Source organism: Cyclopterus lumpus, chromosome 13 (genome assembly GCF_009769545.1).
Source record: "Cyclopterus lumpus isolate fCycLum1 chromosome 13, fCycLum1.pri, whole genome shotgun sequence".
Classification (NCBI taxonomy): Eukaryota; Metazoa; Chordata; class Actinopteri; order Perciformes; family Cyclopteridae; genus Cyclopterus; species Cyclopterus lumpus.
The window spans coordinates 3334272-3389411 of NC_046978.1; the positions used below are offsets into that span (position 1 = coordinate 3334272).

General features: G+C 43.2%; 2 protein-coding genes across 9 annotated transcripts; both read left to right on the forward strand.

The window, feature by feature from the left end:
* The first annotated feature begins 2215 nt into the window (after window positions 1–2215).
* Window positions 2216–13458, forward strand: ube4a (ubiquitination factor E4A (UFD2 homolog, yeast)). 3 transcript variants are annotated; one of them, XM_034548368.1, is made up of 20 exons: window positions 2216–2334; window positions 3516–3682; window positions 3919–4095; window positions 5021–5133; window positions 5411–5587; window positions 5717–5876; window positions 5981–6183; window positions 6383–6574; window positions 6695–7028; window positions 7186–7312; window positions 7495–7802; window positions 8297–8429; window positions 8570–8760; window positions 9023–9123; window positions 9411–9524; window positions 9840–10014; window positions 10103–10283; window positions 10426–10573; window positions 10685–10842; window positions 11041–13458. In XM_034548368.1, exons 2-20 carry the CDS (start codon window positions 3556–3558, stop codon window positions 11174–11176), a joined length of 3255 nt encoding a protein of 1084 aa, XP_034404259.1. In that variant the 5' UTR covers window positions 2216–2334; window positions 3516–3555; the 3' UTR covers window positions 11177–13458. The 3 variants fall into 3 exon arrangements, with proteins under 3 accessions (XP_034404259.1, XP_034404260.1, XP_034404261.1); XM_034548369.1 differs by having other exon boundaries at window positions 2224–2334; window positions 3490–3682; XM_034548370.1 differs by having other exon boundaries at window positions 2224–2334; window positions 5411–5563.
* Window positions 13459–15114: 1656 nt separating this feature from the next.
* Window positions 15115–54098, forward strand: kmt2a (lysine (K)-specific methyltransferase 2A). 6 transcript variants are annotated; one of them, XM_034548115.1, is made up of 34 exons: window positions 15115–15414; window positions 24397–24469; window positions 24615–27997; window positions 28593–28770; window positions 30346–30574; window positions 30708–31399; window positions 31499–31572; window positions 31698–31937; window positions 32018–32164; window positions 33291–33389; window positions 33657–33777; window positions 33981–34094; window positions 34338–34522; window positions 34754–34930; window positions 35428–35538; window positions 35729–35802; window positions 37756–37970; window positions 38068–38162; window positions 38245–38382; window positions 38475–38633; window positions 38849–38960; window positions 39048–39126; window positions 39211–39371; window positions 39686–39832; window positions 39971–42635; window positions 42738–45308; window positions 46176–46244; window positions 46328–46542; window positions 46914–46988; window positions 47089–47263; window positions 47612–47719; window positions 48171–48251; window positions 49281–49410; window positions 49533–54098. In XM_034548115.1, the coding sequence occupies exons 1-34, from the start codon at window positions 15169–15171 to the stop codon at window positions 49806–49808; spliced, it is 13614 nt and encodes a 4537-aa protein (XP_034404006.1). In that variant the 5' UTR covers window positions 15115–15168; the 3' UTR covers window positions 49809–54098. The 6 variants fall into 6 exon arrangements, with proteins under 6 accessions (XP_034404006.1, XP_034404010.1, XP_034404011.1 ...); XM_034548119.1 differs by having other exon boundaries at window positions 37759–37970; XM_034548120.1 differs by having other exon boundaries at window positions 33294–33389.
* Window positions 54099–55140: the final 1042 nt, after the last annotated feature.

Here is a 55140-nt window from a genome sequence, read left to right on the forward strand (position 1 = left end):
CCCATGCGACACTGAAAAGGCGTGTCAACCAAGACAGGCCAACAATGTCCAGCGCTTTCAGCATCTCAGGGCGGATCTCATCCACCCCTGGCGCCTTGCCACCAAGGAGCTTTTTGACTACCTTAGCGACCTCTGCCAGGGATATGGGTGAATCCACCCCAAAGTCTTCCGGCGCTGCCCCCTCTCCGGGGACATGTTGGCCGGGTTTAGGAGTTCCTCAAAGTGCTCTTTCCACCGCCCGACGATGTCCCCAGTCCGGGTCAGCAGTTCCCCCCCCTGCTGAGAACAGCCTGGGGTAGACCCTGCTTTCCCTTCCTGAGCCGTCGGATGGTTTGCCAGAACTTCCTTGAGGCCAACCGAAAGTCCTTCTCCATGGCCTCCCCGAACTCCTCCCATGCCCGAGTTTTAGCCTCCGCGACCATCGTCGCTGCAGCCCTTTTGGCCCGCCGGTACCCGTCAGCTGCTTCAGGAGACCCCTGGGCCAGCCAGGCCCGAAAGGCCTCCTTCTTCAGTTTGACGGCTACCCTCACCCCCGGTGTCCACCACCGGGTTCTAGGGTTGCCGCCACAACAGGCACCGATGACCTTCCGGCCACAGCCCCGAGCAGCCGCGTCCACAATAGAGGCTTTGAACAAGGTCCACTCGGATTCCATGTCCCCAGCCTCCCTCGGGATTTGTGAGAAGTTCTTCCGGAGGTGGGAGTTGAAGACCTCCCGGACAGGATCCTCTGCCAGACGTTCCCAGTTCACCCTCACTACACGTTTGGGCTTGCCAGGTCTCTCTAGCCGAGTCCCCCGCCATCTGATCCAACTCACCACCAGGTGGTGATCAGTTGACAGCTCTGCTCCTCTCTTCACCCGAGTGTCCAAGACATACGGCCGCAGATCAGATGATACGATTACAAAGTCGATCATTGATCTCCGGCCTAAGGTGTTCTGGTACCAGGTACACTTATGAGCCACCTTATGTTCGAACATGGTGTTCGTTATGGACAAACTGTGGCTAGCACAGAAGTCCAACAACAAAACACCATTCGGGTTCAGATCGGGCAAGCCGTTCCTCCCAATCACGCCCCGCCAGGTTTCTCTGTCATTGCCCACGTGAGCGTTGAAGTCTCCCAGGAGAACTATGGAGTCGGCAGGCGGCGCCCTTTCCAGGACCCCTCCCACCGACTCCAAGAAGGCCGGATACTCCGAAATGCTGTTCGGTGCATAAGCACAAACAACAGTCAGAGCCTTACTCCCCGCAACCCGTAGGCGCAGGTATGTTATTCATATTTTGTTCAAATCTTTTTCTCTAAATGTTGTTGATTTTCTAAAAAGGCCAAGAAATAAATCTCAGATATTTAGCAAATGACATAATAAGGTACGATTATTGATTTACGGTGGGGAATGTGTTCGTTGCAGCAACATAATTACAGCAGTAGTACAAATAAATAGAGAAAGTAAAATAATTAAATAATAAGAATTTAAAAAGCTAAAATAGCATTACGATACAAAATAGAAAGAGCATATGTAGACAGAAGTTGCAAGGTAGTGACAGGATATATTGTAATATCATAGCAGCAATATAACAGCAAATCTATGTTAACTGTGTACATCTACATTCACTCCTCATGTACATATTATTATGCAGTTGTATCAGACTTTAGTCCCCATGCATTTTTATTAAGTTTATTGTATTTCATATAAAACATTTAACATTATTATTTTATGTATATATTTGTATTAGTGTGTAATTATTTACTTTTACTTTTTAAAATGTTATGTTTACTTTTATCATTTATTAAAATGTCAATATCACTAATTTTAATAAATATATATTTGAGTTTATAAATCATTATTATGATAATGATCAATATAATTTTTTTGAAGCCCAAATGGAAATGTTTATGCACCTAAACAAAAAACTAATCTTTACAATAAACAGTGTACACCAGATTGATGATATGATTTAGTACTGGCAGACAACTTGGTATTAACATAAAGTGGAAGTAGTGTCTGGTCGAATAGCTTATATTTCTCTTACATAACTTTAAAAGGATTATATCCACCGATATTTAATGAGAATATAGTTAAAACGTGGGGAATATTATATTAATCTTTCTAACTATTATTTACAGCGTACATTCACTTTCTACAACACAGTCGCACAGAGAGCTTGGTTTATTAAACCGTTTTGAATAACGGTTTCATATTTTGTGAACTTACTCAGCAAAGACACCTCGTCTCCTTTTGATGACGTTTACGATTTCAATTTACAGAGGAACTGCCACTGGTTTCGTGGAAGCATTTAAAGAAAAATCAAAAACACACACTTCTTCCATTCAAGCAGGTAGGACAGCCCTCTTTATCGCTTGTATACATTATTTAGACTTGTTACTATCGACAATACGCGAAATGCAAACAACAGTTTATGACATCAACGCTGAAATAGAGTCGTGGTGACCCCATGACAGCTTAGCTTGCTAACTAGCTAACTAGCACTCATGCAGGACGGCCAATGCTGCTAGCTTACGTTAACCCGGCTGGCTAGTTAGCCAACCAGCTAAAGGGGCTTCTGCGTTGCTTCACGGGGGACATGACACGCTTCAAACACCGTAATAGTGGATAGCTGGAGAGCTAGCGCCACTAGTTAAGTAACACGACAACATAGCTGTTAGGCGATGAGTAACCGTGACAACACATCAAGACGTTCATTCTCTGTAATTAACTGATCAGTCCATTGATCGATACTGTCTTCACTGAGTAACTGTACGGAGTATTTGTGCTATTGGTCAATATATCTCTTATTGTGTCTGTCAGGTCAAAAAGTGTTCTCATGTAGTCACAGGGAGGAAACATCGTCACGCGCTATTGTGGAAGAATATCATATAATTAAATCCAATGTAGAGTGGGTGGGATGGAGAGGACGACATTGTAATGAGTATATTCAGAATATGGAAACTTGAACAGGGATATGAACAGCTCACTTTACATCACTGGAACATACCGAGCAGTTTATTATGATCAGTATAAAGAGATAAAAGCAGTAGAGCGTTATGTTTTAACACACACCAACACTAATATAGAGAGATGGGGACTGTTTGCAGAATTGCAAATATGAGACTACTGTAGGTAGTAGATTAGAGTTTTGGAGGCAGTAATGCTACATTAAGGATGCAGAATACCTTACATCCTGAAAGAAGTCAGTGGCTCTGAGACATAACGTCCTGGACTAACTTGGAGATGTTATGGGGACCCTTTTTGACCCTTTTAAAACACACAAACTGCGTACTATGACATGCATCTAACTCTACCCGTGACATGAAACAAGTTGATGGGGTGATTGGGGGGGCTAACGTACTGAATAATTGTTAATAGTGTCATTGTTGTTATTTTTTTTGATATGATACCACATTGGTGTATATTTAATAGCAATGTTGAATAGATTTACCGAGCCCTGAGATTTTCAGTAAAAAGATTTTGAAAAGAAAGCATTGCCACTTAGTTGTCGTGTCCGAATGGCACTTTAAGGCTGGGATCTTGGATGGAGTGAGTGTTGAGCCCCAATGAGATGACTGACCAGGGCAACAACAACCAGAACATCTCCTGCAACCCCTTTGCTGCCCTCTTCAGCTCACTTGCTGATGCCAAGCAGTTTGCGTCAGGCCAGAAACCAGAACAATCTGCTGAACCATCATGTGAGTAGAGTTACCAGAGCTACTGCAATCCTCTAATAAGTATTGTCAATACCTATTAGGGATCTCGGACTCAAAATGTTATCCTTAACAAAATGCAATAAAATGAATACATATATAATTTGTTGTGTAAGAGAAGCATCAGCATTGTTTTGTTCTTGTAAGTTTAGGTCCTAATGACATCTTCTTTAAATGAATCCACATGGTTTCATATTTACCATCTGTTTTTTGTGTCACAGTGGAGGACTCAGAAGATAGCCGGTCAGAGTCAGAAAACTCTGTGTCAGACAGCGTTGATGACAATGACGACTCTGTGGCAGAGATCAGCCGCTCCTTCCGGTCCAGGCAGGAGCTCTGTGAACAGCTCAATGTCAATCACATGATCCAGCGAGTATTTCTCATCACCCTGGACAACAGTAAGTGAAAGGACGAAAAAACAAAACACCTTTTATTGCCTGGTTCATACTGCCACCGGCCCTCATCACAGCTGCTTGCTATCTTCAGCTGCAACACAGTTGTTGGCATTTGTGTGGTCTATTTTGTATCGCCAGCCTAGAATCACTGCTGTTTTTGATTGTGTTATTTAAGTTACGTACTTGTAGCACATATTTGTCAGTTGTGTCCAATCGGAGAGCAAGAGATGAGCTGACATCCACACATGAAAAGAGCAGAATCGCTTGTTGACTGGCATGGAGAAATGGATAATAAAAAAAGACCCCAGATCGGTGATCATGACAGGACCAGCCGATACTGCTCAGTGATCGGCCTCAAAAATCCTGATTTGATTACACTTAGTCGTAAAGCTATAATACCAAAGCTGAGCAGTGTGAGGCAAATGTAAATCCCTGGGTGTGGTATTGTTTTCACCTTGTGAGTCTGTATGCGTGTCATCAGGGCAAAATGTGGTCCTGGGGACCCCAACTATCAAAGAAGTGGTTTTGAATACTTAGCAAGGTGTTTCAATTTCTAAATTGTCTGTGGACAGATTTAGTCAAGATGCAGTCAAGAAACATTACAATTGTGTAGTTGAGATCAAAAGGAAGGGTGAAAGTGGGTGCAGTTGGAGCAAAGGCAGCTAAAGTAGGGGGTAAGTAGGGAAGGGGCCATTGGCCCCAATACTTTACGCTCTTGGCCCGATTTTGCAGCGGCTGGTGGGATTCCAACGCTACTTGGTTGGTAGTTTATTTTGATGTTGACGTTAATGCTGTTGATTTGTTGTTCAACGACAATTAATCAAGTATTTCTACTTGGTCTGGTTTGTGTGACTGTTGAGGAGGGTTGTTATGTGTAATATGATTTGAGCTGACTGTATTTTAGGGACCATGGTTTTATTCACCCTAGGTGACCCCAGTCTGAGAGGAGGTAATGGGATCCCCCTTCGCTGTGTTTACCTGGAGGAGATGGCTGCAGATCTGGATGGACAGGACTGGCTCGACATGGACAACATCGGACAGGTCAGATGTCAATGTGTTTTTATGTCATCACTGAATTATTTCCATGTATTCCTTATCTACTCTCAATATATCACTACATATTTGGTATGATTGGTGAAGAAATGGCAACCTCAAAGCAACACCAACATCTTTATTTATTATGTAAGAAATAGGGACAGGAATTTAAGGAACCACGTGACATATAAAGATTTTTATTATTTTCGGTGCTTAAAGAATATATATGGGTGAGTAAGCAGATGTTCCAAAGGTTTTACACGGTCTAATTTGTGTCTTCCAGGCTCTGTTTAACCGTCTGCTCGTACTAGAGCCAGGAAACCACCTCATCTACATGACGTCATGCAGCGCTGTTAACCTGTCTGCTGATCGTGATTCTGGAGAGAAATGTGTCATCCCTTACCTTTTCGCTTGTTACCAGAGGGCCAAAGAAGAGGTGTTTGGCTTTTCCTCCAAGACTGTAATTGTAGCACTCAAATGCAATCATTTTCAGAGAATACCGTCTGTTAATAGACTAATCATGTTAATTAAAGCATAAAAATAACCCATGCCCTTCCATAATTCAGTGACTTTATTATCTGTGCATTAGGTGACAAAGGTACCAGAGAAGTTACTGTCGTTTGCTGTTTGCTGTAAGAAGCTGACAGTTTCCAACACACGGACGGTTCTGCTAACCCCAGAGATCTACATCAGCCAGAATATCTACGAACAGCTTCTGGACTTGTTGCTGCAAAGTTTCAATGGAGCACGTAAGTTCAGGATTCATGTATTCATCTCATTTCTTTTGTTGTCTTTGCTAAATCGTTCCTCGAGTTCCCTCTCCTCAGTTTCTTACAAAGTTGCTGTGTTTCAGAGCCAGAGGAGGTGGTTGAGTTTGTGGAGGAGGTCATTGCTGGCCTGCTTTCTGACCAGGAGGTGCGTACCTTCGAGGAGGTGATAGCACCAGTGTTGGATATCTTCCAGGGACGCATCAAAGACATGGACCTGTGCCAGCCTCTCCTCTACTCTTACCTAGATGTCCTGCTCTATTTCAGCCACCATAAAGATATTGCCAAGGTCAGGAGACACAGGGATGTTTGCAAAAGTGATTGTATATTTGCCAACTCACAACAACTTCTTCAGTGCCCAGTACTATTCAACTAATATACAGTAATAACCAGTAATCACATAATCGTAATCGGATATACCGTAATGGCATAATATTTTACAGGGCTCCTCCAGCAACTTTTCAAACAGTTTTTCTTTTTTTTCCTAGGTATTGGTGGAACACATTCAACCCAAAGACCCATCTAATGGTTTGCAGTACCAGAAAACCCTACTGGGAGCAGTGTTGAGTATATCCTGCTTGTTGAAAACCCCAGGTGTAGTGGAGGGACATGGCTACTTCCTGAACCCCTCCCGCTCCAGCGCCCAGGAGACAAAGGTTCAGGAGGCCAACATCCACCAGGTAAATAGATTATCTTTAGTTTGATGTGGCTGTTTTGTTGTTATAGAAATTAAATCATTAATGGATTGTCAAACTACAAATGTCTCGGGGCTTATGATGTTTACTCCCCTTGCGTTGCAGTTTATGGGTCAGTTTCATGACAAGCTGCACCAGATCTTGAAAAATTTGCTCCAGGGATCTGGTGAGACACGCCATTTGCTGCTCCTATGGCTGGGCAGCTGTCTGCAGGCAAATGCTGGCCGGGTCAAGATATGGGCCAATCAGATGCCGGAAATCTTCTTCCAGATGTACGCTTCAGATGCATTCTTCTTAAACTTGGGTGCAGCACTGCTGAAGCTGTGCCAGCCCTTCTGCAAGCCACGGTCACACAAACTGCTCACCTTCAACCCTTCCTACTGCGCCCTCAAAGAGCTGAGCGAAGAAGAGAGGCGCCATCGCAATGTGCACGTAACAGGTTAATATGTGTGAAAATGAGCATAATGTTACCATTTTAAATAATGTTTTATGGAGCAGTGTTACTACAGCTGGTGTTTGTTTGCTTTTATAAGTGTTTTTTTCTGTTTTATAGCATTAACGTTCATGACTAAATGATTCCCAATGTCTTATACCAGGTCTCGACAAGGAAACCTGTCTGATCCCTGTGCCCCCTCAGCAGCCAGTGGAGTCAGCGCAGTCCTACAGCCTGCTGACTGAAAACCTCATCCTCACACAACTCACCCTGCACCTTGGCTTCCACAGGTATCTTCGAACAAGCGGCAGCACAACTTCCATAAAGATGTTCAAGAGTTTCTGTCTCGCATATCCCTAAGAAAAGTAGTGTACAGTATCTTCCTGATTGTCGCATTTGTCAACAATAACCTGCATTGTCTTGTTCTGTTTGTGTCTGTGCACCTGTCCACATGCTTAATGTGCATGTGCAGACTCCATGAGCAGATGGTGAAGATGAACCAGTCTCTCCACCGGCTCCAGGTGACATGGCAGGAGTCCCAGCGAACAGGCAACCCAATGTCAGAGCAGCTCCTAGAGCAGTTTGAGCGTCTGATGATTGTTTACCTGTCAACCAAAGCTGCCACCACGCAGCCTGCGATGCTGCAATGCTGCCTTAACCTCCAAGCTTCCACGGCTGCTCTGCTGGTTCAGCTTGGTATGGGGAACCAGGGGCCTGAACATGTAGCACTCAGTTTCCCCCTGTCCTCCCTACAGAAGACTATGCTCTGCTATGTACCGGGTAGGTCAGATCTAAAAGCCCAACTTCTGAATTGTAATTTCTCCTAATTTTCTCAGGCTTTATTAGGGTTAGGTTTATTGTTTGTCTTTTTTACCTTTTAAATTAAAGCATGTGAAACAGTCTGTTGTTAACAAAAGCTGACATTGTGCATGCGGCTCTTTGCTGCCCGTCGGGGCCCCTCTCTGCCCCTTTTCTTACTATCACTATCCAAAATACAACACAAATGTTATCCGCATTTATACACTGGTGTTATGACATCTTGCAAGCATGTCATTTATTCATACGTTACACACCATTTTATTGTCAAAATATGTTTTTAATAATGATTTCAGTTCTTTGAAACATTTTAATTGAAATACCTTTTGACCTGAAGGCTTATAAACTGGCGATACTTCAAAATGTTTTGAAATGACTGCACTCGTCGTACAATTATTGATCATGCTGAATATTCCCTCATTTGATAGTCATCACTTAAGTGTGCCTTGTTTTGTCAGAGTTTTTTGCAGAGAATTTGGGAGATTTTTTCGTTTTCCTGCGTCGATTTGCAGACGATGTTTTGGAGAGTTCTGCAGAAAGTCTGGAGCAGATTCTTAACTTCATTACTGTCTTCATGGGTAACATAGAGAGGTACATGTCTTAATCTATCTCTATCATGTCAGTAATTGTGGTCGGTAGAAAGGAAGATTAGAGATTCCTAATGGGGCTTGAATGGTGCAAACCATCTTGGACTTTTTACTTTAATCTCTTTTGCCCTTTATGCACAACAGGATGAAGAACCCTCATTTAAGAGCAAAACTTGCAGAGGTCTTAGAGGCGGTGATGCCCCACATGGAGCCGGTGGCCGCTGGTGCTGCTCAGCCAATCATGTTTCAGCGAGAGAGAGTCTTCTGCTCCTATAGACATGCACCTCAGCTGGCTGAGTCCCTCATCGCTGTGTTTGTAGACATTGAATTCACAGGTATTGGATTCCTCAATAGTTGTAGATGGAAGCAGCATTGAACTGTTTGGATAACGCCACATTCAGATTGCTTCACAGGTGCTGTTGCAAGTATGCACTATTGGAGAGTTTAGAAAGAACCTGATGAAAGGCTGCATTTGATCACAACGTGACACAACATTCACAATTAGAAATAAAAGAAAACTGTCTCTTGGGATCATTTGGGGTCTTTTTCAAGTCAGGTATTTAACTAGTTTATTTAGTTTGACTCTCTGTTTTTCAGGTGATCCTCATCAGTTTGAACAGAAATTCAACTACAGAAGACCCATGTATCCCATCCTCAAGTACATGTGGGACAAAGAAAACTACAGAGAGAGCATCAAGGTAATAAGAAACTGGTGTATTTGAGACTTTTCCTCCAAGTAAACTCTTTTCCAAATTTAAGATAGTGGTATGACCTTCCTGCTAAACTGTCTAGAATGTTTCATTATTTTTTATTCAATGCACTCAATGAGATTGGCTTTGGCCCCTTGTGACCCACAAAAGCCATGAATGTAAAAGCAACATAATGAAGAGGGTAATAACAGGCATGCGTGGTTTTATTACCAGGGGAATATATACCTGATTGATCCCAATGTTCTCCTCATTTAGTTTGACATCTCTTGTTTCAGCATTTGGCGCAATATGCATCTGAGAACCTGGAGGCCATGAACCCCCCTCTGTTCCTCAGGTTCCTCAACTTACTGATGAATGATGCCATCTTTCTACTGGATGAGGCTATTCAGGTAAGATCATGAAAACATACAAAACGTTACACCAATTTTGTCAAATAAGCTTTTCCATCACATTACTGTTATGTAGTATATAGTACCATAATGTTTACACTTCTGTTTCTCTAGTGTTTATTCTATTGATTACTTTGCATTTAATTAGTGTTAAATGTTAGCACAAAATACTGTTTACAATGACAGCATTTTGTTGATGATTGTGATATATCAATTTGCCTTCCAAAAATGATAATTGATTTAAATTGTCATGACTAATAAGTGTTTATTAATTTTGTAGTAGTCCGTTTTTAAGTCAATTTTCTTATCTTGTAGTACCTGAGTAAAATCAAGGTTCTGCAGTTGGAACGGGATCGAGGAGAGTGGGAAGGACTGGTCCCCGATGCCCAAAAAGAGAAGGAGTCAAGCCTGCAGATGTTGGCACAGTTAGGACGCTTTCACAATATCATGTCTAATGAGACCATCGGCACACTGGCCTTCCTCACCTCAGGTCAGGCAGAAAGTATTTAAGTATTCATATGGATTCACTCATTTAAAGTCTGTCTTCATCCGTTAAATGTGTTTTTCATTTCCCTCAGAGATCAAGGGGATCTTTGTGCACCCCTTCCTGGCTGAAAGGATCATCTCCATGCTGAATTACTTCCTTCAGCACTTGGTAGGTCCGAAGATGGGTGCTCTTAAAGTCAAGGACTTCAGTGAGTTTGACTTCAAGCCCCAGCAGCTTGTTTCTGACATCTGCACCATCTACCTGAATCTGGGGTATGTTGTGAACACTCCTCCTTGTGGAAATACCAGTCTCTTGTTTATATTATCTTCTTTAAACTCATCATTGTATTGGTGCCATATTCTCTGGAGCAGAAATACTCACATTACTGAGAGAAGTTTGTTCTGTCTTTGGCAGTGATGAGGAGAATTTCTGTGCTACAGTTCCAAAGGATGGACGCTCGTACTCTCCTATCCTCTTCTCTCAAACAGTTAGGGTACTGAAGAAGATAAACAAGCCTGGAGACATGATTGTTGCTTTTGCACTCATTGCTGATAAAATAAAGGTATCATTTGACTTGGTAACTGTTTTCCAGAAAATCTTAGTTTTATGTATCTGTGCTAAGTGTTACAGGTGGAAACACTCAATGTTTGTTGTCATTGTGCATCTGTTTTAGTCCCATGCAGATAGACAGCAGCAGGAAGAGGAGACATATGCAGATGCCCCAGATGAGTTCTTGGACCCCATCATGTCCACTCTGATGCTCGATCCTGTTCTACTCCCTTCCTCCAATGTCACAGTTGATCGCTCAACTATAGCAAGGCATCTCCTCAGGTTAGTTACTTCCTTTTCTACAGGCACTGAAATTCTTCCGAGATCATTGTCATTATTTCTCTTTTCTGTAAGCAGAGAAATTGGGATATCTGTATCTTTATTGGGATATTTTGTAATCTGATTAATCAGTATTACTGAATAGTCAACTTGGTGTGCTGGAGTCAAATAAGCAACTATTGATTAATTATTTCCTTGCAGTGACCAGACAGACCCTTTCAACCGCAGTCCTCTAACCATGGACCAGATCAGGCCAAACCAGGAACTCAAACAGCAGATCTTACAGTGGCTGGATAAACATAAGCAGGAGAGTCTGCAGCTGGGACCCAGTGGCTAGCCAGCCCGTGATCCTTCGCTGTGATAAACAATGACTGCATCCCTGTTTTCTTTACCAGCTCACATCTTGAGTGCTCCTCTGCTTCTTGGCTAATCCATGGTGTGCTTGCCTCTGGACTTCTTCTGATTTCTCCGGTCAGACTAACATCGCATTAGCCTTTTCATGCAGCCTTCACGCTCAGTGGATTCTATCCGCGAAAACAGTCCAGCAAACTGCAGCCCACCAGCTGATGACAACTTCCTCACCATACCAATCCACACAGTAGCTGTTCGAGTCCCATGATCCCCTATGGTAACATAAGTAGGGTGATACAACCGTTGGTTCTTTTTCTCCCTGAATACTGTGTATTAATTAGTTATTATTACAATCAGAACTGTGGCCAGAAGTATCATTTTCAACAGGACTTGTTGAATGTACTGTATGAATTGCTGATTGACCAGCTGGCTCTAACCACATTTTATACTGTACGGTAAGTATTTTTGGGAACTCTTAAGGGATAACATTGATTGAACTGTTTATAATTTGACCTTGATTTCACCTTGATGAAGAATACATTATGCACTGCTTTTTAAAGTTCTTGAACATCCTACATTTCAGCTCTTGTGGTTAAATCTCAAGCAGCATTGTAAATAATATTTGCAATTAAAGGCAAGGCACAGGTAAAACTGAATTTAATTGTGTGGGACTTTTATTTTAGTGGAATCAATTTAAATTTACTTGGTGATCTTCAAAATCTTGTAATAAGACACCTGAAGCACAAAACCACACTATTTCTCTGAACACAAACATCTTCAAGTGCACCTGCTTTAATCAAGCACTAGTTAAAGTCATTAATGGGATCTCAGATCAGCTAATCGGTTGTTGGAAATAAGGATTTAAACTGTTTTAGTTACTACACATTTTAACCACAGTTTAGGATGAAGTACATGCAAAATATTAAACTAAAGTCCACTATCAAATTGCTTGATAGTTAAGTGGGGCCTTGATTGACACTTATTTGCTATGCTTACACTACAAATTAAGACTAATTGACAGTGGTGTGATGGGCATCTCGAGGGAAAAAAAACTAAATGGTATAGTAAAGTGTTTTGTCCTTGGAAAAAATGTTGCTCACAATTTGGCTAATTTGGCCATTAAATAGGTCACCAATTTTAGAAAGAAGACATAAACCATTTGTATTACGGGCTGAGTAGATAAGTAAACTGATCCTCATGTTTAATATCTGTTCACAGACCCACTGAACATACGCACAAAATGACTGCTCCTAATACACAAAGGCAAGAAAACACTATCAACTTTGTTCAACCTGCAAAAACATGGTGGCTGTTCCTGAAATGTCTCCAAACTGTCCTCCAAAGTCAAACTAACTAGATCTGAGGTGAAAAATAAGCAGTGCAGTCACAGACCCATGCGTCATAATATATCTACAATGCCTAGTTTTAATACATATTTAGAGACGGCAAGTCTAAATATACAGCAAGTCTAAACATTTGATGATTTGTTGGCGCATCTTTGATTAAGCTTAATTGTTCGATGTTTCCAAACTCAAGTCTTGGGCCGAAAAAGGAGCTTGCAAATATATTCTGGCTAGTTTTTTTGCAATATGTTAAAAGCTCATAATATTTTCTCAATGTACTCATATCAACCTCTATTTTCTTTTTTCTTTGAAGATCTTTGCAATGACCACATTTGTTGTGTTTGAACAAAAAAAATAAGGCAGAATGTATGGTGTTCAATAACTTGCAGTGTATACTGTGTAATAATCATTGACATCTTTTAAATTAACATTCACCCGATTAACTGATGTATCCTGATCTAGCATTTTGAACAGATCGTTGTTGTTGTGTGCAAGCATAATATATTAATATGTAGGCAAACAAATGATCAATAGAATCGATGACTAAAACCAAGAGCCTTGTTGTAAATATCAACGAATGAGGATCTGACTTGTTTCATACTCTTATGAGACATTATTATGAGTTTGTTTCTTTCGGGCATACATGGAGCTGTGGGTAGAATATTAAAGACCGAAAAAAGATAACCTGTTTTTGAGTAGCTTTTGAATTAAATGTTTTTAATTCAAAATCAATTGTGGTTGTATAAAAGGGCAAAATGTGAGAGAAAAATTCTGTATTTGTTGGCATGCTCTCATACTGTATGTTGAATATCTACCACCTGAATGATTTCATGGGTTAAATTATAATTCAATATTTTTATTGTGATTATAAAATGTTTATTTTGGATGTACAGTATCATTAAAAAATAAAAAATAATGTGCGTTATATAAGACATTGATATTTTTGCTCTCTTTTCACTCCATTGCAACATACTTGTAACGTTTGTGTTTCTGTTATCAGCGCAGTACATATATCAGTCAAAGCACCCATCTCCTGGTTATAACTTGCACATCTAGTTAACATCTTAAACTTAAACGTTAAGCTATTTCTATTAATGAGTATCGAGAAACACTCTCCGATTACATTATTGGACTGTGCTCTTTGTCTTTACTAAAAGTAGCAAGTCTCACTTTTTCAGTGTACTACGTATACCTTATACAAACACTATGGCTTTCATAGCACTAATCAATTCAGTTATCCTGAATATGATCATGACTCAGTATTGTACATTGCATTACATTTTAGTTTAAATGTACCCTTTGCATGCACTTGGTAGTAGTCAACCAACATGTTCTTTATAGTCAATTGTCAACTACTGTTAATTACCTAATTACTAACTCCAAATCACTTTTTTTCAAGAGGGGGAGAAAGACAAAGAGATGGACAGCAACAACAATAGTAGCACAACAGCTATAATGAAATAATAGCAGCAGTGAATAGAATATAATGATAGTGTCAGTAATATTAGCAATAGTCATAAAACAAATATGACATAATAATAATGCACAAGAGAAAGCACAAAGACTCCGTACCATGAATTCATTGAACATGGGACATGAATGCATGTCGATGGAGGGAGAGGAGAGAGGACCTTTCTCTCTAGAGTGCTGGCAGGAAGGAGTCCTACGGAAATAAGCTTTGCACTTCCATGTTCCCTTGACTCAAAGCCAATATTGTGTTAATGTATTTTGGGTTAGATGCCTAAAATAAGGTATGTGGTAAACACCAGCTTAAAAGATTTTAACATTTTGTTCTAAATTTCAAATACGTCAGAAGATACCCCGAACGGAACATGCAAGTATAGCAATAATAAATATGAAATGCACAATATATACAACAAATAGAATATAATGATATTAAATTAACTAACAAAACAATATTGCAAAGATGTAAACAAAAAAACAGTGTGACGGTGTTATAGTTGAGTGATTGATTTGGACAGAGGGGATTTATTATAAAGTCGTATTGCACTGGGCAGGAATGATCTCCTTGTTGTGTATACTGTGTGGTTTGTTTATAGCCGAATGTAAGGTTTTTACTTTGTTAAGATATATTCATGTAGTTCCATGTAGTTTCATGCATTAAACAATAATGTATCTTGTAAAATATTTTAATAAGGGTGGTGTTGGGAGTGGGGCAGCAGAGCAAAACGAGCTCCCTGGGGTGCAGAATTAATTGCAACGCCCCTACCTCAATACATACATACAATTTATATTACAATATTGCTTTTTTATGTCATAGTTTGTCTTCATCTTAGAGTTCGGCTGAAGCTAATAAAAAGCGTCTCACTCTCATTGTTTGGGAAACCACACTACAAGGTAACGGTCTTGTCCTTTCCTCGTGATTCAAGTGCGAGGCACCTTTCCCGGGCAAAGCCCCTGAACGTGAATTGGATTCGGCCATGCAGACTCTGAATAGGGCCGCTGACTAAATGCATTGTCGGGTTTCTTCAATTCCGCCCCGCAACCTGCATAATGATGTGTCGGCCAGTGAGAGCAGAGCGCTGTGGTAGAGGTTGTTTATGTGGAGTGCTGGGTTAGGGTTCCGCCCACCGAGGTATCTCTGATCGCAGGGCAGACAGGCAGAGAGTGTAAAATGGCGCACAGCTGTCGGTGGCGGTTCCCCGCTCGGCCCGGAGGGAGCTGCAACTCCGGTACCGGGAGGAGAGCGGGCCGAATTAGGGTTACTGCCTCTCTGCGGAGTGTCTCGGGAGCCCACCCTAACGCAGCTGGGCTCGGACCCGGTTTTGATGCTGCACTACAGGTCTCGTCGGTTATCGGGAGCAACCTGCAGAAATTTCGGGATGTTTTGGGGGAATCGAGTGACTCGAGCAGCGAGGAGGTAAGCACAGGACAAGACGGGGGAAGCCCGATGGTAACCCCGGGAGCTTTGGTTAGTCAACCGCAGAGCGCGCTTTCCTTGGAGATATTTGAGATGGAACGCTAACGGTTGCTCTCTCTGCCCAAACGCTGCCCATCTTTCCTCCCAACGTTAAGTGTGGCTATGAGCAAACTTGTCATTTCCGAGGATGCTCTGTGAACTTTGTGTTGGTTGTGTGGCCTTAAACTCTACACTAACATGCTATAAGGTCAACTTTGGTTACAAAAAACACAAACACCAAATGGTTATCAGATTTATGGTCTCAAAGGTCCAACTGAAAAGAAAGTTTTGTTCATCTCAGTGGAATAAGAGGACAGGCTACATCCACACAGTTTGGATGAATTGGTGCTAACGTAACTCTGCTAGCCCGACCAAAACACCGGAGAAACCCCCGTGTTATCTGGTGAATTACGACATAAAGTGCAGTTAACACATTACAAGTTCCTCGTGTAACTTCGCCGTTACAACCGGTTTACGAGTTAACTGTTAGCTTACTTGACATTAGCTTTAACATGAAGCCTTCTCACCCATGTAACGTTACATCAACACAGGAAAAGTTATCGTCCCGTATTGGCTTCAATCTTTACTTCTAACAGTGACATATGATGTCAGCACCTTGTTCTGCCGCCGTGGTGTAATAGCACGAGACCTTCAAGATAGCGTGGAGTATGTTTGAAAAGAAGACATGTCATTTTGAAGGAGGCGAGAGTACACAGTTGTGGTTTGTGAAAAGCTAACGTTAATTTAGCGTCTGTCTATAACGTATGAGAGAAAGGGCTCTTCCTTATCTCCTCGCTCACTCGTTCAGATATATATGAGCCACATATCAGCTTAACAACTCAGTAATTACAACATAAGCTCGAGGGCTGTTTGTTTGCAGTGAGGTATGAGCGAGGCTCGGCTAACATAGCTGATTGGTTAGCTCGCAGGCTAGCTGTCCATATCTCACAGCTAAAACTATAACATCATCCTGTCGGAAGCGCTGTTAAAGGTGCACGTTTTGCTCCAGAAGGCGCTGCGCTTCACGTTATCGCCGCTCAGCACATTACCACGTAGCGGGTTAAAGCATTGGAGCTGAAGTTGGCGGAGCTCAAACATAAACTAAATCATCACCAGGGCTGTTTAGTGATAAGCTAGGAGTCAGCTACCATGCTACGCACTACGCCACGCTAGCCACTGAGGCTATTGCTGATGCATAGGAAAATGGGAGGTGGACATGTTTTCCCCTTCTCCACACAGTCAGTACGAAGCTATTACCAAGATAATATCGGTTTTATAATGCTCGGATAAACCGCCTGGTACGCAGCCAGACACTCGGAATCACTTTCATCAGCGCTGAAGTGCGATTAAGAGCAGGACTGAGTGTGTGATTTCGCTTTGTTTTTTTTATCAGAAAATGAGACTTGCTAGTGACAGTGCGCATGCAGGGCTGGCTACAATAACAACGAGCCTCTTCTTGACGGACCGTGTGATGTGGGGGTGTGTTCGCCTTAGCGAACTACCATCTTCCTTCTTCATGATGAGCAGCATGCGTTCATTGCAGTGGGAGTAACGTTACACTGTGTGGGGATGTTTACCACCAACTCTAGTGCTCCACAGACTGCTTATTTGGTTGAAGCACAGCTCTATTTGCATGCATCCTAGTTAGCCATTTAGCTATGTTTATTTTATTCAGAACTTGTAAACATTTGACATACATTGGAATCATGTTTTGGTGATTATAAAAGCTGCTGCTATACTATTGAAGTTGGACTTTGTAGAATACTGTGAAATATTTTCTACTGTACTTTTAACATTCAAGTTTCATAATATACAGTATTTGGGATGTGGGGAGACAGACTGGACCATTAAATCCCCATGGAACCTGAAGCCTATGGAAGTTGCGGACACAGCATGGTGATTTCATTGAGAGTCTGTGTAGTGCCTGTCTGGCCAGACCAGGGCACGATTGTTCAGGCTCACTGCAGCCTGCTGAGCTCTCAGGGCGACCCTGAACAGAGCGCCAGCCGGACACTTGGCTACCCCTCCTTCCTCCATCCAGACAGAAAGGCCCAAATCCACTTCAGACAAACACAACCCCGTCTGAGAGGCAGAACAACTTTTCTTCTGACAGCTGCCACTTTGGAATGGATTACAAAGCCTATTGGGTGACTCAAAAGGGCGCTTGTCGGTTGTTGCTTTCCAAATGAAGGCATTTGTTAGCTTTTGTATGTGTGTTGGGAATTCATTTTCTTGATCTGGCCAAATTGCTGCTTCTTATTTTGGGTGCAGAGTGTAGTCCATGTAGATTATTTTGTAAATGTGTGACCTTATTACCCCGATAACCTCAACCACAACTTCACTTTCTACCTCATCATACTTATAATTTTAATAATAAATAATAATAAATAATTTTTCCCTTTTTGTTCCTTGTCCATTATATATGGCCTTCTGCTGCATCTATTCCACTTACATATTACCAATGTTTAATCATTCATACAAAAGGACAGCTGAATAGATGTATCAACCCAAATGTCTCTTTGCCTCACTGGTTTAGAAATAGTGTGTTTGAGCGGAAGGGGCTTCAGTCCAGCAGGTGTTTGGCCTATTTATATGGAAGAACCCCCCATCGTTTCCCCCCTACCCGCTTACCCATCCCCGAGACAGCGTGTGGATTGGAGCAGGAAGCTTTGTGTCTGCTTTTATTCTAGCTCTCACAAAGTGCGGGCGGCTGAAAGAGCACAGGCAGGGATATCAAAGAGTGCGGGGCGACCCCCCTCCTCCCAACGGGACAACGCTGGGTGGAGTATTAGTCACAGACCCTCCCATCCATGGCTTTATTCTGCTACAGCAGAATGCTTTAGGAGTTGCCTGACTGGGAGAAAGGCGGCAATTGTGTTGTCTTTCTTACTCTTTGTGTGTGTGTGTGTGTGTGTGTGTGTGTGGGGTGGTAGGGGTGTCAGACTTTCTGTCCCCTACTGCACTCAGGAGTAGGCGTGTCTTCTTTGTCTTTATTTTGATTAGAACTTCAATTCAAGCTTCCTACTTGGGTGGGTAGGAGAGGGTGTTTGTCTGAGGGTGCCTGCCAGCCTGCAGAGGTGTGTGTGTGTGTCACACACTATGCACACGTGCCAATCAGTCTATTTGTCTTGGCCGTTGACTGTTCTTGTATCCTTATGTGCGAGGTGCAGGAAGAGGAGTCATCTTGCCCTGGAAAGTGTTTGTTTTGGTCTATGTGCTGTCGAGCAAATGTGAAACAGTTGCACCGAGTGTTCGGACACTTGAAAAAACAAATGTCCACCTTTTGCTCTGGGCTGACAGGTCACAAGGCATTGCCACTGTGTACTTCACTCTAGTATAGTAAATAAGGTGTTATAACCAGTGGCTAAGACTAGATCTTTAACAAAACCCTTTGGTATTACTCATATGTGCTGCTTTGTATATGAGTATCTGTTGAAGTAATTCTTTGAATTCTTCTGTGGCCTTTTTAAAGATGTGTCATCAGAGGGGCATATAGGGTCTACATTCCAGGAAGGGATGAGGCATGTCTGTTCAGTAAATAAGAGAAATGCTTCCTGGAATGTGTGAAGAAACATGTTGTTTTCAGACTAGCAGTGAGGAATGACTTCTTAAGATGTGTTCTCTAACATCAAACTGACTGACGGGGTCCTAACCTGAAAATATAACACATCCTTTTGACATCCCCCTCAAATTCATGTCCTCCCCTTTCTCCTTATTACTTGTTCTGATGGTTTCCTCTCTTGGAGTGGGTAACTTAGTTCTTACTTTAAACTCATTACATCTTATTATAGGGAACAAGTATAGATTGTGTTTTCTTTTTCCTTGTTTGGATCGCTGCAATTGTCATCTGTTAAATTGTTAAACTGTTTTCTCCCAACATGAACATGAGTAGTGTGAACTATGTGCATAGTTGTCATATCAATACCAAAAAAAAAGTTTGGTTGGTTAAATGGCAAGAGTTGATATAGCTTACTGTATGATACCACATCAATGTGAAACCATTTGCAGCTTCTAGTTGGTGATATGGTTACGACTTCAGTTCAACTCCTGTGTGAAGCAGTGTTTCCCCGATGTTTACTGCTTTGTGGAGATGGATGAATATTTATCGGTTACTTTCTTTTGAGTCACTTATCCCATTATTTCCTTATACCAAAACAGTGGTCAAGAACACAATTATAACCGCTGTTAGCTGCATGTCAAAATAATCTTTGCACACAAAACCCAATCCCTAAGTTACCAGTTGCTGACAATCAATGTAGCATTTAGAAGACTATTTTTTAAACCGAATCTGGCGCAGATAATGCTCACTCCACAGTGTCATTCACTCCCGAGCCTGTTTTTAAGCATTACCGACAACGTTATCTTCACTTCACCTTTCTCTTCTCTGCTCGGTGAAACACAAGAGCAGAGTAGATTATGATTGTGGGAAATTTTAGCTGAATATTCATTCAGCTAAAATTTCCCACAATCATAAGTGAAACACAAAGAAGTAAAACCGTATATTCTTTTATATAAAAGTGAGTGTTCAACATAACTAGTAGATTTGAATCATAAATAATAAACTAGAGACTATGTGACAAAGTTTGCTGCTGATAATTGCACAATTAGTCGTTAGTCTTTATGATAAGATCCTGATGCCGGTGGTAATTTTTCTCACTGCAAAATATGGTAACCTTTAAAAGACCATACCATGTTTGTGTGCTTAACCCATTTACCACAGATATAGTTATTTTATTATGTGTTTAACGGTTTAATGTTACCATAATATACATACATATATTTGATAATAGATGTTAAAATGCTGGCACATTTTTGTTTTGGGTTGTTAGAAACAGATGGTTTGAAACATAGCATAGCAAAATAGATTTTATTTCCTAGGGAGATAAATGATAAGTAGATAAAAAAACAAGGACTGACATTACATCTTATGAGCGAAATGGTTTTAACACTACTAGTCATCATTCACCTATTCATACACTGATGGCAGTGGCAAATGTGTCATTTGCCCATCAGGAGTAACTAACATTCATACCCACATTCATACAATGTAGGCACAGCTACCGCAGCACATTTTGGGTTCAGTGTCTTGCCAAGGACACATCGACATGGGCGAGCGGAGTTGGGGATCGAACCGCAGATCCTCTAATTTGAAGGACGACCCTGCTCAACACTGAGCCACAGTCACCCCATAAAATGTAGTCCTGTTGCTGATGGGAAAAATGTTCCTTTGCAAAAGTTCTAGAAATCATCCTCACGAGTAGTGGTAATGCAGTTGAAACTGTGGACTCATTCCAAAAAACACTTTATAATGGATCAGCACCTGACTACCTATGTCATGATTACGGCATGGTTCATTTTTGGCAACTAAAAGTTTTTGAGAAAGTTTGTTCAATTTGAAAGCTTACCACTTCCTTAATGTGGCCTGTGAATGTAAATAGCTACTCCAAATTTGCAAGGGATGTGGTTGGTTGATCCTGATGAAGATTTCTTTTTTGGGGGTTTCTGAACCTCTTTCCATTTCCATTGTTTTGTCGGTTTTTATTCCTCTGATTCAACCAAGTTATGTGCTTTATGTGATTACAGCTTTTACGAGCACCTTCAGGCAGTGTGCACAAACTCTCACTAATGATGACTAGTATAGGTGGTTAGAATACATCTTAATCAATCTTAGTCTGGAATACCATTTTTGAGTAATTCAAAATGAAGATGTGTTTCAGAAAGCAAGGAATAACTTTTTTAGGTTATCGCCTGGTTTATACCCTGCCTGGGAAACTGGTTCCTAATCTGCAGCCCATCGTCTATAACCAGTTTGATTTCTCCTAAATGTTGCAGTAAAAGTCCTCGCTTTCTCAGAGTGCAAGGCGCTGTCAAACTGATAGAGGCGAGTCTCAACCCATATTCACATCCGTCATAACTTTCGGGGACAGTCCCCCGCACCGCCTGGAAATGATAATGTTTCTTCCACAATGACTCAGATGGGTTTTTAGTGATTTCATTCAAGTAATTTATGCATTGATCAGTTACATGAATTGTGACAGACCAGCAGGAAGTTCAACCGCTCAGATGTGAACATTTGTGTTGAAAACCATGCCTTGCTTTTACACTCCTCAACCGATGAAATAAGAAGTAGAAAAAATAGAGAAACTCAGGTCATTCCAGTATCGCTTTTACCCAATGCATGTTGCAAGGTAGTACATGGACCCTGCTAGTCTACTGCAGTGTTTACTTCTTGAAGTTACCTCCTTGCGTCTGCTCTACTATTGAGCTCATGGTGAGCTTTGCGTTTCACACGCTGCTGCTCTATGCTCAGAAGCCAGTGGGCGGGAAGCGAGTGAGCGAGCAATGAGTGAGTGACTGAATATGTGTTTGGGAGCATGGCAGGGTACAGGAATAAGGGAGTCGAAAGGGGAGGCTTGTCGTGTGTGGGAGGCCTGTTTAGATTTGGCAAGCTTCTGCATGAGCATGTAGATACCCCAAACCCCTTTCATCATCATTGCTCCCAGGAGACGACTGCGCTCCCTCTGTTGTTGATGGTGCATGTGGTCAAAATGCTGCTTCCTTGTCTCTTATTTTTCTCTCCTCTTCACCCTCCTCCCACAGCCCTCCTCCTTTTCTTACTCATGTTTGCTTGCTGGCCTCGCCTGTGCTCCCCTCCCCCGCATCCTCACTCCTATGTTCTGCATGTTTACATCTTGCTGTGCAGTTCACGCGCAAGGGGTGTGTGAGGATTTTTTTTCTTCCTCAAACCGTGTGTGACTGTGGCTGACCGTTTTAGGAGGTGCACGTGTGCATGTGTGAGTGTGCGTGTATACAAACCTGTGCAATCCACTCTATGTGTGTTGTGATGTCATTGACTGCTTCTCGCACTATCACAAGCGAGTCAGAGCTGTCCTTTGGTTCTCCACCCCCCTCCGCTTTGCAACAACACCAACCAAAAGCAGCAGCTTGCTTAGAGAGGAGAGGATGCTGGTATTATAGTGAGGAGAGGGGAAAAGGAGAGAGACTGAAAGTAGAGAGAAGCGTTAGGAGATGAGGAGTGGAGGATGCTTGGATAAGTACTGCCTGCCAGGACAAACAGCACTATTGACTGTTTGTTATTGGTGTTTGTTTATATGTAGAACAGATGAAAGAGACACTTAAGTAGCACACATTAGTGATTTTTAATATATTTTTTATTAGATTCCACAGTGCGTGCGTTTCAGGCACATTAAAGTATGAATTATTCATGCTGAGATGTGTGTAACTCGTAGCTGGTGAAAATCAGTTTGCATGTGTGCAATTGTGTGGACTACACTTAGATAGCAGCTGCTCTACAAACTGGGCCAACGAGACCTCAACTGCATCTCCACACGTTGCTATAAATAAACGTGATTAAATGACATGCTCACCTCCACTCTTAAACACACACACTGATTACAAGAAGCAGTGGCACGGATCAGGATACTGAATATGTCATAATTCTCTAATGATTGCTCTGTTGCACAGCTCAAGGCTTTACAGAGGCATGAGAGGAAGGATTGATGCAGTCTACTCTGAACATATCACATTTACAGTAGCATTCATCATTTTTGGAACCAGCAGCATTGCAATTAAGTCACAAAGAAGATTAACTGTTTAAGTCAGGAAGATAATAAGTGAAATATCAACGGCCACTTGTGATATATTTACTTACATATGTTTCTGGAACATGGTATGTTTTTGTTGTGGAAGATTGCATTGTATTGCCTACATCCTGTGATTCTGCCAGGCTAGGTTATCATATGCTTTTGCCACATCGTTAGACCCAGTGCCAGGCTGATGGGCGATGAGTCTTTGTTGGTGTTCCGGCAATATGTTTTATGGCACTTGTTCTAAGGTAATAACACCTACATTCCCTGTGGAAGAACGGGACTCATGGTGCATGTGAAGCAGTTTTGTTTTTCATTTCTTGGAGTGATCGGTGGAAATATTTTTCCTTGATGCGACAAGGTCAGACTGTCAAAATACAGTATAATATCTTGCCAACTATTTGATGAATGAACTGAATGAAATTTGGTGTGGACCTTCATGCTGTCTAGAGGATGACTCCTAATGTCTTTGGTGATGTCCATTAATTTAATGTAACAGGCCAAACATGTCCTTCAGTTGAGAAAATCTCTTAAATTAGGGAATAATGTCCTGTCAGCCTCAGCTTTCTTGGAGAGAAATCACTACGTTAGCATGATGGGAAGAATGTCCTACAAATATGGTAAATGTCAGCATGTTATCATGCATACAAGCTTGAACTGTACATAGGATAAACCCTTTACATCTAGGCAACTGCACTGCCTTTTCTTCTAGTGGCACCTTCTGTATAGTGTTTCTATCTTCTGTATAGTGTTTCTTTTATATTTTACTTTTTCTCTCTTACTGTAGTGTTATTTCTCAAATGTTGACTCGGAGAGCCCTGCACAAGATTTCCAATACGTCTGGACTGGCACAAATGGCGAATAAAACCTTGAATCCTGCTCAAGCCACACATCATATTTCTTTTGCCATACCAGTGGAAAGGACGTAAACTGCATTAAAGCTTAAGGAGGCTCACATGGTTGTAGAATATAGGCTTCTTTTTGTGTGTGTCTTTGCTCTGGCTGTCTCTAGCTATGACCAACTACCGTAGCCTTTTTCTGTTCCCTTAGGGTCCAGGAACGCCGTGCAATGTGTTACTCACCCAGTAAGATATGTTTGCAATTCTGTTGTGGGTTCTTGTGCCTTCTCCAAATGCCGATATGATTGTCATCTCAAAAGCCAGAGAAACATGAGAGCACCAGAGTATGCCAGCAGGCAAAAGTGAAATTGAGGACATCATTTGAGTCAGACTTAAACAATTATGTATATCTAGGTCATTTTGACATGTTAACCAACATGGCTTCTTATCCTTAATTGTATCGTCACAAAATAAGTTTTCTTTTTTCTTTTTTGTAGGAAGAAGCGTTTGGAGGCTTTGGACCGGTGGCTGAGCAAAAAAGTATACAGAGCCCTTCAACAACCCCTTTAGGTAAAGTCTCCTAAAAGTAACTCCCTGCTGGTCCATCAGAAACCTTAATGTTGTCTCAAGATGCCTATGCCCGTACAGGTTGTCTTTATCAAATGCATCTCATGCTTACTAAATGGCCTCTGTTTTGTTCTCTTGTTTTTTTCAGCAGGCCTACCCATACAGGAGAAGAAGCCTAGAGGCCGTCCCCCACGGGCCCTGACTGCCCAGAAAGCTGCTGCTTGTCTACCTTGCCCCTCTTCCCTTCCCTCCCCTACACAGGTGAAACCTGAGGGCCCTGAAAGGCCAGCTGAGAAGGTGAAAAGGCTGCCTGGGAGGCCACCTGGCACCGGGGAGAAGAGAAGAGGTCGACCCCCATCTTCAAGTAGCAAGAAAGCTTGGAGTACAGGCAGCCATGCAGCAGGGGAGGATAGTAGGCAGACTGGGTCTGAGTTGGGCATGGAAACAGAAGAGGACAAGGACAAAAAGGGCGCCAAGAGGACACCACTGGGCTGTGCCCAACCACATGACACGGAGGCAAAGCTTCCCAAAGGTGGGCGGGGTGAATCCAAAGTTACCAACCTGAAGAGGCTGAGAGCAACTAAACTCGCTCCTCTCAAGTCGCGGCTCAAGACATTGCCTGGCGTACCAAGACGCAGACGCGGGCGACCGCCCTCAGCTGAGCGTCTCAAAGCTGAGGCGGCAGCTGCTGCGGCACAGCTGTCTGCCTCCATTGAATGTGTGGAAGGAAAACATAACGCCTTTAGGGTCAGAGGGGGCGATAGAGGCACAGAACCACACACTCCTCAGCAGCCTATGCTGAGGGATGTGGATGGTACTGAGTACCAGGTTTCTTCCGATCTACCTGCCTCCCCGTCACCCTCCAAGCTGGGCCGGACAGTGGGCCTCAGAAAAAGCCCTCGCCATAGAAAGCCTGTCCGGATTGTCCCCTCTACTAAACGCACTGATGCAACCATCGCTAAACAGCTGCTGCAGCGCGCTAAGAAAGGAGCGCAGAAGCGACTGGAGAAAGAAGCTGTAGCCATTGGGGGAAGTGGGACAGGAACCATTGACTCTGGTATTAGGAAGACACAAGTGAAAAACATCAGGCAGTTCATCATGCCTGTGGTCAGTACTGTCTCCCTTCGCATTATCAAAACCCCCAAGCGCTTCATTGAAGATGAGGGCAACTTTGGAACCCAGCCACCCCATATGAAGATAGCACGGTTAGAACCAACCCCCTCATCTATCTCAACATCTGCCCAACCCACCTCCACCTCCACCATCTCCTCTTCCCCCTCTCCTGTACTGGTCTCCTCTACACCTGCTGTTACTAGCACTGGTACCGCGGTTCAGATTGACTCCCTCCCCCCTCCTCCACCTCCTGCCCCTCTCCCCACTGTTCCATCAACAGCTGCCAGTATGCTCAACAACAACAACACCAACAACGCCGCCAATGGACGATTTAGCAGTAGCGCAGCGTCTTGCGGCTCAAGTGCTGTGTCGCAGCATTCCTCCCAGCTCTCCTCTGCAGAGTCTTCCAGGTCCAGCAGCCCCAGCTTGGATGACTCATCATGCGACTCCCAGGCTTCTGAGGCCACACATGCTTTGTCAGAGCCAGAGGATCACTCTCCGTCCTCGCAGGGAGAGAGGGAAGCCAACCTGTTACACAGCTCACGGCCACCCTCTCCTCCCTCTGAGCCAGAGCCAGAGCATGTGTTGGCGGAGAGGAGTCGGCGAGGACGGCGAGGACAGGGGGTCGGCCGGGGGAATCCGAGCCAGAGGGTGAGAGAAACTCTCACCACTGGGGCTAAAAAACCTATCATCAGCCCACCAACAGGAGTTATTATGTCTTCCTCTACACTTGTAAATTCCCAGCATGCTTCATCCACAGCCTCCTCCTCTTCTTCACCTCCCCCTCCCCCTCTCCTCACACCTCCACAGCCTCCCCAGTCAGCTTCCTCCAATACAGCTGCTATCAGTGAACACCACTCGCAGTCACCTTGGATAACTCACCCCATCCCTCCATTCCTGTCTGGACCGTCAGTGTTGTCCAGCTTGTCAGACAAACGAAGCCGCTCAATTCTGAGAGAGCCCACTTTCCGCTGGACGTCCCTGTCCCACCCTGAACAGCAGTACTTTTCCTCAGCTAAATATGCCAAGGAGGGCCTCATTCGCAAGCCCGTATTTGACAACTTTCGTCCTCCCCCTCTTACAGCTGAAGATGTGGGGCTGTTGCCCCACGGTGTTAGTGGAGCAGGGGGAGCTGCTCCCGTGGTGTTTCCTGCACCAGGCAGCGGAGCAGGAACAGGGACTCGTCTATTTTCCCCTCTTCACCCACACTCCCACCACCAACATCCCTCTTCATCCCGCTTTGATGCACCACACCAGAAGCGCAGCCCGTTGCTCCGTGCTCCACGATTTACACCCAGCGAGGCCCACTCACGTATATTTGAGTCTGTTACCTTGCATTCATCTTCTGGAAGCAGCCCTGGCTCTCTCTCCCCGCACCAGACCTCATCTAGCTCCAACAGAACCTCGCGGCGCAGGAGACGACTGGTCTTGGGTATACTTCGTGGCCATCCACGGTCTCCTTCCCACTCAATGACCAGACGCAGCAGCCAAATAGGAGGTCCGATGTTGATGGGCAAAGGCTCCTCTGAGATGTCTGCGTTGACAGGCTCTGTTCCCTGTAGTAATCCCAGCTCTTTGCCAGGGGTTTCTGCAAGTCCACTAGCCACTAGTGCCTTAACTCCTCCTTTCAGCACCTTCTCCACCGTATCCATGGGTCTGGCCCCACAAGGGACACCTGATAGCAGGAGAGCGGCTGCTGGAAACCCACCTCCTTTGTCAACGACATCAGCCACTTCTGGGACACTTTTTCCACACTTTCCTTCCAGTGCCCAGGACACAGGGCGAGGAGCTGGGAAAGGAGGTAAAGAAAAAACCTTGTCAGCTCCCCAGGAACCTGCTCAAAAGGAAAAAGAAAGGGATTCTGAGAAAAACCGCGAGAAAGAGAAGGAAAATAAGAGGGAAGGGAGGAAGGATTTGGAGAAAAGAAGTAAGGTTTCTACACCAGATGACTCCCCCAATGCACCTTCCAGCTTGTTTACTGTGGATGGGAGGGACTCTGAAGATGCTCTTCTGTCTATTGCTCCAAAAAAGGTTCCAGGGAGAAAAAAATCAACATCAGTTGAAACAATTTCTGACACTGCTTCCTCAGAGGTACGTGGAGCCCATTCCACTGTTCCCTTATCTATTGCTAAAGGACGTCTATCTAAGAAAAACAGACCCTCCGAGAAAGGGGCAGAGATTGATGATGGGGAAAAGGAGAAAGAGAAACAAAGTGCTCCTAGCCAGCAGACCACAAGCCTTCCAGGGCAGCCCGGCAGACAACAGCTCCCTGTCTCCTCTCTTGGATCAATGTTGGCACAAGCAGAGAAGCAGCCTGTGACTGACAAGCGGGTAGTTGGACTACTGAAGAAGGCCAAAGCTCAGCTCTTTGAGATAAAAAAGAGTAAACTAAAGCCTGCAGAGCAGACGAAAGGCCAGGTCAGTTTTTCTGGTTATGTCTTGCCGCATAGTTATTGTGTCTCCTCAACAAAGCTTCTCTGTCTCTCTCTCTCTCTTTCTCATTATAAAGCCACAAGCAAGTTACTTGTACATGAATGCTATGAATATTTGCTATTAATAGAAATATGTATTTGTATTCAAAATGAAACTTGATAATAAGAAAGTCCCACGGAGGGTGTTACTCAAGGGGAATTCGGTTAGCCTCATACATTATGCAGTCAGCACCACTGGCTGTGCTTTTGAAAGTACTTCCAGAATATACTCATCTGTTCTTTTGTTAATCTAAACATTCGGTAGTTATAGGCCGTCATTGCACATTAAAAAAAATAATAATTCCCCATTATCCTACTTGAACTCATCATAGCCTCAGCCCAACATTTAGTACCATTTTTGACTTACATTGAACAGAGATAATAGTTTTATTTGGTTTCCTGAAACTTTAACAAGAAATGAAATACACAGCCATCATACATGTATGATTGTCTGTGTTTTTGTTATTTTTATGAAGCATGCTCTTCAAATACATAAATATTGTAAAACATAAAAATGTTTCACTTTGTGTGTTTGTGAGCAGGGTCAAGAGAGTGACTCGTCAGAGGCTTCAGTCCGTGGTCCACGCATCAAGCATGTATGTCGTCGTGCAGCTGTGGCTCTTGGCCGTAATCGGGCTGTGTTCCCCGACGACATGCCCACACTTAGTGCCTTGCCCTGGGAGGAGAGAGAGAAGATCCTATCTTCCATGGGGAATGATGGTGAGTCACACAATTTACCTCTCATTTGACTGGCATGTGGATTACAACCTCCTGGCTGTCACACTTAGACTGACATAGGCTTTTAACCTAACAAATGTAATGATGGCATTACAGGAAAATACTGAATAAGAGTCACTTTAACTTTACACAAAACTTGTCTAATCAGAGTGGAGGTGTATGTGTGTGTGTGTGTGTGTGTGTGTGTGTGTTTGTGTGTGTGTGTGTGTGTGTGTGTGTGTGTGTGTATGTGTGTGTGTGTATGTATGTGTATGTATGTACTGGTCTCTACACCTGCTGTTACTAGCACTGGCACCGCATATACACACACACACACACACACACACACACACACATAAACACACACATACAAATGCTCTGCTATTTTATTTTATTGCTCTGCTATTTTATTTTATGGTATTGTATATATTGTAACCATGTTTGCTGCTGCTACAAATAAATGTCCCCCTGGGGATGAATTATGTATGTATGTATGTATGTATGTATGTATGTATGTATGTATGTATGTATGTATGTATGTATGTATGTATGTATGTATGTATGTATGTATGTATGTATGTATGTATGTATGTATGTATGTATGTATGTATGTATGTATGTATGTATGTATGTATGTATGTATGTATGTATGTATGTATGTATGTATGTATGTATGTATGTATGTATGTATGTATGTATGTATGTATGTATGTATGTATGTATGTATGTATGTATGTATGTATGTATGTATGTATGTATGTATGTATGTATGTATGTATGTATGTATGTATGTATGTATGTATGTATGTATGTATGTATGTATGTATGTATGTATGTATGTATGTATGTATGTATGTATGTATGTATGTATGTATGTATGTATGTATGTATCTATCTATCTATCTATCTATCTATCTATCTATCTATCTATCTATCTATCTATCTATCTATCTATCTATCTATCTATCTATCTATCTATCTATCTATCTATCTATCTATCTATCTATCTATCTATCTATCTATCTATCTATCTATCTATCTATCTATCTATCTATCTATCTATCTATCTATCTATCTGATATATATATACATCCATGCATACATGCATATACATACAAGGTTTATGGTGATTATGTGTTTACACGCTCAATGTAAAACACATGCTGATGAGATGCTGAAAACACAATGTAAAACACTCTGATTTACAGAGTTGAGTCTTACAACATCTAGTCCCCATGAATGCACACACAGTGAACTGGTGATGGAACAAGCAGAGTTTGGCTGCCCCGTTCCTGTTATTTTGTCTGCTTTCAGGCCATGTTGGAACATGTGAATTGTTGTGAGGACAGAGGAGCTGATGTGACAGGGACACATCAATAGCTCAGTTATATCATACCCATGTTTGTTTGGTCTTTTAATCTGAGTTCATCTGTGTCTTAAACAAGCTCCTAGGCATCCCATATTATATTCTATGTGACATATAATATTTTGTGAAAGTGGTTCTTTCCATGCTGTCACCATCCTGTACAACTGTGTGTCAGTAATAATGATCAGTCTGTGCTGTATCTCTTTTTACAGATAAGTCATCAGTAGCAGGCTCCGAGGAGGCAGAGCCTCAGTCGCCTCCCTCAAAGCCACGGGAGACACGGCAAAAGGCTGTACAAGAAGCTCCTCCCAAGAAGGGGCGTCGGTCGCGACGCTGTAGCCAATGCCCAGGCTGCCAAGTTCCAGAAGATTGTGGTGTCTGTACCAACTGTCTCGACAAGCCTAAATTTGGAGGAAGAAACATTAAAAAGCAATGCTGCAAGTGAGTCTTAGATGATGAGCTGTTTGTTGCAATATATTACTTCAATTATTAAGCAAGTCTTGAATAACATTTTATCACAAATTAATTATGTATGGAATTATTAAGAACCTACTGGTTTTGTCACTGTCTACAGGATGAGGAAGTGTCAGAACTTGCAGTGGATGCCCTCAAAGATGTTTCTTCAGAAGCAAGGCAAATGCAAGAAAGACAAGAAAAAGAACAAGTTGTCTGAGAAGAAGGAGGGTTTCATTCTGGTAAAAGGACTGGTCTCAGAGTCCGGCCCTAAACCCCCTTCTGCACCACTAAAGGAGGAGCCTGTCCGCAAAAAGAGCGAAACTCCTGAGCTAAAGTTGGGAGAGGAGAAGTCAAGACTGCAGCCGCTGTCAAAGCAATCTTCTCCAGCCCTCGCATCTTCCCCTGCCTCAGTCGAACCCCTACATGCGCCCAGCACAGCCCAGGCTCACTCTCCAGCTCTCACACCAGATGCCAAACCGCTCTCAGTCACGAGCAGTGTCACCAGCAAGAAGGGACACAAACCACAGCACTCTGTACCAACCTCTTCCTCTTCGTCCTCGTCATCCTCCTCTTCCACTTCCTCATCTTCTTCATCCTCATCATCTTCCTCTCCGTCATCTTCAGCCCAAAATTCCCCCTCTCAGTCTACGCAATCTCATCAACCGTCACACCAGCAGCATCGACCTCTTACCAGTCAGGCACCTTCAAAAAAAGATGCTTCACCCAAGATTTCTCTGAGCGAGCCCAAGAAGAAGCCCCTGCAGCAATCGTCACAACAGCAGAGCTCAACTACAACTGTTTCAGATATAGGTACAAAAAACTGGGCGCACACTTGTATTAAAGTTAGAATTAATATATTGTTTATACTCTATTCTTATTTGATTGTTATGTCCTGTCTCGTTTTCATAGTTGAATCAAAACAGTTGAAGAAGCCAACTTCTCGCTCTATTCCTTCATCTCCTAAACAGAGACCTAAAGACAAAGTAAGAAGTAGCCACTGTGTAAATTGCATCCAATTGCTTTAAACATTTTAATTTCTACATAATTCTCATGAATAATTTCTGATATTCAACCTCCTCTCTCTCTCCTCTTGTCTGATTAACACAAGAAGCCGCTGACCACTAAACCCCCCAGCAGCAGTACTTTAAACTGGCTAAGCACTCCCTCGACTAGGGGCCAGGCGAAGTCCAGAGCGCCCTGCGACGGAGTGCATCGTATCAGAGTGGATTTCAAGAGGGACCTGGATGTGGAGAAGGTTTGGGAGGCTGGCGGCCTCAGCCTGCTCACCTCTGTGCCTGTCACGCCCCGGGTGCTCTGCTTCTTATGTGCAAGCAGTGGAAATGTTGAGGTAAAAATATGGTCATTGTTTTGAAAATGTTTATTTCAAATTGTATTGTCAGAGCAATGGTTTAACCTGTTTGTTTGTAGTTTGTCTTCTGCCAGGTGTGCTGTGAACCGTTCCATCTCTTTTGCCTGGGGGAGTCAGAGCGCCCTCTCCAGGAGCAGTTTGAGAACTGGTGTTGTCGACGATGCAGGTTCTGCCAGGCCTGTGGGCGCCAGCACCAGAAAACTAAAGTAAGCCATTCAGTACAGTTGTGTTCATTTTTAAGTTGTGCACAAAGTAAGCTTAGTGTGGAGTGACAGTGTGTAAAGGCGGTTTAATCTTCCATAGAAATAAGCCTGCTAGTCTTGCCAACAGACAGCACTTAATCAGCTTCTTGGATTCCTGCCATTATTTTATTATTTAACTTATGTCCTGTGTAAATAGTGCATGGTGTGAGCCTTGAATGGTTTTCATTTTAGGATCACACTTGTTTGATCATTTTGTCCTGTTGTTATACGTTCATAAGTTAAATGGATTTGTTGGTTATTGGCTATTAAACAAATGCAACAGATGATCTGAATGCTAAGTAGCACACATTGTCTTTGTCCTTGAGGCCTAACAAATGTATGGAGTGCATTTCCTTCCTAAAAAACGTGTGTAAAGCTTTTGAAGCCGGCATGGTTGACGTCCATGTTTAGCAGCAGTCTTCTTCTTCTTCGTCCCTGCCTTTGCTGGCGCATTGCTGTGTTTTTTATACTAATTATTGGCACGTTACCGCCAAGTGGAATAGTGTGACACCATTGGCATGAATGTGTATTGCGTCACCTGAATGCGGATGCAAGTGCACCCTTGTGTAGGTTGATGAGGACAAAAAAAAGACCCACAAAACTATTGCACCACGGCGTTTTCGGGTCGAAAAATCTCTACAGGGTACCTTTTTAATGCACCTTAAACATCAAGCAGTTTCATTGCCAGACAATTAAAGAAAAAGTCAGTTCACTTTTATTTTCAGTATGTAGGGATGGCTGTTGGTTTGCAAAAATGCTCTGTGTTATAAAGCCAATTGTGTTGACCCAAAGCCACAGGAGGAAGTGGTTGTCTACACATCCTGCCAAGCTCCATAGAGTTCACACTATGGTCTCATTGTAATGTCTTTTATAATGTTGTTCCGTGGTCCATGGTACACTCTAATGTTGCATCCAAACAATCGCTGATTGGCTAAAGTGAATACCTTTATTACAAGTCAAAAGCAGGTGACATGCTTGTATCTGATTTGCTGCGAATGGAACTGTGTTGTTTGTTGGTCATGAACATCTTTATGTTGCCTCTTTTCATATTTAAATAATATAATCCCTCTTTTGGCCTCTGTCACTGTAGCAGCAGCTGCTTGAGTGCGATAAGTGCCGTAACAGCTATCACCCGGAGTGCCTGGGGCCCAACCACCCTACTAGACCCACCAAGAAGAAGAGAGTCTGGGTATGGATACCTACACTCTCCGTTTAGACTCCTCTTCACCCTCACCCAACTTTAGCATTTTGCTCACACATTTTTGACTTACCTCTCCTTTTGTTCACACATTTTTCCAGCCTCTCACGACAGTGCTACTTGCATTCATGGGACCCGCTCACAGGCGGCGTCTATGAAAACACTTTACTCCTCACAGCGTCACTTTCACACCACCCTTGCTCTTTACACAACTGCTTGCAAGTTTTTGCACCTTGTTTATGTGTTCTTTCTTTTCAGGTTTGCACCAAATGTGTGCGTTGTAAAAGTTGTGGAGCCACTAAACCTGGAAAGTCCTGGGATGCCCAGTGGTCTCATGACTTCTCCATGTGTCATGACTGTGCCAAACTCTTTGCTAAAGGTAAGTAAAAAGCATGTGGAATCCAAAATGCGGTTCCCCCTAAAGCAGTCAGTACATATACACCACTGGTATTCTTTGAAAGGAGAATACTTTTTTAAAGAATATGACGTGTATTTTGAAGACTTCATCAGTAACATATAGAGGGGGACAAACATTAAAATGACAACCTTTGATAACACTGTTTACCATCTTCTCTCTCTTAGGAAACTTCTGCCCACTGTGTGACAAGTGCTACGATGATGATGACTATGACAGCAAGATGATGGAGTGTGGCCGTTGCAACCATTGGGTCCATGCCAAGTGTGAGAATCTGACAGGTCAGTAGACTTCCAAAAAAGCCAGGTAGAAGATCACATTTAAACACAAGTTTACTGTATGTCTCAGTAGAGTGCTGTAATTAGTATTCAACAGCACTTGTTGCACTTCGTTTGTCTTGTCAGTTGTCAGTTTCTGTGCAGCTGACTGACAGGCCGCCCTATGAGTGCTGTCATGCTGATGAGATGCTGAAAGACCTTTTAATGGGAGCAATAATCACCTGTCATCCTTCGCTAACCCCACAGATGAAATGTACGAGCTGCTATCAAAGCTACCAGAGAGCGTTGCCTACACGTGTACCAAATGCACCGAACGCCATCCGGCCGAGTGGAGGACGGCGTTAGAAAGAGAGCTTCAGGGATGCGTTCGACATGTCCTCACTGCACTGCTCAACTCACGCACATCCTCACACCTGTTACGCTACAAACAGGTCAGATATTCATTCTGCTTCTTCTTCTGTGGTGTTGGTACAATCTGATGTGTTTGTACTTAAAGCATGATTTATTCCTTTACCGCATCATAGTGCTGCATTCATGTATACAGAATAGACACTGATGACTACAAAGACCAATTCAGTTACAAACAGCTGAAGCAACAACCAAAGCTAAATTAACATACTGGTGAGATCTTTACTCGGTGTAACTCTCTGGCTTTGGGACAGGCGGTTAAGCCTCCGCAGCTGAACCCAGAGACAGAGGAAAGTCTTCCATCTCGTCGTTCCCCGGAGGGTCCAGATCCTCCAGTCCTGACAGAAGTTACCTCTGCACCTCCCAGTGACTCCCCTCCAGATCTTGAGTCTGTTGACAAAAAGATGGATCACGGTCGCTACAATTCAGTGGTAAGTACGTCATATTTCAAGCAGTGTCTCTGCAGTTCTGACAAACTAAGCCTGGTGTAGTTTCAAGAGACTATTTGAGAGGTGTGTTGTCCTCTATATTTGAGCTAAATTACTTAATGTTTGTGTGTATTTACCGTAGAGTTATTAGAGGATGGGAGGGATCTATGCAAGCTAACCATAGGTAAACCTTTCCTGAACATGAGAAAGTCTGTTTGCCTTATGATTTGATGCAGGGTCCGAATAGTTAGGGTTGATTCAGTTGCTATCACAAGCCCTTGCAAACCATATGGTATTTAAAAGAAATCATGTCCGTAAAGCATTTTTATAGTAGTTGTCAATATTTTATGTGTCCTCGTCTTGCATCCAAGTCAGGCCTGTGCTGTATAAGGGTTAATCAACATAGACAGCTACAGCAGCTACGACCTTTCCACCAGTGTTCATCATCATTTCACTGTTTTAACAATCACTCTCTCTGTGTGTGTGCATTTCTCTACCAGCTGGAGTTCAGTGATGACATCACGCGAATCATTCAGACGGCCATCAATAGTGATGGTGGCCAGCCTGAAAGCAGGAAAGCCAACAGCATGGTCAAGTCTTTCTTTATTCGGGTAAGAACCTCAACTCAACTCTGGATTATATCAGTCCCGTCAGCACTACTACACAACTAAAATACAGTGCACTTCACAAGTACTCTCAATTGCATAATGGCTATTTGGCAATTGAACACTTTAGGGTCATGTCAGCTAGTTTGTATGCGAGGGCTGATGTGCAAACTTCATCGAATGTTTTCTGTTTCAGCAAATGGACCGAATCTTCCCCTGGTTCAAAGTGAAAGAGTCCAGGCTTTGGGAAAGGCAAAAAGTCTCTGCCAAGTGAGTGTCTATCTTACTGTAGTGTGAAGTTATTCTTTTTAATTAAGAGATTTTTATAATTGCTGTTGCAGTTTGCATAACAGTTTTGTTGTAATTCAAAGGCTTTAAAAGTACAGCTATAACATCTGGCAATAGTACTGGACATGAGTTAAAGAGAGCTCAAACCCATGTGAACAAAGTCTGAAAGTCAATAGTTAAGCTAAGCCCTGTACAGGCAGTCATCTCAATCTTAATAGTGTTGTGAAGTGTGTGTGATGTGCCGTTATTTTTCGAACTTGCAGTGCAAGTTGTGTTTGTAATCAGAGAGAAGAAACTCCAAAAGTAATACTTATGTAATGTGAACCCGTCCAAAAAGCGGTGTAGGTCTATAATTACTAAAATGAGGAGTAAGATGTGGTTTCTCTGGGAGAAGCTGTACAGTATCATCATCTGTATATAGGAAGAAACCAGAAAGCAGTGAACTAATATTTATAAAATGTGTGGCTGGCTGTACCACCAACTTCTGAGTAAAGTTAGTGGAAATAACAGCCAAATGGGACGATCAGGATACCATATGATTGTCACTTTATCTTTTTTAATGGTTCAGGAAATCTGCAATTCAGTGTTTTGGTAATCATTACATTACATTACATTACATGTCATTTAGCTGACGCTTTTATCCAAAGCGACTTACAATAAGTGCATTAAACCATGAGTCCAAACCAAGAACAACAAGAATCAAGCAAGTACAATTTCTTCTATAACGTTAAACTACAGCGTACTATCCGTAAGTGCCATTCAAGTGCTACTAAAGTGCTAAACAACAAAGTGCTATCGGTAAGGGACATTTAAGTGCTACTAGAGTGCTTAAATGATTCCAACTAAAACGCTTTCTCAGATCCAAAAGTGAAAGCAAATATTTTAACAACTTAAGGATTTAGTGACTTAAGTGGTTTTCTTTCAACAGGCCTTATCTCAGGACAATGACTGATTAAAGTTACCAATTAAGATTTAAAGCTGCAGTAATGAAATTGATTCCACAGTTTCTCTGATTTAATGAGCCCACTGGACAGCTTAACGGTCAATTTAAGATGGTAAAAGATGACTGGAGGCCCACTCACACACACACAATAACACTGATTGATGTGAATATTAGAATATCTTCTGAAAAGATAAAGTTAAAATTGTACGTGCTGTCTTTATTAACTAGAGCATACAGGATTGATGACAGCAACTCCTCTTGGCTGTAGTCAAACTTATTCATGGGGATAGCAGCACTATTTAATTGTGCACATTCATTTACATCACTGATTTCTGATCACTGATAATTTATGCTTTTCACAGTGATGACAGGCATATTATTTGACATTATTAACATGAATGACTCAAAGCTTGAAGCCCCTGTTTTTGTATCAATGTGAACCTTTGACCTTGTAATTTAATGCTATGGTTTTACTGCTCTGTATATTGAACTCCTTTCCCACTCACTCATTCATTATCTCTTTTAGTCACTCGCTCACTTTTATTTATATATCAGCTTTCCCAGTCCATTTACTCTGCCTGTCCTCCAGGCATTGTGGGAGGCAAACCATAACAGTGTCACATTTCACTTCACGGCTCTTTGATACATTTTTGTGGTCCAATTGTGGTTAACTTGTCAGTTTGGTCTGTTGCGTTATGTGTCAGTGCTCCAGCCCAGGAAACCAATGATCCATCCACTGGAGGGATGCCTGTTTTTAGTTGCCTCTGCCGTCTTATTAAGTATGAGACATCACATCATACAAATTGCCCAGCCTTGTTTGACTTGGCAAAACGCAATTTGGCAAAGCTCCTTGGGTGTGATTATTTATTACTGCTCACATACGACTTTTTATGTGTTTTTTTTGGAATAAATCCTGAGATGCTCACAATCATCACTTAAAATGTTACCCAATCATTGTTAGGTTAGCAATTAATAGTGCCATTGTTTCCCAGCAGTGGACTTCTCCCGAATGCTGTGCTGCCTCCGTCTCTGGACCACAACTATGCCCAGTGGCAGGAGAGGCAGGAGCTTTCCCGCGCTGAGCTCCCCCACCTCATGAAAAAGATCATCCCAGCTCCTCAGCCCAAGACCCCTGGTGAACCAGATTCTCCAGCCTCCCCTCCTCCACTTCCTCCATCTCTACCCCCACCACCCCCACTCCTTCCTGGTAAGGCAATCTGCAAATATAGGCACAAATATTTATATGCACACTGATTTTGCATATCTAGTCACTTACTGGCTTTCTCATTAATTGCTCTCTTCAGATCGTGACGACAGCCCAGAGCTCCCTCCTCCGCCGGGCATATGTGATAACAGGAAATGTGTTCTGTGTCTGAAGTACGGAGACGAGAACACTAATGTGAGTCAGGAAACAGCTTGGACTCTCCTTAACACACAGATGAATGACTTTGTGTCACTTGTAACACGGCTGTTTGTTTCAGGAGGGTGGCAGGCTATTGTACATCGGTCAGAACGAGTGGACCCATGTGAACTGCGCTCTGTGGTCTGCTGAAGTGTTTGAAGACGACGACGGCTCTCTGAAGAATGTTCACATGGCTGTTCTCAGGGGAAAACAGCTGGTAAGATACCGTGACCATTACAGGTTCCCACTCTGTTTTCAGTGGTTATTCAATAGACAGATTTACATTTACAACCTGTACTTTTTATTCAGCGCTGTGAGAAGTGTCAGAAGCCAGGGGCCACAGTTGGCTGCTGCCTCACTTCTTGCACCAGCAACTACCATTTCATGTGCGCACGCCAGTGCCACTGTGTCTTCCTCGAGGACAAGAAAGTCTATTGTCCAAAGCACAGGGACCTCATCAAGGGAGAAGTAAGAACATTTTTATTATTTACTATATAGTCAAAAGCTCATTAATACATTTAGATTGCAGCCACTTTTAAAAGTATGTTCACGTTTTTGAAACTTAGTCAGTAAAATACTGTGTATGTCTCTTGTATAGAGGAACCAATGCCAGACCAGGAACTGCTAGTTGATGATCTTAATTTTATCTTCAACTTTCCTATGGTTATGTATTATTTCTCCAGGTGGTGTCTGGGTTTGAGGTGACTCGGAGGATCCTCGTGGACCTGGAGGGCATTCGTCTCAGGAGGAAGTGGCTGGCAGGACTGGAGCCTGAAAATGTCCACATGATGATAGGTAGGTCGATCGTGGGTAAATGTTGGTTGATAAACAACTTTTTATCCCAGTGTCTCTAGAATGCTGATTCAAACGCTGTCATTGCAGGCTCCATGACCATCGAATGTTTGGGGATACTGACTGAACTCTCAGACTGCAAGCGCAAACTTTTCCCTGTAGGATACCAGTGAGTTTACAGGTTTTTTTGTTTGACCTTTTCACTAAGTCCTCTCTAAAACCTTGCAAACTGAATACATGATCTTCTCCCCAGGTGTTCAAGGGTGTACTGGAGTACGTTGGATGCTCGAAAGCGCTGTGTATACACCTGTAGGATCCTGGTTTGTCACCCTCTTGTGGTAGAGTCTGACCTGAAAAACATGATGGCTCCTGAGGAGAATCGCACGATAGCACACAGCCCACCTTCCATAGCAGGTACTACAGATGATAGTGTTGCAAATTTGTGGCGGTAATGGATCGCTCTCTCAATTAGTTTATTCATTTACCAAGGGCATTTCACATTAATCAACATTTTAGTTTCCACCTTAATGTAAATGTGTCAGTTATTTAGAGAGCAAATGGTTATGTCTGTAGTCACTGGACTTTAAAGTTGTCTAAAAACTTTTTACCTGGAAAAAAAGAGCATATATATATACGAGTATATGTATATACATGATTTAAAACAGGTCTGGAGGGGAAACTGAATCTCAACTGTGTTTTATGTCAATTTCTCCTTCTTGCTTATCTAGATTTTCCAGATCCATTTGAATCCCCAAGGCGCTCTGACACCCTTTCTCCTGCAAATACACCCAAGTTAAGGGTTTACACCCGGAACCGACACCCCAGCTACCCTCCTTGTCAGCGCTTACTAGGCCCCAGGCCCATGCCCTCTCCAGGTAAAAGTTTGTATTTCACTTTTTGTTTTAGAATTTGGTTATAGAATTACAGAACATTTTTCTAGAAATTAATTTCACTTGTCAGCAGTCCCAGCTTTTCACAGAGTAGTTTCAATTTCCATTTCTTTTGTTTTGTAGGAGGTACATCTCAGCCCCAAAGCCATGAGATTGTGACAGTAGGAGACTCCCTGGTGAACCCCGGCATGCGGAATATTGACTCACGTCGCCACAGCTCCCCTTCTCTCTCTCCTCCTCCCCACCAGCTGAACAGACTGAGAGTGTTCACTTCCCCACCTCAGGTTCTGTCACGACCTCTTACCTCACCCCCTCCCCTTATCCCCTCCCCTGCCAGAGACCCCGAAAAGTCCAAACACCTCAGCAAAGAATCAGCAAAATGTCCAGTCCAGAGAGATGATGAAAAAGGTAGACTGTTCTCTACAGATAGAAATAGACATCAACCCAACAAAGATCAAGGGTTGAGAGATGCAGACAAAGGGAGGGTGTCAAGTCAGGACCAAGCTCCTAAGGATTCTGACAAGAATAGATTATCCAGAGAACTTGGGCAAAAAGAGTCTGACAAGAATGAAATATCAGCCAAAGAGCCAGAAAAGAGGAGACCGTTAAGTAAAGACTCGGGTCTGAAAGAATCTGAGAGGAGACAACCACCCAGTAGAGATTCAGAAAAGGGGAGACAACTAAACAAAGACTCTGAGAAGGGGAGACAGACAAGCAGAGATTCAAGCAATAGTGTAAAAGATAAAAACAAATCATCCTCTAAAAACCCCAACTATAAGGACATTGAAAAAGCTAGGTCTCTAAGTAGAGATGCAGGGCTAAGGGACTCTGAGAAGCAGAGACAACACTGCAGGGAAACCAGGGAAACTGGAAAAGACTTAGGCCAAGGTAAAGACAGACTGTCTAGCAGAGACTCTGACAAGGGTAGACCTCCCTCCAGAGATTCCGGTTGTAGAAGCACAGAGAAAAACAAAGACTGTGGCTCAGGGAAAGATAATAACCCTGGCATTCAGTCCAAACAGACTGGCGGTGAGAGTAAGAGCCCCAGACTGGCACCTGCAGGCTCAGGCCAGCCCTCCCCTCCTGTGGGCACGGCTGTTCTTGCTGGTCAGCAGAGAGTTGGCAGCACCAAGCAGACCGACAAGCAAGGGAAACACGGAGGCAAAGACCAGGATGTTTCTTCAAGTTTGTTGCCTCGTCACCGGGCCACCCCAACCTCTAACATCACCCAGTCTAAGGACAAGCCCAGCTCAGGGAAGGAGAGTAGTAGTGGCACTGGAAATGTAATGCCAGCTTCACCCCATAAGGACTCGGTGGTTGGGAAATCTGGCTCCCCACAGCCTTCATTTCAGAAATCCACTTCACGGAAATTGAATGATTACTCATCAGGTCCAGCCACAGCAGCAGCTATGAAGCCTGTGTGGCCATCAAGGTCACCAGCAGAAGATGACATTGTCAAGCGAGGCTCCATGAACTTGGCCTCTACAGCTGCAGCCTCAGCTGCAGCCTCAGCTGCCAAAGAGAAACACCCCAAAGTTAAGATGGCAGGCAGCAGAGAGTTGTCCAAAGACCGGGAAAGAGAAAAGACTCTCCAAAACAGCAATAGCAGCAACAAAATCCCCCTTCTCAACAATAATACTAAAGCTACTGGCAGCGCCAACACGCATGCTGCAAGCCCCAGCTCTCACAACAGCACAAATAGCAAAGCTCCAGTGCTTGGTAACAGCACCAAAACCCACGGGAAGGCTCAGGGGGAAAAGCTTGAGAACCAGGGAGGGGACAGGTCAGTCTCAAAGAGCAGAGAAAATTACTCCTGTCCTGAGAGGAAGAACAGCTCCAGCTTGGACAACTTACAGCACCTGCAACCGGGTGGTTTAGCTCCAGAGAAAGGAGTGAAGATCGCTACCCAGTCTCACACAAAACCAACAACCAACCAGCTGCCATTGTCCACTAGAGAGAAGAAGAGACCAGTCAAACCCCCTACTGTAACTCCACTAAAGACTGATATCAAGACTGACCCTAACGGGACCAGCACTGTTGGTTCCTGTCCCATGACTACTACCTCCACTGCCTCTCCTGCCGGCCAGGGGACCCGTCGCTCTGCTCGCTCTGCTCTCTTCTCCTCACCGTCTGCCAGCAGCAGTGACAGTTCTGAATCTGACACTCAGACTCAGATGGAGGAGGAGGATTTGCGCAAGGAACACTCACTGAGCGAGCTCCGAGACCACCACAGCCTCCTCACTCAAGGCACAGAGGACGAGGGTGATGGCCCCGAAGATGACCACGACAGAGGCATGGATGATAAACATCACGAGGATGACAGTGACGGGTCGGGGTCAGCGAAGCGGCGCTACCCTCGGCGCAGTGCTCGTGCACGCTCCAACATGTTTTTTGGACTCACGCCTTTTTATGGAGTTCGCTCGTACGGCGAAGAAGACCTTCCTTTCTACGGCAGCGGTGATGGAGCTGGCGCCGTGGTTAAGAGGAGGACCGGTGGCCGCAAGAAGTCAGCTGAGGGGCAGGTGGATGGAGCAGATGATATGAGCACCTCTTCTTCATCAGGGGACAGTGGAGAGGATGATGACAGCGCAATGAAACAGAGGAGTAAAGACCCCTACTACTACAACTTCACTCGAACAATAATAAACCCTGGTGAAGCCCTACCATCTATAGAAGGGATAGACCGGTGTCTGGGACGGGGATCCCAGCTTCAGCGCTTTCTAAAAGACGAGGAGCAGCAACAACAAAGGGCACAAGGAAAGGCTGAAGAGGACATGTTGAGTGCTCTGTAAGTACACACTCTTATTTTTGATTATTGTCTAGAAGTTATTTGTGTTTATTTTTTGTTGTCTCTAATAATGCGGCATATTGTCTTTGCTGTGTTTGACAGGACCTTAGGCAAGCAGCGTATTGGCCAGCTCGACGGTGTTGATGATGGATCAGAGAGTGATACCAGCATCTGCACCACCAGCACAACCACCACTACAGCCACCTCTTCTTCCACACCACATAAAAGTACACCTAAGAGAAGGGGCAGAGAAAGACACCCTGAAAAACCGGACTCCCATGACTCGAGCAAGGAGGCTGAAAACAGCGGTGGAGCTGTAAGTGGTAACACGCGGGAAGGTAGAAAGAACCAGAAAGAAAACTGTCTTCCTCTTGGAGGCGGGGTCAAGAGCCAGCCGCAGAGTCAGGGTCAGGATCCTCTCGAGGCCCAACTGTCCCTCAGCACAGACCTGCTTAAATCAGACTCTGACAACAACAACAGTGATGACTGTGGTAATATTTTGCCATCTGATATCATGGAGTTTGTCCTCAACACACCTTCCATGTCAATGCAGGCTCTGGGTCAGCAGTCTGAGCCGTCCTCCTCAGAGCTGCTCCTGGATGACGGCTATGTTGGAGTCGATGTCAACCGGCCGAAAGACATCCTGTTTGATGACTTTTCCCAGCAGCTGCCCAGTGCTGAGAGTGGAGCTGTAGTGGAGAGTAGTGTGAATAGCTCCATATCTGTAGAGGAGCCATATCTTCCTTTGGAGCTGCCATCTGATCTCTCTGTCCTGACCACACGCAGCCCCTCTGTCAACACCAGTCAGAACCACACTGCTGTGAGTCTTATCTCGGATACATCGGACCGCACCATGCTGGGCTTAGCTCCTGACCCAGAGATGATCCGTGGAGAAAAGAATGGGGACAAGAAAAGAGCAGGGCCAGGTGTGTCCCCATCGCAGAATCACCATGATGCTACAACTTTGGGAAACAGGGACGCACAGGTCACAGAGGGTCACATGACCCCTGAGCAGTTTATTCCCAGCCCTGCCATTGGACAGGTGGTTGAACCTCCAGGTAACCAGGGTGTTCCCAGGAGTTCTGGTACCCCTGGTTTGCCAAATTCACCCTCCCTGCCTCTTCAGGTTCAGAAGTACATCCCGGCACCAGCTGCAGCTGCAGGCAGCCCCAGTACAGTTCCTGGCCCAGGACCATCTCAGACCCAGGTTTCTAGCCCAGCAGTCATCAAACCAGCCCCGGACAAGCTCATTGTGGTCAATCAACAGTTCCAGCCTCTCTATGTTCTCCAGACCGTCCCTAATGGTGTTGCCCAAAACATTAGTGCTGGAGTGATGGACAGCTCTTCAGCAGTGCTGAGCTCTATGACACTTACCACAGGGCTGAATACTACTTTATCCACAGCCCAGTCAATATTTCCTGCTGGTGGAAAAGTCATGGGCACCATGGCTCACCCCTCCCAGATTCACTCCTTTAAAGGAACCACACATACGGGTTTCCAGACGGGACTCCCCAGCACCACCTCAGGGCTTCTTATTGGGTTGCCCCACGACCAGCCCCAGATTTTGGTCTCGGAGGCTGGTCGGCCGCGTGAGCTGGGTCCAGGTGTTGCCATAGTGTCCTGTCCTTCCTCCCAGACTGTACTCGCGTCTGCTCACGGCAAGAAGAGGCCCATCTCTCGTCTTCAACCAAGAAAAAGCAAAAAGCTGGCCCGCACCCGTCGCCAGCCTACTCTGGCCCCGTCTGAAGTGGGCCCTTCCAACATGACGCTCATCAACCTGTCTTCCCCTCAGATTACTGCTAGCATCCCTGGCCAACCTGGTGGCCTGGTTGAGTTAAGCAGCCTCTCCACATCTCAGCGCAAGGTCCCAAATATTATTAAGAGACCAAAATCGGGTAGGGTTATGTACTTGGACCCCACTACTCTTCTTCAGCAGAGGATTCCCGGTATTGCCCAGCCTGGTATCCTGGGCCATGATTCCTCTACTCACCTTATACCTTGCACAGTCTCTGGTCTCAACCCCAGTCAGTCAGTGCTAAATGTTGTGTCTGTGCCCACTAGTGGTGCTACTGGCCTTCTTGCACCAGGATCAGTGTCCCTCTCCACCCCTCTCCTCGGCTCTACTGAGATCACAGGGCCAATTGGCAACCTCCTGTTCAAAGCAAGTCCACATGGCTTGGGCCTTCAATCAGCAGGAGCTCCACTGATATCACACCTCAGCTCATCTGTCCAGACATCTATTGCCAGCAGCATCTGCATCCTACCCTCCCAACAGACTATCAGCATGGCAGTCAACCAGCACGGAGAGACCGAAATTAGTAATATCCACTTACAGCACCAATCTCAACATGGTAACAGAGCTCCGAGTGTGGACTCCAGTCCAAACACCACTGTAACTTTAGCCACCTCGCTAAGCTCTGCCAAGAGACGTGTTGTTGGAGTGTTCACCCAAACACAAACCTCTACACACTCCCATAGCAGTAGAACAACTCCCATCTCCAGATCTTCAGAACAAAGGCCACCTAACTCGACCACTTTAGGAGCAGAAAAGGGCAAACCAAAATCAAAGAGGAGCAGGCAGAGTCCAGACATAACCACGGTGAAAAAGCTCAAGGCTTCTCAGGCAGAGGAGCATCAAAGCAACCCTGCAGGACGGCATCACTCAAAGCCAAGGTGAGACAGTTGTTATTCTGGCTGCTTGAGATGTATTGTACTTTCGGTTTATTACTATTTACATGAATAAATAGGAATAATTAGCCAAAACCTTTCTTAAAAATGTTAGGTCCCATAATGTATGGAGAATAATGACAGTTGTTCTTCTCATTTCTTTGTCTTGATGAGATACATTATGAGATACGTATGCTCATAACAAACCTGGAAAAATGTAATTTGAAAATAGCAAAATCCAGGCCTGGAGAAATTTTGGAAGTCATGGTTGTTTGCTTCATAAATACCTCAACTGAGAAAAAATCTATAATGTTTAAATAATACATCAATGTGCAGGCAGGTCAGATATGTCAATTAACGGTGTTCTCTGCATGGGGCAATCAATGTCTTTTGGCTGCTGAAATTGTGCCAAAGTAACTTTGAAGCCCACTAGCAGCTGGTGAGCAAAAGGTTTTGATTTCAAGCCCTGAGGACTTGAAGGCACACGTTTTCCTTTTCAGGTCATATTCCAAGGCAGCCATGGCTTGTCATTCATTTTTGGTAGATTTTCATTCTTGTTTTTTCATGTATGCACAGACGTGTCAAGAAATATACGGTCATGACATTTGTTGGGTTAAAACCCTGATTGTAATTAATTGGGAATACAAGAACAGGATTGTGAGTACGCTTTATTCTTTAGCTGCGTCTTTTTAACAAACAGATTGTTTGTTCAAAATTATATTTTCATTCACTGTACTATAATACAGTTTGATTTGGGTACATATAAGTGAAATAGCTCATTTTGACTGAAACTATAACCCCCTAAAGTAAAACATATTATATATACATTATATAATATACATTTTGAGCCTCTCTTATCGTCTTTGCAAGCAGTTCCAAAGAGCTGAGCTCCCCTGAACCCATGGATACAGGCAAGCCTGCAGACAAGGCAACCAACAAGAGGTATGGGGTCATCCATGCTCGGGGGCCCATTTTCATACTTTATATATTAAAGAGTTCTAATGCTTGCCTAAAATCTTTTCCAGTGTGCTTGGTAAAAAGAAGACATCTGATAGTCCTGTGTTACCGGGGAAAGACAAACCATCTGCAGCTGGCGGAGCAGGGTCACTTACTGTGCCTTCACCACCCGGCCAAGATGGCAACAGCAGGGATACCGGCCTAGATAGCAAACCCAAGAAGGGCATCATTTTTGAAATCTGCAGTGAGGACGGCTTCCACATCCGCTGTGAGAGTATCGAAGGTGAGAGGAAAGGACTGTGTTTCTGTGCTAATATGCCTTTGGCAGAAGGTCATATAATGTGTGCTTTTAAAGTTTATATAGCTATATTGAGTAGCTTGTTGCCCATAAATAAAGAGCACAGGGCTAGAGAAAAAATGTCCTCTTTGTTGCAAAGTGTTTTGACTACATTTTAATACAAATCATTACTGTGAAAACAAAATGACTACACTCGATGTTCTTTGTCAGAACTAAGGAATCACTGTAATTACAACATGTACATAAAAGGTTACATTTCACATATACAACGATTAGAATAAGAGCTGTTGATGTGTGTGAAATATTTAACATACATCGTGCATGAAATGCTGAGCTGTTACGCCTTAACTTTACAGAGGCTTGGAAATCCCTGACTGATAAGGTGCAAGAAGCTCGCTCCAATGCACGACTCAAAGAGCTCTCTTTTGAAGGTGAGGCATCACTCTGACTACACCACAAAACAAAGAAGAATAGATGCGTTGCTGTATATGCAAAACATGAATTGTGGATGTGTTCCTTTGCTCCTCACAGGTGTGAATGGATTGAGGATGCTGGGAGTCGTCCACGAGGCAGTGGTCTTCCTGCTCGAGCAGCTTTACGGCTCCAGACACTGCCGGAGTTATCGTTTCCGCTTCCATAAACCAGAGGAAACCGATGAACCTCCCATCAACCCCCACGGGTCGGTTCGTGCAGAGATCCACCACAGGTTAGGAAGGAACCCACACATACATATACCCGTCTATAAGACGTTGTGTTGTGGAGTGTGTGACAAGACTGTTCTTCCATCACAGGGCCTCGATGTAGGGCGATTGTAGCAAACAGACAAATACAAAATACTGTATATTATTCACACTGTTGATAAACAATGTTGTAAATTTGAGCACAACCCAAAGATTTGGTAAATGATTCATCGGACGATTGGAAAACCAAGAACCTTCTTTCTGACTAATGCTCCTATATAAAATGAGTTTTCATCCAACTTGTAACCAAACCTGTTTGGATCTTGTGTGTTTGTGTTTCTGACTGCTGCCTATTACATGTGTTTGCCTTCCAGGAGGTCTGTATTTGACATGTTCAATTTCCTGGCCTCAAAACACCGCCAGCCTCCCGAGTACAGGCCGCAAGAAGACGATGATGACGAAGGGCAGCTCAGGACTGCCAGGTCAGTTGCCGCACTCACACGATTAGTTATTTATTTACAGTCATTGCATTCTGTCATTGTCCTGAGGAAGTTGTCTTACATTAGCTGACCTAATAGTTGAAATTGAGAGTTATTAGTTATAAAATATAATTTTGTCAAGATGGTCTTTGTAAACGCTATCACGTTATCCCGTGAGTCTTGGACATAAAGAGACGAAGCAACGAGGGTTCTTTGGGTTCTCAAAAGCTCTTTTATTGCTTTCCGCACACACACACAGTACTTCCGCACTCTTGTCGCGCCGCGTACCTCTTCCCCGTCACTACTGCTCCTTTTGAGGTAAAAACAGACACCCACAAACACACACACTCATTGACCCTGAACCACCCCCCCGCTCCACCCACTCTGCAGCCGAGCCTAACCCACACCCCACTGCCACAGTCTTATAAGATCACAACATTTCTTTTTGTTGCAGACGTGCCTCCATGGAGCTACCACTGGCTGTGAGATTCAAACAGCTCAAGGCCACCTCTAAGGAAACGGTTGGAGTCTACAGGTTGGATCGGGGGCCTTAAACTGTCAATCATTTATAAATAATTTACAATTCTGTTGATGACAAGTTGCACAAGACGTAGATGATGTCCAATAGCTAGGTTTTCACAAAAAACTTCCTGATAATCTTAGTACCGGGTCTACTTTTCAAGGAACTAAAAGGTTCCTTCAGACCATTGTTGTCCGTATTTCCATGCTGGTCGCGGGGGTAAACACTCTGCAGCCTGCAGTTCAGTGGGCCAGCCGGTTTCATCTAATTATCATGTTGGGGGAAAAACAACAACAACTTTGAAGGAGGAAGTTTTTATCTCACTGCGACACCGTTTACTGATGCTTGTTGGATGTATGCAGGGGGAAATGAAACTAAGTCTCCACAGTAAATCATCTGTGTGTGTGTTTGATGGTTATGCTTTAAAAATGTAACCGGCATGAAACAATTATTTGTCTCATTCACAGTACGAGCTGCTCACACGATCTCTCTTTTTGTCTCTTATAAATAAATAAAAATTGGGAAGCCGAAAGCAAAGTCTAACTTCATATTTAGTGTTATCAAACAATGACAAATGTTCTCCCCGTCTCCTAGAATAGTCCTAAATCGATACAAGAGTGCTTCCTTGTTTTATGAATGGAGCCTTACATGAGTTGAAGCAGAGGTGCTGTCTTTGTTTGACCAATTGGTAACATCATCCCTGCAAATCCCACCCCAGAGGTTCTCAGATATGGGCATTTTAGGGGGTTAAAATGTCGCCGGAACTTAATCTAGACCCTGGTCTCTGTGGTTGAAACACAGGGAGTTCCCCAAAAGGTTCCTAGTCCCTGGGGAAAGTCCTGTGGTCTAAAGGAGATTTTGGGACATTTGCCATTGGATTTCACCTTTACCTTTGTTGTTTATAATAATGAGATCAGTTGTCCATAATCTCGACAAACTTGATGGTATAAAAAAAGGCAGATGGCCTCAACAAAATCAGCATCTACATATGCAGGCTAAAGTTGTTACTGGAAGTTAATTACAACAAACTTTATTCCTCTGCAGGTCTCCCATTCATGGCCGAGGTCTGTTCTGCAAGAAAACCATTGATGCAGGGGAGATGGTCATTGAATACTCTGGAAATGTCATTCGGTCTGTGCTCACTGACAAACGGGAGAAATATTACGATGGAAAGGTGAGGTCAAGGGAATGAACTTTGAGTTGGAAATGTCTTAGTTTGATCAACTTAACCAATGCATAAAACATAGGGAGCATACTATAACATACATAACACTTCTGTCTTCACTTTTCTCAAAGGGGATTGGCTGCTACATGTTTCGCATCGATGACTATGAGGTGGTAGATGCCACGGTGCACGGCAACGCCGCCCGCTTCATCAACCACTCCTGTGAGCCCAACTGCTACTCTCGGGTCATCACTGTGGATGGCCAGAAGCACATTGTCATCTTGGCTTCTCGGCGCATTTACTGTGGGGAGGAGCTAACCTACGACTACAAGTTCCCTATTGAGGATGCCAGCAACAAGCTGCCCTGCAACTGCGGTGCAAAGAAGTGTCGCAAGTCCCTCAACTGATATCTGAACAATTTAAAGAGGACTGCTAGTCTGTTGATCAGCAGTGCCACGACGTTCTGAGGTCCTCCCTACTGGGGGTTTGCCGTGGCACTGGCTTTAATGTCCAATTCCTGGGTCCACGTACGACCACCGCTGCCCACAGGGCACCAGCTCTGTCAGTGTTACTGCTGCTGGTGTTGGCAGAACACAGCAGAGGCAGCGGTCGTACTGTACATAAAGGAAGGGACATTTTGGAGGAGGGGCCACTTGTAGAAATTCAAACATATTGTGCCTCCTTTTGTCTCACGGGCATTTGGCATGGGAAGCTTCGCCTTCAGAGGTGAGTTATGAAACGATTTGAGCCTTCACAGCATTGCAATATAACAATAACTTTAATTTACATTTGGATAATACAGTTATCCCTTCATCATTTTTTACATTGGCCAATCCTCCTCCATCTTCTAGAAGTATGTTATGGTCCACTAATGCTGAGATGTAAACTTAGAAGAACAAAAATTCAAGAACTTGGTTCCATTTTACACCAAAGTGCAATTTGTTGAAGGGACTTGGAACAGTAATTTTAATAGAAAGACAAATTAGAAACTTGTTAGTATTTCTGTTTTTTGTTTATTTTTATAAACTCAGTGTCAGCTATAATTGATGCACATCTCCCTGTCTGAATGTGCCCTGATGCCTCCAGAGCCGTTGTGATTTACTGAACCTTTCCCCATTGTGCGTGTGCACATTAACACTGTAAGTAGGAGCTGCTTGTGAATAAGCAGCCTGAGAAGAGCTGTACATGTGGAGACACTAGGGGGAGCAGTGGCCACAGAAAGGAAGAGAGAATAAAGAGACACAGGGGGAGAAATGTAAATTTGTCTAAAAAGGAAAAGGTTATTTTTGTCCGTTCGTGTAAAGGGTGATATCTGAGGTCGATACTATCCGTTGTACTTAAATTGTCTTTAAGTCTGACAGCTTGGTAGCTATGTAGACATGTTATTGATGGGATTAAGCCTCTGGCCTGACAGAGCGAGGCAGCTAGAGATTCTGGTGGACTGACAGCCAAGGGACTGGAGAACCCTACTGATGTGCTTTAGTAGACATATTTATAATTGATTTTTGGAGCTGTGATCCAGATAAAGCTGTGGATCTTACAGAAACATGCAGACATGTGCATGTTGTTATTATCAACATTTATTTTGGTAATTATATAACCTCAGACTTTTGAATCACGTTCCAAATTACAGCAGCAGAGAGAACCAAACATCATGCCCTTGAATTGAATTATTACACAGCTTGTTTTCTTCTTGGCCTGTTGTGATAACCGTTACTTTGGAAAATGTTTTTTTATTTGTATTAAGTCTTTTTTAGTCTTGTCTGTTATCTTTTTTATTATGGACAAGGAAATATCATGCTTGCTTTTAAAAAAACAAATGTAAATAATGTATATTTTTCTACAAAAAAAGACTTACAAAGCACTCACTAGTGAATAGCACTTAATGATGGTATTTATATTTTTTAAAAATTGTATTTATTTTATTGCCATTTTTGTAGGAAATAGAGGTTTACAAACACTAATGCTTGGTCTATGTTTTGTATTCCGCTGCCTTTTCAAAGTTGTTTTTTGTTTTTATTTTTGTTTCTATTTTTTTTTAATTTGTAGCCTGAATGTTTTCTTTGATTCCAAAGACTGACACTGGTCTGTGGCTTGGTCCGTTGAGTTCAGTCCACCAGTTGCTCTTTTATCTATCCCGGGCTGTTGCGTCGGAGCTGACGTTATTTTTTATTGTTCCAGTTCTAGCTGGCAGTATATGGCAGTCGTGAACTATTATTATGCACTTGAGAGAGTTACGATTGTTGATCCCGAGCAGATATCTCCTCTCTCCAGCCTTATTGTCTCCACACCACATCACACCGAGAATCAAGTCCACTTACAGGCTGCTGCTACCAGGCAGTCTTATCAAAATGAGTCGTTTTGTTCTCGTCACTAATCAACCGCGGGTCGACAGGCTCACTGCCAAGTGGCACGCGCGTGAGTTCCTTCAAACAGTTTATCCCTCTGCAGACTAAAAACAAAGAGGTGCCTTTATTTTAATGCTACCAACAAGCATTCATCATCATACCCTGTCGAGCCAATCCGTTTATTCTGTTAATCCTGGTGACCACCCATCTGTGCTCACCGGCATTTAGAAATCACTTTTTATTCTCTCATTCACTGTCCTTGTGGTTTGCCTTAGTTGTAAATGAGCATGCCTCTTCTCTCTCACGAGCCTTTGTGTCCTGGATGGAATATTTGATGAGAAGGTTTAGAATGACTGGTTTCACTATGCGACTGAAGTCAAACGTTGTGTCCCTTTTTTAATTAAGTTATTGTTGCTGACTTCGTTATCACCTAAAGGCCGTTGGCAGTTACCTGCTTCTTGTTGTGAGCTGAAAGAAAAATATGACCCACACATGATTTGCACTTTAGCTGTGACACAGGCACTGATTAGACATATGAAAAAACGTTCTCCAGACAGACAACACAGCTCCAACGCTGAAACCACAAGCACAGATGGTCACTGAGAATACCCTGAGTTTGTGCATCAGGCCCCGACACAAGAACTGAGTTTGGTCATCTCGGATTGGTCTTGATGACTCCTGAAAGAGACGTTTGAGGCTCTAGCCAAGTGCACTTGACTCTTTTCTCCTGCAACAAAGTGAAGGCAGGGACCACGCCAGCAGCCCTCTCCTTCCTGAAGGTGCAGCGTGTCCAAACCCCGGCTGTGCTTTTCCTGACTGGCTGGCCAGCCTCGTGGTGGTTCAGCTGCACCTACATTGGGCTCGCTGAGTTCAGCTGCTACGATCAACAATGAATGTATATTGCTTCACGCCACCGGTCGTGTTGATACTTTGTCAGCTACATTTGTTTTCAGTTCTTGTGTCAACAACCTGCTAGAGATATGAACAATATGTAGATGTGACCTCAAACTGGGCGGCAGCAGCAGTTTTCATTTCAGCACTGGGAATAATACTGAAGTGTGAACAGCAGTGGCATTTCTATCTGCAGGACAACACGTTCTTACTGGGTTAGCTCTCCACTTCCCGCTTGCATCGGTGATGACATGTTTACCGATGCCAAGGGCTCTGGCTCCGGCTCTCGCTTCTCGAGATCCACTTCTGAATTTTCAGTGAACAATAAGTCATTTATTTCACTGTCAAGCGGCATATATACAAAAAGGAAATGGTCTCTGTTGTTTCTTTGGACTTCATTTTACCACGCCACACCAGTGGCCCTTCTCCGTCATTATCTGTAATTATAGTATAAATACATAACAATATTATACGGAAACATGCATAGCAATTTCTTGTACTTTAGTACCTATACAATATATGGAATGGACAGACAAACTTAGTTACAGTAGCAAAACAGCAAATTTATAACAGTTAATAGCAATGTTTCAATGTACTCTATAATGGTTTTGTGTTACAGTATCAGATGAAACTAACGTGCATCATTCTTTTGTATATTGATATCCAGTACCAATTTTTGCTGTGCCTGTGAGCGCTCCTTCATCAATGAGGAGTGCTGCAGTTTTGCTTTTCAAATTTCTTTCTGGAAAGGAACGTTTTTATGTGATGAGAACTGTAACTGTATTAATGTGGTTGTGAACTCCTTGAGGTCCGCCATTTTGTTTCTCCCTCACCCCGCCCCCTGGTTGTTGTAGTGAATGTTTTGGTTTTTTTCTTTCTATGTTTTAACAGGGACTTTTTAGATGGCTTACTTGATATACATTAAGAGTTTGGTCTGTGGAGACTGTCCAGGAGTTCTAAAGATCTCACCAAAATGGTTTCCATTTTTGAAAATCTTTCATGTCTCCCTGACGACCTCTCTCACCTCCAAAGCTTTTGTTGTACTTATCATGTACTGGTTTTTTTTTAATAGAAAGTCATAATGCTGAGATGATGCTGGTGTTGAAAACATTTTATTTATTTATTTTGTGCAACATCCACCCTGAATTGTTCTTTTACAAGTCAAGGTTTGGGAGACGTCCGACAAGTACGTAACATTTGTAATTTTCAAATCGTTTCTTGTGTATAGAAGTTATCAGCCGAGGATGGAATGTGGTGTCAGAGGGAGCGGAGGGATGGACATGCAAAAAAGAGGGCTCATGGATTATGAACAGGCTTGTTTCTTATGCCTTGAATATACCTTTGTCTTATCAATATTCCTCCTGCTCTCTGTAATAATGGTATTCATGAGTTCAACAGTCATATTTTATCCCGTTTTAACAGTGTTCTTTCAATACTCATCAACAAAATGAAGGAAAACCACCACAGTGAAAATAGACCACAAACTACTTGGTTGAATGTATAATTAGGAAACAAAGTTGTATATAAATGTAAAAAGAAAAGTTTCTAATCATGTTTATTTTCTATGCACTTTTTTTATTTAAGTGATAGTTTAAATAATAAACATGTCTCCTTTACTCTTTGTTGTCTCTTGCTTCGGTTACTGTTTTTTTGGGGAGAAGTTCAGGATGTCTTTCTTTTATTATTCAAAAGTAGGAGTGTTTCTGAGTTCATGCCCAAACTAAAACTGATAAGTTTTTCAGCAAACCCAATCTCACTTTTGCTACAACTTTTGTAACCCACCCACGAGAAACAAATTAAAATAGTTAGTTTGCCAAAGAGGTCTAAATCAACAGAACATTTTCTGAGCAGCAGTTTATGGACTTTTGACAGGAAATTAGCAGAAGCAGAATGTGCTGATTCATGTGCTGCTAATTCAAAACATGCATCAACTCCCCCAATAAAACCAGCGTTTTGTCGTTAAAGCACTGAGCAGACACACGTGTTCAGTCAGAGCAGTTTCTCTCAAGTGGTTTCAGCCCAAGCTAAAATGTTAGCCCCTTGAAAAAAACTGAAACGTATCACTTTAATGGTTACCAGATTCTTACTTTTTCACAAATCTACTGAAGATATAAATGTAAGTACACGCCTCATGTAAATGTGATATCTCATACTGATACGTACATAGTTGTGCCTCGTTCTGCACCAAGCTATTCAAACAGCACTAAGGTGTTGAGAACTGGCTGGAATAATTAGACGGATAAATACTTTACCCACTTCATTCAAGTTTTCCTTGAATTTAAAACACAGTTTTAATGTCATTGCTTTCGCTTTCTTGACCGTCACAGATCTGTGTCTCACTAACAAATAGGTGACAGTCTGTGAAGTCAAGTAAAGTTGTATGCTGATGACATTTTAGCCTCAGACAACAACTACAGTACATTTTCATTCCACCATAACTGAAGCAGGCGACCGTTTATCATTGTGGTCACCTTTCAATTGCAGCTTTAGTACCACGAGT

What these genes read in the sequence shown, in the direction of transcription:
- kmt2a (XM_034548115.1), top strand. Translation starts at nt 15,169, where the DNA reads ATGGCGCACAGCTGTCGGTGGCGGTTCCCCGCTCGGCCCGGAGGGAGC. An exon ending in AGGCAAAAAGTCTCTGCCAA is followed by an intron (nt 35,803 to 37,755) that starts GTGAGTGTCTAT and finishes ATTGTTTCCCAG; the next exon opens with CAGTGGACTTCTCCCGAATG. An exon ending in ACCACCCCCACTCCTTCCTG is followed by an intron (nt 37,971 to 38,067) that starts GTAAGGCAATCT and finishes TGCTCTCTTCAG; the next exon opens with ATCGTGACGACAGCCCAGAG.
- ube4a (XM_034548368.1), top strand. Translation starts at nt 3,556, where the DNA reads ATGACTGACCAGGGCAACAACAACCAGAACATCTCCTGCAACCCCTTT. An exon ending in ACTACAGAGAGAGCATCAAG is followed by an intron (nt 9,124 to 9,410) that starts GTAATAAGAAAC and finishes CTCTTGTTTCAG; the next exon opens with CATTTGGCGCAATATGCATC. An exon ending in ACCATCTACCTGAATCTGGG is followed by an intron (nt 10,284 to 10,425) that starts GTATGTTGTGAA and finishes TGTCTTTGGCAG; the next exon opens with TGATGAGGAGAATTTCTGTG.